This window comes from Rhipicephalus microplus, chromosome 7 (assembly GCF_043290135.1).
Source record: "Rhipicephalus microplus isolate Deutch F79 chromosome 7, USDA_Rmic, whole genome shotgun sequence".
Classification (NCBI taxonomy): Eukaryota; Metazoa; Arthropoda; class Arachnida; order Ixodida; family Ixodidae; genus Rhipicephalus; species Rhipicephalus microplus.
The window spans coordinates 46,180,403-46,252,491 of record NC_134706.1 but is presented as its reverse complement, the minus strand read 5'-3'; the positions used below and the strand labels follow the sequence as shown (position 1 = coordinate 46,252,491).

Sequence of the window (72,089 nt, the reverse complement as noted above, 5' to 3'; positions counted from 1 at the left end):
ATATTTTTAGGTAGAAGGCTGGCACTCGCTATGCTATTTTTCGCCATTTTTGTGAAAAGCGTGGTGTACTAAACACTTGCAAGAAATTTTGAGCCAATTTTTAATGCAGTGGCTGAAAACGACGAGGAAATATTTGGCTGAAGTGGGTATGCGCCGAAGTTAATAGGGGAGCAAGAACAAGCTTTTGTAATGAGTTGGAGAAATGGACGACCCACTCTTCACGTTATTCGCATTGTGCGACGACTGGTTGTTCTTTCGCTATTTTAAAACATTTATTAAGTCATATTATCAAGGTTGCTTTCCCGACATCATGCGTGCCTAAGGAAAGTTTGTCAAAAAGTGCGGAGCATTGCCGTGGTTCAGTGGCAGAATACCGGGCTGACACACAGTGGACGCCGGTTCAAGCCCCACTGTGTCCTCCGTGGTATGTTCTTTTAATAATTCAACGCGCGATGTGGTAACAGACACCGACGGAGGCGGCGGCAGACAACTGCGCGTGACCCCAGTTGTGATCTCATACCAACCATCGCTGTAAAACATATTTGAAGCTAGTTTTCAGAAACAAAAAAAAACAATCAATTCGAAAACAGTGACACTAATTATAAAAACCTGGAATATATACCTCTCAGTCAACTAGCGTGTATTTGGTATAAAGTGAATATCCTACCTCTGCGTTGAGATAAAAGCTTGCCACTGTCATACGGAGCCCGATATACAGAGCCCGATCACGTCATACAGAGCCCGATCACGATATCATAAGTGGCTACACCTTCCTTTGGCTTCAATTTCTGTGCACGGGTGTTGTGAACCTTCCAAGTAATTGCCACATTCTAATACACTCCAAGCAGAGCTTGGCTCTCTGCTGCCTGGCAACGCCGTTTTTTTTTTTTGGATAAGGTTGGTTTTGCTGGGTACCTGTCTCTTGAGCTGGGACATCCCTGTCATGTTTTGATGGCCTGCCGTTTCACTGGTACCTTCTTGCGCAGAAAAGCAGCCTAATATCACCTAACTATGCTCCGCAACAACTTACAAGCGATATCATTAGACTTAACAATTGCTCAGATTCGCTTTTAGGCATTGCGTGATGCTTTCAGGTTTCACATCACAATTGCACGCAATATACCAATCTCACCAGCTAGTTCCACTCCGCCACTACTGCCGTGATGCATGCCGGTAGTTGTAGTCATCCGTCCGCGCAACCGTGTATTCGTTGCTGCGGTGGGCCACACCACAGTGAGATTTATTACCTTTGTGAAGAAGAAAACGCATCGTTGGCAAACAACATCGCCACCGCTTGGGTACTGGGTGCTTGGCTTCGCTCGCTCGGCTCGTGCTGATCATCGCCGGCATCTGCTCGACCGTTGCTCTTGTCCGATCGTGTTTCATCGTAGGACCACCGTCGCAACAGTCGCCAATAAACCCTTTTTCAATTGGTGGAGGGTGCTGACATTCCCCGTCGCCTGAACCTGGGTGCTGCCATTCGCCGTCGCCTCAACCTGGAGCTGCGCAACCGAACGCTACCTACCATCATGGCTACCAACAACGCGCAACCTGGCTCTTCCACTACATCCCCAAGCAACCCCGGCGTTCTTCGTTTGCGAGAGCCCAAAGTCTTTAGCGGAGCTGATGAGACTGACGTGGAAGACTGGTTCGCTAACTACGAACTGGTAAGCGCAAACAACAAGTGGGATGACGCGGACAAATTGACTTACGTCATCTTTTACCTCACTGACGTAGCCGAAATGTGGTATAACAACCACAAAAACGACATTACGACGTGGTCCATCTTGAAAACGTTGTTCGCTGACGTTTTTGGCCGACCCGCTGTCCGCAAGTCCAGAGCCGAACAACGCTTGCGGACTCGCGCACAAAAACCAACGGAATCTTTCACAAGCTACATTGAAGACATCATTGGACTTTGCAACCGATTGAACACCACCATGCCCGAGTCGGAGAAGATTCAACACATCCTCAAAGGGATAAATGACGGTGCATATCAGCTGCTCCTCGCCCGTAATCCTGCCACCGTTGCGGAACTTGTTACTTTGTGTCAAAGTTTCGACGAGTTGAGCAAGCAGCGCGCCCTGACTCGGCCATTTTCCTCACACGCCGACTCGCTCTCCAGTCTCACTTCCGTTCCCGACCACGCACCAACCCTGCAAGAGATTAAAGACTTCGTGCGTGAAGAAGTAGCTCGGCAACTGTCGTTGATTCCCTTCACGCAGCAGCCGCCGTCCTCTCGTCTGCCCTCACCACTCCGCGACGTTATTGCCGAAGAGGTAGCTCAGGCTGTTCCCGTCGCTGCCCACCAGCAGCCTGTGGCCGTGACTGTTCCCCATGCGCCGGCTATGCAGCCCGTGGCCGCGCCTCTTACCTATGCCCAGGTGGTACGCAGCAGACCCCGCCAGCAGCTTTTGCCACCCATGCCTGCAGTTGCTCCCCGCTCTACCCCTCTTTCGACACCTTGGGCTGCACCGCGAGTCAGCAATTCCTGGCGCACTGCTGACAATCGACCAATCTGCTACGCCTGCGGTACTCCAGGACACGTGGCACGATATTGTCGTCGTCGTTTCCAATCACAACACAACGCTACTTGGCCATTACCGTATGACCTACCGCCCACGCACCTACCTGCTCCCTATCCTTCACCGCAGTATGGCTACACTAATCTTCCCGGGTCTCAGTCACCCCAGCGCCCAGCTCCGACTCACTCTTCCCGCTCGCCGTCTCCTCGCAGGCGATCTCTGTCCCCAATGCGTCCCCGACCCACTTCCTCCAACCGGGAAAACTGAACGCCGCAGTTCCAGAGGCAAGAACTGCGCCGTCATCGAAATGCCCAAGTCCTCGCACTTCACCTGCTAACGTCGTCGCCATATCTGTCGATGGTGTTTCTACATTTGCCCTCATCGACACAGGTGCTGCCGTTTCTGTTATAGCCGCCCAGCTCTGCCGCTCCCTACGCAAAGTGACCACGTCGCTCTCTGGACTATCGCTTCGTACGGCTAGCGCACAGCCAGTCAGACCTCTCGGCACCTGTACAGCCCGCATTTTCATCCAAGGCTCTATGTACGTTGTCGAGTTCATCGTCCTTTCGGTGTGCTCGCATGACGTTATCCTCGGGTGGGACTTCCTGTCACAACATCATGCCGTCATCGACTGCGCACGCGCTGAAGTTCAATTTTCGCACCTGTATGACGAACCTTTGCACGAAACTCTTGAGCGGTCTCCAAAACTCGTCGTACGTGAAGACACTGAAATTCCGCCAGCCTCTCTTGCCGTTGTCCCTGTTTGCTGCGATGACCATAACGACGCTACAGTAATGTTTACACCTTCCGACATTTTCATGAGCCGCAGAGCCGTTTCCTTGCCTTTCGCTACACTCGACGTCACTGCGGGCCGAAGCAATATTTTCGTCCACAACCCCCTTTCTGCACCGCTTACGCTACTTGCCGGCGAATGTCTCGGTCGAGTGGAGTACCTCGATTCCTCTTTATTCCTTAACATGCCAGACGAATCGTGCAGTAGCGCCTCGACCGAACTTCATGCCCTTTCCCCACTGGAATGCTCATCGAGTGACACCTTCTCGAGTTCCATCGCCGACACCTTAAGTGCCCATGAACGCGCCGAGCTTCTTAATCTTCTCCAGCACTTCGCGAATTCATTCGACGTTTCTCAGCCGCAATTGGGTCGGACTTCCGCAGTGCACCACTACATTGACACCGGTTCGCACCAGCCATTGCGTCAAAGACCGTACCGTGTCTCTGCAGCAGAACGTCACGTCATCAACGACCAGGTCGAAGAGATGCTACGCCGTCGCGTTATTCAACCATCGCACAGTCCTTGGGCATCTCCTGTCGTTCTAGTTCGAAAGAAGGGTGGATCGATTCGATTTTGCGTCGACTACCGGCGATTAAACAAGGTGACGCGGAAAGACGTCTATCCATTAGCGCGCATCGACGACGCCCTTGACAGCCTCCAAGGAGCCGAATTCTTCTCCTCCTTAGACTTACGATCTGGATACTGGCAGGTTCCTATGGCAGAAGCTGATCGCCAGAAAACTGCGTTCATTACACCAGATGGCCTGTACGAATTTAACGTAATGCCATTTGGGCTTTGTAATGCTCCTGCCACGTTTGAACGACTCATGGACAACACACTGCGTGGACTGAAGTGGTCTGTGTGTCTATGCTACCTCGACGACATTGTCGTTTTCTCTCCCGATTTTCCTACACATCTGCGTCGGCTCCAACTGGTGCTGACGTGTTTAACCAACGCTGGGCTCCAACTGAACCTTAAAAAGTGCCGCTTCGCCGCGCGAGAGCTGTCCATCTTAGGGCACATCGTGTCCAAGGATGGTGTTCGACCCGACCCTGCAAAACTGCGAGCAGTCGCTGAGTTCCCGAAACCTACTACACTGAAAGAATTACGCAGTTTTGTCGGACTATGCTCGTACTTCCGGCGCTTCGTGCGAAATTTTGCGTCGATCATGTCACCACTGACCAACCTCCTACGCGGTGATGCAGACCTTTCATCCTGGTCTTCTGACTGCGACGTCGCGTTTGCCACGCTCCGTAGTCTGCTAACATCTCCTCCAATTCTTCGGCATTTCGACCCAACAGCTGCAACGGAAGTTCACACAGACGCTAGTGGGGTTGGTCTAGGCGCCGTCCTCGCCCAACGCAAGCCGGGCTACTCCGAATACGTCGTCGCTTATGCGAGTCGCACACTTACTAAAGCTGAGGCCAATTACAGCGTCACTGAAAAAGAGTGCTTGGCGCTAGTGTGGGCGCTTCGCAAGTTCCGCCCTTATTTGTACGGTCGCCCATTCGACCTGGTAACGGACCACCATGCACTTTGTTGGCTCGCCACATTGAAAGATCCTTCTGGCCGCCTAGCTCGGTGGGCACTGCAAATCCAGGAGTACGACATTCGTGTCATCTATCGCAGCGGACGCAAGCATTCTGACGCCGACGCCCTGTCGCGTTCGCCTTTACCTCCCGACTCGGCCTGCGAAACCAATGGTACCAACTCCGTCGCATCTCTCGACCTCGACTCTTTTACCGGTGAACAACACAAGGACCCGTGGATCGCTTCCCTTTTTAACTGTCTCTCTGGATCGTCAACCACTGCGGTACCACGATCTCTCCGACGTCAAGCTGCTCATTTCGCGATTCGTGATCGGCTGCTACACCGACGCAACTACGCCCCCGAAGGTCGTAAGTGGCTCTTGGTTGTCCCGCGCAGCTTGCGATCACAAATCTGCGCCTCCTTTCACGACGATCCCCAATGTGGTCATGCCGGAGTTTTCAAAACTTACGAACGCATTCGCCATCGCTTCTACTGGCGCGGAATGTATAATTTCGTTCGAAAATTCGTTATGGGCTGCCCTGACTGTCAACGCCGCAAATCACCGCCTTTCCACTCGTCCGGTGCGCTTCAACCGCTCCCGTGCCCTGCCAAACCTTTCGATCGGATCGGAATTGATCTCTATGGCCCTCTACCGACAACATCAGATGAAAATCGGTGGATCATAGTCGCTGTGGACCATTTAACACGCTACGCTGAGACCGCCGCCCTTCCAAGTGCCACTGCGCGGGACGTAGCATCCTTCATCCTTCATCGCTTCATACTAAGACATGGTGCACCTCGAGAGCTACTAAGCGACCGAGGTCGAGCCTTCCTATCAGAAGTCGTCACGTCTCTGCTTTCTCAATGCCATGTTGTTCATCGCAAGACCACTGCATACCACCCGCAAACTAACGGGCTCACGGAAAGATTTAACCGCACCCTTGGCGATATGCTCGCCATGTATGTGACATCCGATCATACTAACTGGGATCGCATTCTTCCATTCATCACGTTCGCATATAACACCGCGGCACAGTCTACCACTGGATTTTCACCTTTCTTTCTTCTTTATGGACGCGAACCATCCCACACCATCGACACTCTCCTTCCATACCATCCTGACGCATCCGAATGCCCATCTGTGTCCGAAGCTGCCCGTAATGCGGAAGAGTGCCGTGAACTCGCACGCACCTTTACGTCGCAAGAACAACAGCGCCAGAAAGAAAACAACGCCGACTCTTCACAAAGCCCCAGCTATTCCTCGGGATCACTTGTATGGCTGGCTGTTCCTTACCAAAGACCCGGCATATCCTCAAAACTCGTTCCAAAGTACGAGGGCCCATACCGCGTTTTGGAGCAAACCTCGCCGGTGAATTTTCTCATCGAACCACTTTCCCCATCTGACGACATGCGCCGGCGTGGACGTGACATCGTCCACATCGCCCGCCTTAAGCCATATCATAGCCCTCTGCCTCCAGACTCTTAGGTCGCCAGGATGGCTCTTTTTCGGCGGGGGCAAATTGTGAAGAAGAAAACGCATCGTTGGCAAACAACATCGCCACCGCTTGGGTACTGGGTGCTTGGCTTCGCTCGCTCGGCTCGTGCTGATCATCGCCGGCATCTGCTCGACCGTTGCTCTTGTCCGATCGTGTTTCATCGTAGGACCACCGTCGCAACAGTCGCCAATAAACCCTTTTTCACCTTACATTTATTTTCCGCGGTGGCTGGATTCACACACTGTGTTCCTGTATTCTTCAACAGCAGTTTGAAACAAAAGAGCCTCAGATTTTACGTGTTCTCGAAAGAACTGAAGCTTCGGCAGCAGCAGCTTTAGCTGCCGCGCATCAACAGAGGTTGACAGCGTGGCAATCAAGTCTTTTTTGTGATGTTCTTTGCTTCGTTAGGGCATTTAGCTTACTCAGTTCAGATTAGCCGATCGAGTTGACGCAATGTAAAGTGTAGTGAGGCATGTGAAAATGTGCTTTCCACGGTAAGCACAGATTTCTTTATGTCACAGCCGTAATACAGTTTGGCCATGTCTGCCGGCATCTTCCGAATGTCCTATGCTGAGAAAGCTATTTCATCGCGCGTATCTTTATATAAAGAATCATTGTATCAGGTGCTGTATGTTTACAAAGCAGGGGAGCGCGTGCGGCGTTCGAAACGCTTGTTATGCGTGTTTATCCGGGACGCGGGACAAATATTATTGATGAGATTATGGTATGCACGTTTCATTAGGCACCAGTGCTACAGCAGAGGCTGTTTCGGGTGCTGTATTATTATCACATATAAGATAAAGCCTGTCAGCATGACCATATAGCAAATGTGTCGTGATTATTTCTGACGATAATAAATGCGAAGCATTTCTTACCGAACTTCAGCGACTTTGAGCGTATCTATCTATCTATCTATCTATCTATCTATCTATCTATCTATCTATCTATCTATCTATCTATCTATCTATCTATCTATCTATCTATCTATCTATCTATCTATCTATCTATCTATCTATCTATCTATCTATCTATCTATCTATCTAGCGGCCTACGACTTTTAGCTGTCCTGGCCGTTTCGATAATGATATCGATGCCAAACTTGTTATGGCATAACATGGTTGTATGAAGAGCATAATTGACTAGTCATTACATGAAAATCATAACATGTATGTCATGAATGTCATGATTTACATTTCATGGTCATGCAGCTCTTGCGGTGGTTTCATTGGCTTGGCATGTTGAAAAACCGGTATGTATGACACAATTGCATGGCAAACACAAGTGACAGACCCTAACATGAAAATCATGACATGCATGTCATGTAACAACATGAGTACATGCCACGCTCATGATGCACTCACGGCCGTTTTGCTGGCTTCTCTTATACCGAATTCAGTATTGTGAATTGATGACGAAGGTATGATACTGGTGCAAACATGATAAACATGCGATTCGTGTCATGTAACAACATGACATGCTACGCTCATGATGCACCCGCGGCCATTTCGCTAGCTTCACATGTACCAAACTCAGTATTACGCAACGCGAATGGACGACATAGGTAATTGACAAATCCAAACATGATAATCGCGACATGCGTTTCATGTAGCAACATGGCTACATGCCACACTAACGCTGCGCACGCGGCCGTTTCGGTAGCATCATATATGCCACATTTGGAATTACGTGATGTCAATGGATGACGAAGGTATGTGACTGGTGCAAACATGATAATCATGAGATGCGTGTCGTGTGAGAACATGACTACTTACCCCAGTCAAGGCGCCACAACATTTCGGCGTGACGCGGTGCACGTACTCACGGTGCACGCGGTTCATTTGTTCGCGTCACGCCAGCACCACCTAGACTATTGACGAGGCCCCTCCAGGGAGAGCGTGACGTCACGCCAGTTGTCCACCTGCACCCCGGCCATCGTCGCCACTCGTTCTCGTTATATCTGCTGTGGGCACTTATTGAAAGCCGGTGTTTCTTTTTTTTGTTCTTTTTTTGTTCCTGCGCGGTCTGCATTTGTTTACGCCTGCCTTTACACTTTAGTGATCAAATGAAATAGTCAGAAATGCATTTGTAGAAGTGGTTTTATTAGCACGAAAGGCTAAAACCATCCTACCTCATTTCTTGTTCAAGGTTTTGATTTTTCTGTCAGCTGCTTTTTTTGTGCGGTGCTTCGGATGGTGTCATTTAGAAGTCTACAAAAGTTGTTAAGAGCGACATTTGTTGAAACACGCACTACATGCCGCACGATAGCCTCAGAGGTATGGCGATTTTCTCAGAGGTATGGCGATAAGTCTCTAGCTCAACATCTCCTAGCAGTGATGTGGTAATGGAGGTTACAATGCCACGTTGGTTGTTCGACGCGAGGAACACCTTTGCATTTTCTCCCTTGGTGAGCTTTTCGACAACAAGCGCTGCCACCAGCACCATGTGCACAGTACATGGCTGCGGAAACTTTGGGCTTCCTCTTGACAAGTTCTCAATCATTGTGTTACCTTCCACATCTATGTTCCTGCTCTCCAGGACGAGCACGCTGCTGCAAAATGCGCATGACAGCTTCTTCAGAGCTGAATGAGCGCAATATCCAGCGATATAAGCAACGACCTCCATGTCATGCTTTGGGTTGGAAATTTCATTATTTGAGATGTGAACAGAGAAGTTATGTTGCGATACTTCTGTGTCACTTTCGCTGCTGATGTCTGGATGCGGAAGCATCAGCAGCTTTTGCAGACAAATTTTCTTTTCAGACTCCAGAAGCTGCCTCACGGAAACATAATATTGTGCTCCAGCTAACTGACGGTAGCGACCGAAGCGATCTTCAAGAGTGTCAGTTTGAAATTTTCCCAGGAAGACATACTTGAACTTCAGTTCTTCTAAACAGTACCGCGACAGCTCAACAAGGGAGTAGCAAGTGAGTCTCAACGCAGAATGTGTTTCCCTTGTCAAGCAGCCACGGCTCATGTTGACGCTGCTCCAAGCATCCAGCCAGTCTACCATGCCACTAAGGAAAACCAGCTGTTTATCCACCGTAGAATTCACTGGATTTTGAAGGGTGTCGTTCAGTCGGTGACCTTTCGAAGGGGTCTTCACGTTGACGATTTTCCACCACGTCGATATGATGTTTATGAAGAGAGCTGTTGAACTGGCACATGTGGTTTCAAGGGCATCGCCACGCGTCTCAAGTGCGTTTGTTACAAACGAATTAATGACATTTAACACCCACTTTACATTTTGTCTCTCCACAGGTGTTCGATTGATTGCCTTGGAATTTAGCTTGTAGCCAAGCTTGAGAAACAATGTCTGCTCCAGTGCATACAGCTGCCGTAAGGCTTCAAATGATGCTGCTTTCATTCTGGGCGGCCCGTCGGGCAATATTTCTGACAGGCTCACTTCAGGAAAGTAAAAGCATAATCCTTCGTTTTTTATTCATCCAGTTGTTCCTGATGCATTTTAGTATGTGCACAGGGTCTGCGACATAAAACAGAGGCCGATTGTTGTCCGCTGGATGAGGATATACAATGCTTACTTCCTGTTTCTCTGAGAAAAACGATATCATTTTCCGGTTGAGGGAATTGTTGTCGGTAATTACAGCAATGACCCTGAGGCCCATAGAATCCACTTCTAAAATTACTTTCTTGCAGAACTCATGTAGAATTTCGGCGGTCATTTTAGCAACAGGAAGAATGTGAAGCACATTTTGTTTTATGACAAGAGCGACTGAAGCATGAAAACATGAGCGGTTGTGGCTGCCTCTTGAGAATTGGCTGCAGATCCAACTATGCTGCCCCCTTTATAATCGAAGTATGGCTTGATATGAATTTCATCAACCATTAGCGTCACCGTCTTTTCGTGCGGCTACATGCACTTCACTCTTTCTCGAATGTAGGAGAGGAAGTTCGCTTCGTTTTGCTTCTTCAGTAGATCGCCTCCATACTTGGAACAAACGCGGCGCAGGGTTGAAGGATGGGGCAAAGTCAACGTGAACGCTGATCTGGCAAAGTTATAGGCGTGCTGAGATATGGAGTGCAGGATGCTAGAAAACACTAATGTTTCAGCACAGTAGCGACGAATGGGGGCAGCGAGTGGGAGAGCTATTTGCTCATTTAGCAAACAAAACAAAGCACTGTGTTCTTCGGTCGTGTCACTGTCTTGGAACAGTTCATTCAATAAGGAGCCGATATGCTACAACACTGACGCTGTTTTCGACGGTCTTGCAACTTCAGGCGTCTCAGTCATGTGGTTTTCCAGCTGCTGGAGCAGTGAGGACAACGTCCTGTTGTCGCGCACTGCGTCTGGAACTGCGTCTCGCAAGGTAATGAAACCAGCTTGATCATACCTGCTGAGACCGCAAGTAAGAGATCAGCAAGCACAGTGACAGAAAACCTCACGTGCGGTGAAGGATTATCTTCGATGCGGAGAAACATCACACAACGACCGTTGGCCTTGATTGCCCAGAAATCATTACTGCATACAGCAGAAAGCTTGCCTCTTAAGTGTTCGAAAAAGGACACAGCATTTTTCTCCTCTTCGCTTTTTGTGCGCATATAGAGTCCTTAATCGCTTTGCTCAAGGCCTCGTCTTCCATTCGAGCTCGTTTCGAGACAGGAGATTCTCGACGATTGCGATTCGTGCTCAGGTAGGACGGACAGTTCGGAAACACTGATGGTATAGCATCTGACACTAGGCGCACCCTCTCGCTGTCGACTGTCAATGTCCGTCCCGACGCTGCGTCTAAATGTGACAGCTTTGTGAAGTCAGCCTTGAGGAAGTGGAGTTCACAGACCTGCACCAAGCATAACAGTGACTTCATTACTTTCACACGAAATGGGCTAATGGGAACTTTGACACGAGCCTGAGTATTTCTGTACTATTTTACCGCACTGCCCTACGTGAAGCGCGACAAAACTACCATCACCACTCACGATACTCGCTCCGTTCAACAGTAACAGAGCCAAAACGCCAGTAATGCGATAGAGCCAGTAAGACAACAAACTTCAGCAGTTTCTCACCTTGGAGTGTATGCTTGGTGTGAAATCATTTGGCGGAATGGCTTTATCCAAGACTTCTTCCGAGCTTCATCCTTGGGGAATGCGAAAACACGCATTATGGGACCACTGTCATAATTGCCGCGGCACTCGGGAACACAACAACTTCCCATGTCGCACTGATCGATGTGTAATTACATACTCACAAATACAACACCAATAAAATAGGACACGTGGGAACGGACGAAGACTCAGAGCAGTGCGATGCAGCACCAAGCCTAACGCAGTCTAACCAGTGAAGCAGGTAGCGATGAAAAGCAAACCTGTTGTGGCTTGTCCGCCGTTCGGGGTAAAAAAGTGCGCGGGGTGACCAACGCCACCACCTGAGCGACGGGTCCTCAGCCAATGGACAGTCGGTGATATGTCAGGGGAGGGGTTGAGGCTGCCACCCAGGATCCGGCGAGGGACGACTCTTGCGACGCGTCTCACGAACAAGTAGAAGATGCGTTTAATTTACATATTTGCAAGAGAAGTACATTGCAACGAGAGCGGACAGACGCGCCTTTCCATCACAAGGGCCCAGAGCGCACTCGAGACGAGCGGGCCAGCGACGTCCAGAGAGAGAGCACAGCGCCCTCCCGACACGCTCCTTTCATAGCCGTCCGTGCACGCGCTAGACGCCGACTGTGTGTCCCAGCGACGCTGATGTGCATTTCCTGCGGCGCACACAGACGCCTCCCGCGTTCCTGCAGGACGCGGACAGCGTTTGACTTTTACGCCGATGAGCGTCCCTTGCAAACCACCTCCTTGCTGTGCCGGTCATAACATCGGACAACTAGCGTGACGTATGTCGTCTGGAGAGAGGGGTATGAACGGGCCTTGTGAATAGTCTAGGTGGTGTTGGTCACGCCCGCGTTGCCACGCCAGGCGCCGGTTTTGCCATATACTCGCAGGCGTGGGGTGCGCTGCATTGCTCTGACGCATGCGCGTTTCAGCGCGTCCGGCATGCCTCCGTCACGAAAGAGGAAGACGCAATGTTGTCTGGGTTACGCATAGGCATGAATTTCGCACCGGTTGCCGTCGGGGTGCGCCAACGGACGCTGGTCGCGCCTGGCGTCCGACTAAAGAGTACTCGCGTTTTGCTAACGTAGCGTCCGTCGCTGTGCAGAACGCTCGCACGCGTCAACGCTACATTGAGGTATATCGGGCTCTTCTTGATGCGCTCGCGGCCGTTTTACTAGCTCCACATATACCAAATTTGCTTCTGCGTGACGTCAATGAATGACGAAATATATAACTGATGCCTACATGATAATCATGAGATGCGTGTCATGCAACAACAAGACTACATGCCACGCTCATGATGTGCTGGTAGCCGTTTCGCTAGCTTCATATACACCAAGTTTGGTATTATGGGATGTGAATGGATGAAGAAGGTACGACACTGGTGCAAACATGATAAACATGAGATACGTGTCATGTAACAACATGACTACATGCTACGCTCATAATGCGCTCGCAGCCGCTTCGCTAGATTCACATATTCCTAATTTGGTATTACGGTACGTAAATGAATGACGAACGTATGTGACTGGTGCAAAAACGATAATCATGAGATGCGTGTCATGTAGCAACATGACTACATGTCACGCTCATGATGCGCTAGTGGCCGTTTCGGTAGCTTCACTAATACCAAATTTGGTATTACATGACGTCAATGAAATGCGAAGGTATGTGACTGGTGCAAACATTATAATCGTCACATGCGCGTTATAAAAGAACATGACTACATGCCACAGTCAAGGCGCCAATACGTTTCGACGAGACGTGATGCCGTGCTCGTCGGCGTTCATTTTGTCGCGTCACGTCGGCGTTGCCATGCCAGGCGCCGGTCCTGTCATATACTCGCAGGCGCGCGCTGCGCTGCGTTGGTTAGATGCATGCGCGTTTTAGCGCGTCCGGCTTCACTCCGTTCGGAAAAGAGGGAGACGCAGGGATGTCTGCGTAACGCATCGGCGCGAAATGTAGCATGTCGCATTTCGCGCCTGTCGCCGTCGGGCTGCGCTGACGGTCGTTTGTCGCGCCTGTCGTCAGACAATAGAGTTATCGAGTTTTGCTAAGGTGGCGTCACTGTGTCCAGCGTGCGCGCGCGTCAACGCCACATCGAAGAATATGGGGTCTTTATGATGCGCTCGCGGCCGTATCAGAGGACATAGGAAAGCTTATTTGCTACCACACCGAACACTAAATAAAGAGGAATCGGTCAGCTGGAGGCAAATTCAAACCGGCACGTTTCCAAATTTGCACATCCTGAGTAAAATGCACCCCTCGGCATACTCTTCTCTCTGCCCATGGTGTTCAGCTAAAGCCACTCTGTACCACGTCACGTGGGAGTGTCAGGCCATTACAGCCTTACAACCAGTACAAAATCCAACAGCGGAGAGATGGGAGGAGCTGCTGGCCAGCGAGAACCTGGAAGATCAGTTGAGTCTGATCAACCGGGCCCGCAGAGCGGCTGCTGCAAGCGGAGCCCTGGACTGAGGGCCCCCCCACCGCAAGCCAAGCATCTCCGACTACTCGGAGCTTCTCCGCAGAAAATTTCATGTAAATAAATAAATAAATACGTTTTCACCACCATCACCACCACGTCGCGGCCGTATTGCTAGCTCTACGTATACCAAATTTGGTGTTACGTGACGTCAATGAATGACGAAAGTATATGCCTGGTGCAAATAGGATAATCCTGACACGCTTGTCCTGCAAAACATGACAACCTACCACACTAAACGTGTGCTCGCAGACGTTTCGCCAGCTCCACATATACTAAGTTTTGCATCACGTGACGTGAATAGATGACGAAGGTCAACGACACATCCAAACATGATAAGCATGACACGTAAGTCATGTACGGGATCATTTATATCCACCTCGTAACGTTGTACTGATATTAAAGTGACATAGCAACCTTTCTTATTTGTGCTTCGCATATCGTCAATTCCCACTGTTGGTGGGATCTGAAATTTTTTTTCCAACTGGAGTATTACCCGATGGTACACTAGTGTCGTTGCTACAATGCCACTAGAAGCCGTTCAAAGAACAATCTCTATATAAGACGATAAGTTCAGGTATGACGACATGCATGTAATCTTCTTACTTACTCGGAACAGGTACGCACGTCAGCACTATACAACAGGTTGAATGAAAACAACGAAAAATAAAATTCAACGCAACAAGCACTTTTCGCAATAATGTTCTGCCTATAGATTCAATGAGCCAACTGTTCGATGCTCACTAGACTGCCCTCCACGCAGTGATTAATAGCCAAACACAATATTGGTTATTCTGCTAAAAACTGATCAACCATGCATTGCCTATTTGCCTTAAGTTCGCAACCAACGTTCCACTGCTCGCTAAAAACTGAAATAAAAATTACGGTATATTCACGGGGTGAATGATGATGAATGGGCGAAGCTCCGGTGGAATCCATCGGTAAACTGTGAATCTTCCGTGTAATTCGCCCAGTCGATCATCATGTAAAGACGTGAGAAACGCTGTGTGTGTATATACACCAATCAACTTTTATTTGTTCTTAGACGATGGATGGCTTGCGATGTCCCTTCATTATGACGGCTTTATGGTCTGTGAAATGAAGGGAGAGCGGTTCCTGTATGGGTTGCAGTGGGCAATTTGCAAATACTAGGTCTATGCATGTTCCTCGGATCGTGGTAGGTTTCATATGGTCAAACGATATACGTCTGAGTGCATATCTAGAAGCCATAGTTGGATAAGCCAATTATTGTCTATGATAGCCACGTTAAAGTCTCCAAGTAGTACAAATGGTCCATTCTTGTATTTGTTCTCATAATTTCGTAACGCAGTGTCTATGAATGTCTTGATGTTCCCGGTCGACAGGTTGGGTGCGAGGTACATGGTCATGAGGACGATTCCCCGGCGCCTCCGAGCGCGCGCCAACAGCAAACGGATTTTTTTACAACGCTCCCCTAGCGTACGTCGCCGCACTAAATCGAACGATTGCCTTCAACCAATGACACGCGCCATATGTGACATCATTCCTATTTTATAAGATCTCGCGTCTTTCATCAACTACAAGTACCGCTTTCTAGTTTATAACATCTTGCATCTTTTCATCATCAGCTACAAGTACCACCATCTAGTAAACACTACAAGAACTAAACGAGAGGTGGCTACATACAGGAGACGGTACCGCCATCTAGTGAACACCGCAAGAACTAAACTAGAGGTGGCTACATACAGGCTACAGGGCACGCACAGCCCACGCCCTAAGGAGCTTCGCCCCTAAAAAAAAGATTGCCCGCAGCTTCCCTCGGGGGAACACTGAAGAGGATGCGGAGCATATAATTGGTTAACGGGGTGTTAAAGTGCGACTTACTTGGGTCGATGGCTAAATTGGTTAACGTGGTTGTGAAATGGGGTGTTAAATTGCGACTTACTTGGGTCGATGGCTAAATTGGTTAACGTGGTTGTAGGAGGGGGTGTTAAATGAGTGAACACGTACACACGTATGCGAAAGGGCGGCGCTGGTCGAAGGGACGTCGATCATTGTGTTTGTAGATTCGTTGGAATTCATTTCACCGCGACTTTGGACGTCGACGCGCCGTACAAACCAACCGACGAGCGGCAACTGAGCGAGCGAGCGCCGACATTGAGTATATATACAGCTCGACGGCGCATGCACCGTCGGCTGTTGAATGTTCTCGAAGCGCGACGCCACATGCGCGTCCACTGGAGAATCAGGAGAATTGTAGATGTCGAACGCGGTGTGTAGAGGAGGAAGGGTGCACAGATGGTGGAGGAGTGAAGCACGCGCGGTGTGTAGAGGAGGAAGGGATGCACAGATGGTGGAAGAGTGGGCGACGGCGCGACGGCGCATGCGCGCGCGTCAGCTGTCGAATGTTCGAGAAGCGGTGCGGACGGCGCGGACGGCGCACTACAAGGCGCGAGTATAAGATGCTTCCGCATCTAAAACAACGCAGGCACTACATCGAATTCTGCCAGCGGTCTCTTTTCAAATTCGCACGTGGTGGCCGCTTTTTCGTCAGTGTTTTTAAAGGGCCACTCAATCGGTTTGACAATATTGAGCTGACAAGCGCACTGCGTAGACGATGCGTTCATGATCACGTCTGCCAAAATTCGCAACGCTAGGCGCCGCGGAAATGGGTCAAATTTGAAGATGAAAGCTGCTACCCCTCCCTTCTGCCGGCGCACGCCTAGAGAATGAGGGCATGACGTGGGCGTATGAATGGCCCTACGCACACGGCAATGCATTGACGATGGTCCTCTACGTAGGCGACTCTGCTCTGACGTTGTCAACAGTATACCGTGTGACATGGCAAAAATTATTTATCACAACATGCGTAGTTATGTATTTGTTGCTTTAAGAGAATAGTAAAACTTGAAATAAATAATGAGACGCAATAAAAAATTGTGCGCGTTTTTCTTTTTTTCCCGAGAAATGCTACAAAATGCGGGGCTAATGTGCCAGCGCTCTGCATGCGTTCGTGTCCTCGCGATAAGCGCATTGAGTCGACGACCACCGTGGAGCGCTACTAAGCGTTCGCGCACTCATTGTGCTCATCTACTCTACCGCGTCTAAGCCAGCGTTTCCAATCCATCACGCAGAAACAGCCAGAAGACCACAAAATAATGCTGGTCAACAAAGCAACGCTGCTGGCGGGCTCGGGGGTTTAACATGTTTGGGCACGTAATGCACACGTCACCTCATGGTTGCATGCTGGAGAGGCCGGGGAAGAGATTTGGCTTGCGAAAGCTACGCGGAGGAGGGACAAGGATTCCGAGCTCGCCTCCTGTCACCCTCCTTTCGCGCCGCTTGAAAAAACCTGTTTTCTCCGTTCTTGATGAACCGATTCTAAAATTTTTGAAGCAAAATGCTCACTGTCTAACCGAAAATTCGGTATGGGGCCTGGTAAGTGGCCCTTTAAATGCGAAGTATTTCCTAGAAAACTTTGGCTACTTTGAGCGTCTATCTATCTATCTATCTATCTATCTATCTATCTATCTATCTATCTATCTATCTATCTATCTATCTATCTATCTATCTATCTATCTATCTATCTATCTATCTATCTATCTATCTATCTATCTATCTATCTATCTATCTATCTATCTAGCAGCCTAGGACGTTTAGCTCTCCTGGCCGTTCCAATAATGGTATCGATCCCAAACTTGATATGGCATAACATGACTGTATGAAGAAGAAATTTGAGTAGTCATAACATGAAAATCATGGCATGTATGTCATGAATGCTATAATTTACATTTCACGGTCCTGCAGCTCTTGCGGTGGTTTCGTTCACATGGCATGTTGGAAAACTAGTATGGTATGGCGCGATTGCTTGGCGAATACAAGCGACAGACCCTAACATGAAAATCATGACATGCGTGTCATGTAACAACATGACTGCATGCCACGCTCATGCGCCTGCGGCCATTTCGCTAGCGTCACTTATGCCATATTTGGTATCACAGTACTTGAATAGATGACGAAGGTATGTGACTGGCGCAAACATGATAATCATGAGATGCGTGTCATGTAACAATATGTCTACATGCCAGGCTCATGATGCGCTCACTGCCGTTTTGCTAGTTTCATATATGCCAAATTTAGTAATACATGACGCCAATTTAGTAATACATGACGCCAATGGATTACGAAGGTATGTGAGAGGTGCAAAAGTGATAATCATGAAATGCGTGTCATGTGAGAAGATGACTACATGCGACGCTAAAGGCGCCAATACATTTCGACGTGACGCGATGCGCGTGCTCGCCGGCGCATCTTTCTTCGCGTCACGCCGGCATTGCCCCGCCAGCAGCCGGTCTTGCAATATACTCGCAGGCACGCGCCGCGCTGCGTTGCTTTGACGAATGTGCGTTTCAGCGCGTCCGGCGTACCACCGTCACGAAAAGAGAAAGACGCAGCGTTGTCTGGATAACGCGTCGGCGGGAAATGCATCATGTTGCATAACGTGCTGGTCGCCGTCGGGCCGCGCCCGATGGACGCTGGTCGCGCCTGGCGCAATGCTATAGAGGGCTCGCGTTTTGCTAATGTAGCGTGGCTGCGCATAGCGTGCGCGCGCGTCAACGCTACATTGGGGTATATTAGGCCCTTCATGAGGCGCTCGCAGCCGTTTTTCTAGCTCCATCTATACCAAATTTGGTGTCACGTAACGTAAATAGATGATGGAATATATCACTGGTGCAAACATGACAATTCTTACACGCGTGTCACGTAAGAACATAACGACATACCACGCTCTTAGCGTGCTCGCGGCCGTTTCGCTCACTCCACATGTACTAAATTTGGTATCACGTGACGTAAATATATGACAACGGTAAACGACGTATACAAGCACGATAGTCATAGCACCGAAGTCATGTATTGCATCATTGAACGCCACCTCGTAACGTTGTGCTGATTTTAAAGTGACATATCAACATTTCTCACTCGTGCTTCGCATATAATCAATTCCCACTACTCGTGGGATCTGCCTTTTTTATAAATATATCATTACCATTCTGCCATCGCTTAACATCGATCTTAAGGTTGGTGCACACCGGTGACTAGCAGTGGTTGCACGGCCATTTGCGACTGGTCGCAAGCAGTCGCGAACGGTCGCAAACAGTCGCAAAGCGACTCCTTTCGCTAGTCACTTCCTGACTAATTTTTCAGCCACACGACCGCAGTCGCGAAGCTGCTGGAACCAATCAACGATGCCCAGAAGTGACGTCAGCTTTTGTTTAAATTTGTGCTCATTGTCTTTTTTTGTTTTTTTCTCTTGCGCAGGCCCCCTGCCTACAGATACAAACGAGTGCGTTCCTCGGGGTCTGTGCCACCATGGCCACCACGGAGTACTTGGCTTGGAGATAGGTGGAGCGCAGCAGATGAAGCAAAGTGTCGAATTTACGTATAAAAAATGAATTGTGTGCCATCTTCTCCCGTATTCAAAAGCGCTTTTAGGGTGGTGGTGGTAAAAAACATTTATTTCAGAAAAGTTTACTAGAGAGTGCCGACGTGGCCCATCGGCGTGCTAGAGTGGCAAGACCCTATTCCGGGACGCCAGTGGAGCTGGAAGCTGCCCTTGCGCGCTCCACCAAGGAGCGTTGTGCAGCTAAGGTAGAGCAGCCGAGCAGGTGCTCCTCCCAAGCCTCTCTAGTTGGGATAGGAAAAGGGGATGAGAAAGGGACGGGATTAACTGGGCACGATGCTACGACGTGATATGTGTCGGCGAGCACATGACAGGTCGAGCAGGTGCCATTGATTTCCGGCAAAAAGTGCCTGGCGACCGCCGGACTGATAAAGGTGTTCGTCTGCAGGCGGCGTAGCAGTCGTTCGTCCGCTTTCTCCAAACCGCGTGCGGGGTCCGGGTAGAGGCGGCGCGAAGCCCGGTAATAAGCCAAAATTTCGCGAAAGCGCGTCAGGTAGGTATTGCCAGATTCCGTCTCGGGACATGGAGGCGCAACGGCCCGGACAGGAGAAGCGCGGGCAGCGGCATTTGCCGCCTCGTTGCCGGGCAGGCCCGAGTGGCCTGGGGTCCACACTATACGAATGGGATGAGGGTTAAAGCGCCAAGAGGCTGCCTGTAGTAGGCTAGCCGCCAGCGGAGCAATGGAACCCTGAAGGTACTGAGAACAGGCCGAGCGCGAGTCCGTCAGGATGGTGCGTGAGGCAGGGTGAGAGGCGGCCAAAGCTATGGCAACCTCTTCAGCGTGCGTTACTGTGTCTGCTCGAAAGGAGAGGCCATCTACGTGTTTGCCCTCTGTAATCACGGCAGCCGTGAAGTGACCCGAGGGGGAGGGACCCGAGACGTCCACGTAGAAAACACCAGGACGATCGGAGTGTCGCGTATGAAGGGCCGCGGCACGTGCTAGTCTACGGCCAGGATGGAGGTCGGGGTTCATATTACGGGGTAGAGGTTCCACCCATAGCTTTTGACGCCAGAGCTCTGGTACCGGCTCCAGAGGGTCTTGGTCAGATATCGGGTTAAGGCCAAGTCTGTGTAGAAGACGGCGCCCTGAAGGCGTCTGCGACAGTCGATTGATTTGGTTAACGCGATGAGCTTCGCGCATCTTTGCAAAGGTGTTGTGTACCCCCAGAGCCGTGAATCGGCTGTTGGAAGTTGCAATAGGTAGGTCCAGAGCGGGTTTGTATACTGAACGAAGAAGGACGTCCAGCTGGTGCTCGTGTCTACGACGCAGGCGAAGGTAAGGCAAGGCGTAGAGGACGCGACTGGTCACAAACGCGTGGGCCAATTGGAGGGACTGAGACCCGCGGAGGCCGCCGCGCTTGGTAGACACTCGCCGTATCATGCGGCTCACCTGTTCGCTGGTGCGTCTGAGGCCTGCTATTGTGCCCTTTGGATCCAAGGATGATGTGAGGTGAAGGCCAAGAACCCGAATACTTTGCACTGACGGGACGGGCCCGGACGGAAGAAAAATTTGAGGCGGTGGTAGCGGAGAGACTGAAAGAAGAGCCGATTTAGCTGGAGAGCACTCCAGGCCGCATGAACCTGCGTAGGTGTCCACCAGAAGGGCAGCCTTTTGCAGGCGTTCTTCGATTTGCTCTAAGGAGCCGGTGTTGGTCCAGATTGTGATATCGTCCGCATATAGTGCGTGTTGTATTCCCTCGACCTCGCTTAGAAGAGAGGGGAGGTTCATCATCGCCAGGTTAAAAAGCAGAGGAGACAGGACTGCCCCTTGAGGTGTACCCCGCGTGCCTAATAAATAAGGGCCGTGTTCGGTAGAATTAAGGCGAATGAAGGCGGTGCTATGTGATAGAAACGCGCGAATGTAGTTGAAAGTCTTCTGCCCGCAGTTTGTGGTAGACAGGTTAGTGAGTATAGTGCTGTGTTTGACGTTGTCGAACGCCCCGCGGAGATCGAGGGCGAGCACGGCTTTATGGTTATGGCGCATAGTAGTCGGCTCTATGATATCGTGTTGAAGCTGGAGCAGGACGTCCTGCGCCGACAGATGTGGGCGAAAGCCAAACATCGTGTCGGCAAAGGTCCTCCTGGCCTCCAAGTAGGCGGAAAGGCGTTCGCGAACCATGGTTTCTATGAGTTTGCCTGCGCAAGACGTAAGTGAGATGGGTCTCAGTGCCTCAATACTAATGGACTTTGCCGATTTGGGAATGAATGTCACGACCGATGTGGTCCATTCCGTTGGAAGCGGAGAACCGTCCCATATCGAATTTATAAGCTGGAGTAGCGAGAGGTGTGCTTGGTCGGGAAGATTTGCCAGGAGCGATACTGTGATTCCGTCGCGTCCAGGGGCCGTGCCCCGTCGCATTTTCGTGAGTGCAAATCGTAAATCAGAAAGTGTGTATGGGGCGTCGAGGTCGGTGTTCGGGGCGCCGGAATACGTATATGCTGGGCCTGCGGGATCAAATGTGCGGCAGATGTAGCGGTCACAATGTTCTCGCGCGAGTTCATCCGTAGTGCCCTGAAAGGCATGCAGAACACGGTGGAGCTGGCGTTGCGTTTCTCCCCTGGTGGTGGAGGGATCGAGAAGGCTTCTAAAGAGTCGCCACGCACTCTTAGAGCTCATCTGCTTTGCAGCCTTCGAACAGGTGTCTGCCCAGTTAGCATCGGAAAGTTGTGCGGAGTATGCGGCCGCCTCTGCAGTGAGCGCCTCAATGCGAGCGCGAAGTTTCCGATTAAGTTTGTTGCGTTTCCAGCGCCTTATGAGCCCGCGGCGAGCGTGCCAAAGATGTAGGAGGTGTGGATCGATTGCAGGAGTCAAATTAGAGGTTGCAAGGGTGCGAGTGTTCGCTTGTTTCATATGAAGAGCGTATGATGTCCACGCTGCATATTCGGTCGAGGAGAGGCCAGCGGGGAATGGTTGCATTCTGAACCGAGTCCAATCGGTGAGACGGGCTTGGCCCCAGTGTTGGCGCATTTTCTGCCGCGGTGTGAACGAAATGCGGAGTAAAAAGTGATCGCTGCCTAGGGTTTCGCCTAAATTCTCCCATGTAGCATCGCGGATGTGACGGGTGAGGGAGAGGTCGGGGCATGTGTCTCGCGTGACCGAGTTGCCGGAACGTGTGGGTTGTGCCGGATCGGTAAGAAGCGTCAGGCTCAGCGAGGAAATGAGCTCCTTGAGCTCTCTGCCCCGGGCCTTCTCGTAGTGGTAACCCCAGTGAGGGCTGCGGGCATTAAAGTCCCCGACAATCACCAGTGGTTGTCGGGCCGCTATACGCAGCGCCCGGTGGAAGAGATGCGCAAACGAAGCCCTTGCAAGGCGAGGGGGACAGTACACGTTTAATATATGTATTGATGGTTGGCCTCTCCGCTGAGACAGCACTGATATCATGCAGTAGTCGTAAGGAAGATCCAGATCGAGGTCAATCTGTACCGCCGTGTAAGCTTTATGCACGAGGAGGCATGTGGTGGTGCCGCCTACATAGGAGCAGTATCCAGAAAGGGATGGAGCAGGGCCAGATTCTTGGAGCGCCAAGACGGCCGGCTGAGAGCTAAGTGAGCTGAGGAAAAGGGAAAGATGTGAACGCTTTCGCCTGTTCCCGAAGCCTCCAGGGTTCCACTGTATGATCTCGAATTTAGACGCAATGTTTGAACGGGACGTACGATTGGTAGCCATCGTGACTGTCTTAGGTTTTATATTTGGTCCTCCATGTCCCGCTCGGATTCCTCAGAGGCAGGGAGGGGCACGGAGGCCGGATTGTCCGACGGCGGGGTGGTGGTAGCCACCTTACGACGACGCCGTGGAGCTGTACCCTCACTGCTCACCGAGCAGGAGCGGGAACGCGATGCCTTGGGTTGAAACTGGGTGATTGCCCAGGCTTGAATAGCCTGGGTAACCTCTACTACTATGCGTTGGACCGAGAAGCTGGTGAGGAGGTGATTAATCGAAGCTTCGACGCGCGTGAGGCGTTCCTCTACGCGCGGGGTGCGCTCTTCGCTAGGGAGAGTTTGGTTAGCGGGCAAGATAACCTGAGGTGCCCCAGGAGCCTCAAGAGCTTCTGGAGTAGATGTTGCACCGGTTCCGAGTGCTGGAGTACAAATGGTTGCTTGAACCGGCGGTTTAATGGGAGTGGGCTTAGCGCTAGGACTAAGCTTGGACGTAGCTGGCGTAGCTGCCTGGACAGAGGAGGCAATACCGGATGGCCTTGCAGTGCACTGTTGTTGCGGTTGAAGTCGCTTATTTAAGAGTTCGAGTTGTTTAGTTAAAAGAGAATTTTGCTTTTGAAGTGCCGCAACTTGCTGGCGAAGGGCCGCAAGTTCGGGAGAAGGAGGATCGACAGAAGGGGGTGAGAGAGGCTTAGAAGCAGCTTTCCCTGCCCAACTGCTCACCTGAGGTACCACCGCTGGTGCTTCGAGCGGGGGGAATGCCTGAGTGTTGGCGTGGAGTGGTGGAGCCGACTGATACAGGTTGGTGCCGCTGTCTGGCTGTGACGAACATGAGGTGGTCCCTCGAGCAGATGTTGAGGGCTGCTTGGACGCCGAGGATCCCGATCAAACGCTGACGTGTGTACGTTTGGCTCCGGCTACTTACCGTGTTATGACCACCTCTTCAGGTCCTTGGACCCTGGATCACACATCACACCAACTGTAAGTGGACCTGGCACCCATTCGACACCTTGTTGGGATGTGATAATGCTCCTTGAGAACAGTGCTGACTGTTTATTGTTCAGCTCGACCGCTTCCGCGCTAGGCCTAACCGCCGGCCTAGTATGAGTGGAGGCGCCCAGCGCGACGCGGCCAGCGTCGCAGCGGGCGTCGCTGCTGGAGGCGACGCCGCTCGCTCATGGCGTGCTCTACATGCTGACCTTCGTCCCACTGGTTCATCGGCTGACACCTGCGCAGCGGATCTGAAGAAACCATCTTCATGGGAGCCTAAACCTCCACCACTGCCCGATGCGGACTACAAGGTGATTCTTCGGATACGCGGGGGTCTCGACTGTACCAAGTTGCACCCCTGTGTCTTACGACAACTCGTTCTCAAAGCAGTTGGACTTCCCATCAGCAGCCCTGATCAAATCAGGGTCAATCCCACCAGTCACACAGTGCTCGTGAGTACGTCAAGCATGGACCGAGCAGATTTATACCACAACATCCGGACCTTAAAGTTCAACGGAGTCCCCTACGAAGTCGTCACCCACGTTGCCGACCCTGTAGATTCTTGTCGTGGAAGGTTTCATCTCCCTCTGGATTACGCTGACGAGGAAATCCTTCCAACCCTCCAAAGATGTAATCCAGCCATGACCATTGGGGCCGCTCGCCGACTGAGCACCACCGAAACCATCTTGGTTGTTTTCCGTGGCACGCACGTCCCTTTTTACATCAACTACGAAGGCTGCACGCTTCGCTGCCGCCCATTCCGACTGAAGGTGGAAGCCTGCACCCGTTGCCGAAAAATTGGACATCGCCAGGATGTCTGCCCCTCTACTCCCGATGCAATCTGTCACAAGTGCGGACTGAAGGATTCCTCAATGGACCATGAATGTGAACCCGTCTGTGTCGTGTGTGGTGGAGCTCACATCACCGGTTCCCCATTGTGCAAACAGCGTTACAAGACTAAGACACCTAAATACCAGACACCTAAGCCCTCAGAAGTTCCATCATCCCGGACACCGAGCCTTAATCGCTCGCAAGAGCGTGGCCCACAGCGGGGTCGCAGCAAGAGCAAGAGGCGGGGCCCAAACTCGACTCCCAAAGAACTTGACTTCCCGACCCAGTCAACGAACCCCCATTCCACCAGTCATCTGCCAAACCCATTAAAGGTAAGCTGGGCACAGGCAGCTTCCTCTAACTGCTCCTTATCTCAAAACATTAGCCTAGAAAAAGTTCTAGCTGAAAACGCTAGCCTCAAGGCAGAAATTCAAAAGTTAAAGCTCGAGCTACAATCCCGAATGCCCCTTAGCAATCTTTCGCAGCATTCCGAACCACGATCTTTCATTCCTGCTCAATCGCCCCCTGCTGTTGAACCCACGATACCTCTTCCTCCTACTGACATGGACACTACAATGCCTCGAGACACCTCCCAGCTGCCACCCTCAAATAAGCGCAAAACCCCTGCCACACCACGCGAAGAAGAATCTCTCAGCGACACAGTTCTAACTCTTAACGATAGGATAAACGCCCTCGAAAATAAAACACAGAAGAAATTCGCCGTCATTGAAAGTAAGATTTCTCACATAGAGAGCAGATTCACAGCTCAGGAGACAGGCCAAGCTGCCATAAATGACAAACTTGACAAGTTTCTAGATTTTGTACAAACTCAAATGCAGCAGACCACTGCATGGATTGCGGCCGTCACGGCCAATAATCCAAATATAGCCGTACCCGCCTTCTCTCCTACACCCCCTCCCGACAATGGCTGCAAACCCTAATCGCTCGAACTTTGTAGTATGGCAATGGAACTGCAGGGGGTTCCGCAAAAAGAAAGCGACTCTTCAACAATATTTGGCCTCCTGCCCCAAACCCCCTGCAGTCATTGCCCTACAAGAGACCCACGGAAACATAACTTTTCCCGGTTACAGTGTACACCAAACTAAATCTCTAAATTCTCCCGATACTGCAATATTAACGCAAAAACATTTGACGGTAACTCACTCTAATTTCGACGGCGTCGATGTGGAGCACAACTTTTTGGAGGTCCTTCCTTGTAAAACTCAAGAATCGCCTTTATACGTATTAAACGTCTATAGTAGGCCACAGGCGAAACACCATCGCTTCAATACTCTCTTTGCCCGAGCCATTGCGGCCGCGAAACATCACCCTCTCCTAATACTTGGTGATTTTAATGCACCAAATCAAGTATGGGGCCACTCTGTTTCTACACCCAAGGGTAGGGCTTTGTGGGTTCACATACAGGATCACCGCCTCACCCTCCACAACAATATAGACATGCCCACTAGATTAGGTAATAGTGTAGCTAAAGATACATCTCCCGATCTTACACTCAGCCATCGCGTTCACTTTGTCACATGGACCAACCTGAACATTAACTTCGGTAGTGACCACTACATTATTCAAACTACCATACACTTCCGACACAAACCTTTAGCTCCCAAGCGCCTGAGCCTTATTAACTGGAACAAGTTTCGCGAGGCCCGTCACTGCTCGGCGCCTACTGAGATAGATGATATCTCGGAATGGGTACAGCAATTGCACACTGACACAAAAACGCATACCACCATGTTACCACCTGATACGCCTTTTACAATAGTTGACACCCGACTTCTTCACATGTGGGAAGCTAAGCAATCTCTCCTCAAACGCTGGAAGAAGAGGCGACATAATCGCCGACTGAGACTGAGAATTGCGAGACTCGATTTGCAAATTCAGGACTATGCCATACAGCTTGCTTGTCAACAATGGACCCAGAAATGCGAAAGCATGCATGGCCACCTAGACAGCAAGATGACATGGCAGCTCCTGCGGCATTTATTAGACCCTACCATATCACGTACCGCAAATAATCATCACATTAACAAACTACTTCACTCGCACAAAGGTAACTTAAACACTCTTTTTAATGATCTTCGCGACAAACACCTACCCAGCGCGTATCGATACGATGCACCTGACTATATCGGACAACCAAATGATGATCTCAGTAGCCCCATAACGGAGGCTGAGGTTAGACACGCGCTTGCGAACCTTCGCACCTCATCTGCACCAGGCCCTGACCTCGTCAATAATAAACTTCTCCGCAACTTAGATGAAAACTCAATTATAGCCCTCACTAAATTTTTTAACCACTGCTTCGACACTTCTACCTTGCCGGCTGCGTGGAAGGACGCCAGAGTTATTTTCATACCAAAACCTGGTAAGCCCATAAACACAGCCAACCTACGTCCGATTTCCCTCACTTCATGCATCGGAAAAACACTTGAACATGTAATCCTCAACCGCCTTAGCAAATTTATAGAAGAACACAACTTATACCCTCACGAAATGATAGGCTTCCGTAAATCCCTTTCCAGTCAAGATGTCATGCTTCGACTGAAGCATGACATCATTATCCCTAACTCTAGCCTCGATACTCAAGCAATTCTCAGTCTCGATCTCCATGGGGCTTTTAACAATGTCAGCCACACTGCCATATTGAGTGAACTGAGCGCTATAGGCGTTGGTAAAAAGATTCATGATTACATATCTGCGTTCCTTTCGAACCGTACGGCAACTATTTACATTGGGTCTGAACACTCTTGTTCTTACTCCTTGGGGAGTTTCGGCACACCTCAAGGATCAGTGTTATCACCTTTCCTTTTTAACATCGCGATGATGCCGCTGGCTCGAACGCTGAGATCCATATCAGATCTCAAATTTTCACTTTATGCAGATGATATTACCCTCTGGATGACAGGCGGCTCCGATGGTCACATTCAGGAAACTCTGCAGACTGCTGCTGACAGGGTGGTGGTTTGTGCGGGTAACATGAATCTGACCTGTTCACCCACTAAATCTGAACTGCTCCTCCTTCCTGCCCATCGGGGCTCGGAAAAGCACATCTCTGATATACAAATAACACTGAACAATACACCCGTGCCTAAAGTTGACAGACTCAGGGTGCTTGGACTACACATACAACGAAATCGACTAAACACACACACCATTAAAGCACTTCAAACAACTGTGGACCACACTCTACGCCTTATAGGCAGGATATCTAATAAGCATGGCGGGCTACGAGAGGCAGAGCTCCTCCGCCTCATCCAAGCCTTCGTCCTCAATAAAGTGACTTATTCTCTCCCTTATCTGTTCCTTCTGAGAAGAGAACAAAATAACGTAGACACTTTGTTACGTAAAATCTACAAATTCGCTCTCGGAGTCCCCATTCGAACGTCCACCGCACGGCTCATGGAGACAGGCACATTGAACACCTTAACTGAACTTATTGAAGCACACTTAACTTCACAATATGCTCGTCTTTCCAACACACAGACCGGAAGATACATACTCGATACCCTCAGTATCAGGCCAACTCCAACCACTAACGCCAAACACACTATTCCGCGTGAAATACACAAGAATCTACTCATTCCGCCGCTCCCTAAAAACATGCACCCTGTGCACCACGAGCAACGTCGACGACAGCGTGCAAAAACTCTCGAAAAACGATTTTCTACTTCTAAAGAAGTGCTCTACGTTGACGCTGCCGAATACAGTACTCGTCCTTTTTTCGCCCTCTCAGTTGTGAATTCGCTAGGTCAGATATCTGCTGCTGCTTCTATTTCTGCTTCCTCTTCTGAGGAGGCGGAAGAAGCAGCCATAGCTCTGGCCCTTACAGTTCCAAATTATTCACTTATTATTAGTGATTCAAAAACTGCCATCTACAATTTTGGAGCGGGTAGGGTGTCCAAAACAGCCCTCTCCCTCCTTTTGGCCCATCCCCCGCAACAAGACACGGCTTTAATATGGACTCCCGCGCACGCGGGCCTTGCCGGTAACGAGGCGGCTCACGCCAGCGCCCGAGGATTTACGTTCCGGGCGCAGGCGCTGGAAGAGCCAGGCCCCGTTTCGACAACGGCACCGTTTGCTGCGCGGGATCGCCTTTTAACATTTCACGACATCTGTAGTCACTACCGCCTTGGTCGTTTATCCTTACCGCCGCTAACGTCGAAATCCATACGAAGGCGCGAAGTACTGTGGCGACAGCTGCAGACTCACACCTTTCCTTCTCCTTACATTCTTCACCTCATGTACCCTTCTCTTTACCCGTCCTCCTCCTGTAAATATTGCTCCGCACAGAAAGCAAATCTTAATCATATCATGTGGGGGTGCCCTAAGCACCCCCCTCCACCGTCCCTTCGAAAACTAATTAGTAATGAGGAGCAGTGGGAGGCTGCCATGCGCAGCTTGAAACCCGACGTCCAGGAGGCCATCCTGGGTTGGGCAGAGAGGGTTGCGGAGGACTATCGAGCGTAGCAATCTCTCCTCATCTCTCTTCCATTGCACCTTTCCTTTACAAAGGAAAAATAAAGTTTATACCTACCTACCTTAGCTCTCCTGGCCGTTCCAATAATGGTATCGATCCCAAACTTGATATGGCATAACATGACTGTATGAAGAAGAAATTTGAGTAGTCATAACATGAAAATCATGGCATGTATGTCATGAATGCTATAATTTACATTTCACGGTCCTGCAGCTCTTGCGGTGGTTTCGTTCACATGGCATGTTGGAAAACTAGTATGGTATGGCGCGATTGCTTGGCGAATACAAGCGACAGACCCTAACATGAAAATCATGACATGCGTGTCATGTAACAACATGACTGCATGCCACGCTCATGCGCCTGCGGCCATTTCGCTAGCGTCACTTATGCCATATTTGGTATCACAGTACTTGAATAGATGACGAAGGTATGTGACTGGCGCAAACATGATAATCATGAGATGCGTGTCATGTAACAATATGTCTACATGCCAGGCTCATGATGCGCTCACTGCCGTTTTGCTAGTTTCATATATGCCAAATTTAGTAATACATGACGCCAATTTAGTAATACATGACGCCAATGGATTACGAAGGTATGTGAGAGGTGCAAAAGTGATAATCATGAAATGCGTGTCATGTGAGAAGATGACTACATGCGACGCTAAAGGCGCCAATACATTTCGACGTGACGCGATGCGCGTGCTCGCCGGCGCATCTTTCTTCGCGTCACGCCGGCATTGCCCCGCCAGCAGCCGGTCTTGCAATATACTCGCAGGCACGCGCCGCGCTGCGTTGCTTTGACGAATGTGCGTTTCAGCGCGTCCGGCGTACCACCGTCACGAAAAGAGAAAGACGCAGCGTTGTCTGGATAACGCGTCGGCGGGAAATGCATCATGTTGCATAACGTGCTGGTCGCCGTCGGGCCGCGCCCGATGGACGCTGGTCGCGCCTGGCGCAATGCTATAGAGGGCTCGCGTTTTGCTAATGTAGCGTGGCTGCGCATAGCGTGCGCGCGCGTCAACGCTACATTGGGGTATATTAGGCCCTTCATGAGGCGCTCGCAGCCGTTTTTCTAGCTCCATCTATACCAAATTTGGTGTTACGTAACGTAAATAGATGATGGAATATATCACTGGTGCAAACATGACAATTCTTACACGCGTGTCACGTAAGAACATAACGACATACCACGCTCTTAGCGTGCTCGCGGCCGTTTCGCTCACTCCACATGTACTAAATTTGGTATCACGTGACGTAAATATATGACAACGGTAAACGACGTATACAAGCACGATAGTCATAGCACCGAAGTCATGTATTGCATCATTGAACGCCACCTCGTAACGTTGTGCTGATTTTAAAGTGACATATCAACATTTCTCACTCGTGCTTCGCATATAATCAATTCCCACTACTCGTGGGATCTGCCTTTTTTATAAATATATCATTACCATTCTGCCATCGCTTAACATCGATCTTAAGGTTGGTGCACACCGGTGACTAGCAGTGGTTGCACGGCCATTTGCGACTGGTCGCAAGCAGTCGCGAACGGTCGCAAACAGTCGCAAAGCGACTCCTTTCGCTAGTCACTTCCTGACTAATTTTTCAGCCACACGACCGCAGTCGCGAAGCTGCTGGAACCAATCAACGATGCCCAGAAGTGACGTCAGCTTTTGTTTAAATTTGTGCTCATTGTCTTTTTTTTGTTTTTTTCTCTTGCGCAGGCCCCCTGCCTACAGATACAAACGAGTGCGTTCCTCGGGGTCTGTGCCACCATGGCCACCACGGAGTACTTGGCTTGGAGATAGGTGGAGCGCAGCAGATGAAGCAAAGTGTCGAATTTACGTATAAAAAATGAATTGTGTGCCATCTTCTCCCGTATTCAAAAGCGCTTTTAGGGTGGTGGTGGTAAAAAACATTTATTTCAGAAAAGTTTACTAGAGAGTGCCGACGTGGCCCATCGGCGTGCTAGAGTGGCAAGACCCTATTCCGGGACGCCAGTGGAGCTGGAAGCTGCCCTTGCGCGCTCCACCAAGGAGCGTTGTGCAGCTAAGGTAGAGCAGCCGAGCAGGTGCTCCTCCCAAGCCTCTCTAGTTGGGATAGGAAAAGGGGATGAGAAAGGGACGGGATTAACTGGGCACGATGCTACGACGTGATATGTGTCGGCGAGCACATGACAGGTCGAGCAGGTGCCATTGATTTCCGGCAAAAAGTGCCTGGCGACCGCCGGACTGATAAAGGTGTTCGTCTGCAGGCGGCGTAGCAGTCGTTCGTCCGCTTTCTCCAAACCGCGTGCGGGGTCCGGGTAGAGGCGGCGCGAAGCCCGGTAATAAGCCAAAATTTCGCGAAAGCGCGTCAGGTAGGTATTGCCAGATTCCGTCTCGGGACATGGAGGCGCAACGGCCCGGACAGGAGAAGCGCGGGCAGCGGCATTTGCCGCCTCGTTGCCGGGCAGGCCCGAGTGGCCTGGGGTCCACACTATACGAATGGGATGAGGGTTAAAGCGCCAAGAGGCTGCCTGTAGTAGGCTAGCCGCCAGCGGAGCAATGGAACCCTGAAGGTACTGAGAACAGGCCGAGCGCGAGTCCGTCAGGATGGTGCGTGAGGCAGGGTGAGAGGCGGCCAAAGCTATGGCAACCTCTTCAGCGTGCGTTACTGTGTCTGCTCGAAAGGAGAGGCCATCTACGTGTTTGCCCTCTGTAATCACGGCAGCCGTGAAGTGACCCGAGGGGGAGGGACCCGAGACGTCCACGTAGAAAACACCAGGACGATCGGAGTGTCGCGTATGAAGGGCCGCGGCACGTGCTAGTCTACGGCCAGGATGGAGGTCGGGGTTCATATTACGGGGTAGAGGTTCCACCCATAGCTTTTGACGCCAGAGCTCTGGTACCGGCTCCAGAGGGTCTTGGTCAGATATCGGGTTAAGGCCAAGTCTGTGTAGAAGACGGCGCCCTGAAGGCGTCTGCGACAGTCGATTGATTTGGTTAACGCGATGAGCTTCGCGCATCTTTGCAAAGGTGTTGTGTACCCCCAGAGCCGTGAATCGGCTGTTGGAAGTTGCAATAGGTAGGTCCAGAGCGGGTTTGTATACTGAACGAAGAAGGACGTCCAGCTGGTGCTCGTGTCTACGACGCAGGCGAAGGTAAGGCAAGGCGTAGAGGACGCGACTGGTCACAAACGCGTGGGCCAATTGGAGGGACTGAGACCCGCGGAGGCCGCCGCGCTTGGTAGACACTCGCCGTATCATGCGGCTCACCTGTTCGCTGGTGCGTCTGAGGCCTGCTATTGTGCCCTTTGGATCCAAGGATGATGTGAGGTGAAGGCCAAGAACCCGAATACTTTGCACTGACGGGACGGGCCCGGACGGAAGAAAAATTTGAGGCGGTGGTAGCGGAGAGACTGAAAGAAGAGCCGATTTAGCTGGAGAGCACTCCAGGCCGCATGAACCTGCGTAGGTGTCCACCAGAAGGGCAGCCTTTTGCAGGCGTTCTTCGATTTGCTCTAAGGAGCCGGTGTTGGTCCAGATTGTGATATCGTCCGCATATAGTGCGTGTTGTATTCCCTCGACCTCGCTTAGAAGAGAGGGGAGGTTCATCATCGCCAGGTTAAAAAGCAGAGGAGACAGGACTGCCCCTTGAGGTGTACCCCGCGTGCCTAATAAATAAGGGCCGTGTTCGGTAGAATTAAGGCGAATGAAGGCGGTGCTATGTGATAGAAACGCGCGAATGTAGTTGAAAGTCTTCTGCCCGCAGTTTGTGGTAGACAGGTTAGTGAGTATAGTGCTGTGTTTGACGTTGTCGAACGCCCCGCGGAGATCGAGGGCGAGCACGGCTTTATGGTTATGGCGCATAGTAGTCGGCTCTATGATATCGTGTTGAAGCTGGAGCAGGACGTCCTGCGCCGACAGATGTGGGCGAAAGCCAAACATCGTGTCGGCAAAGGTCCTCCTGGCCTCCAAGTAGGCGGAAAGGCGTTCGCGAACCATGGTTTCTATGAGTTTGCCTGCGCAAGACGTAAGTGAGATGGGTCTCAGTGCCTCAATACTAATGGACTTTGCCGATTTGGGAATGAATGTCACGACCGATGTGGTCCATTCCGTTGGAAGCGGAGAACCGTCCCATATCGAATTTATAAGCTGGAGTAGCGAGAGGTGTGCTTGGTCGGGAAGATTTGCCAGGAGCGATACTGTGATTCCGTCGCGTCCAGGGGCCGTGCCCCGTCGCATTTTCGTGAGTGCAAATCGTAAATCAGAAAGTGTGTATGGGGCGTCGAGGTCGGTGTTCGGGGCGCCGGAATACGTATATGCTGGGCCTGCGGGATCAAATGTGCGGCAGATGTAGCGGTCACAATGTTCTCGCGCGAGTTCATCCGTAGTGCCCTGAAAGGCATGCAGAACACGGTGGAGCTGGCGTTGCGTTTCTCCCCTGGTGGTGGAGGGATCGAGAAGGCTTCTAAAGAGTCGCCACGCACTCTTAGAGCTCATCTGCTTTGCAGCCTTCGAACAGGTGTCTGCCCAGTTAGCATCGGAAAGTTGTGCGGAGTATGCGGCCGCCTCTGCAGTGAGCGCCTCAATGCGAGCGCGAAGTTTCCGATTAAGTTTGTTGCGTTTCCAGCGCCTTATGAGCCCGCGGCGAGCGTGCCAAAGATGTAGGAGGTGTGGATCGATTGCAGGAGTCAAATTAGAGGTTGCAAGGGTGCGAGTGTTCGCTTGTTTCATATGAAGAGCGTATGATGTCCACGCTGCATATTCGGTCGAGGAGAGGCCAGCGGGGAATGGTTGCATTCTGAACCGAGTCCAATCGGTGAGACGGGCTTGGCCCCAGTGTTGGCGCATTTTCTGCCGCGGTGTGAACGAAATGCGGAGTAAAAAGTGATCGCTGCCTAGGGTTTCGCCTAAATTCTCCCATGTAGCATCGCGGATGTGACGGGTGAGGGAGAGGTCGGGGCATGTGTCTCGCGTGACCGAGTTGCCGGAACGTGTGGGTTGTGCCGGATCGGTAAGAAGCGTCAGGCTCAGCGAGGAAATGAGCTCCTTGAGCTCTCTGCCCCGGGCCTTCTCGTAGTGGTAACCCCAGTGAGGGCTGCGGGCATTAAAGTCCCCGACAATCACCAGTGGTTGTCGGGCCGCTATACGCAGCGCCCGGTGGAAGAGATGCGCAAACGAAGCCCTTGCAAGGCGAGGGGGACAGTACACGTTTAATATATGTATTGATGGTTGGCCTCTCCGCTGAGACAGCACTGATATCATGCAGTAGTCGTAAGGAAGATCCAGATCGAGGTCAATCTGTACCGCCGTGTAAGCTTTATGCACGAGGAGGCATGTGGTGGTGCCGCCTACATAGGAGCAGTATCCAGAAAGGGATGGAGCAGGGCCAGATTCTTGGAGCGCCAAGACGGCCGGCTGAGAGCTAAGTGAGCTGAGGAAAAGGGAAAGATGTGAACGCTTTCGCCTGTTCCCGAAGCCTCCAGGGTTCCACTGTATGATCTCGAATTTAGACGCAATGTTTGAACGGGACGTACGATTGGTAGCCATCGTGACTGTCTTAGGTTTTATATTTGGTCCTCCATGTCCCGCTCGGATTCCTCAGAGGCAGGGAGGGGCACGGAGGCCGGATTGTCCGACGGCGGGGTGGTGGTAGCCACCTTACGACGACGCCGTGGAGCTGTACCCTCACTGCTCACCGAGCAGGAGCGGGAACGCGATGCCTTGGGTTGAAACTGGGTGATTGCCCAGGCTTGAATAGCCTGGGTAACCTCTACTACTATGCGTTGGACCGAGAAGCTGGTGAGGAGGTGATTAATCGAAGCTTCGACGCGCGTGAGGCGTTCCTCTACGCGCGGGGTGCGCTCTTCGCTAGGGAGAGTTTGGTTAGCGGGCAAGATAACCTGAGGTGCCCCAGGAGCCTCAAGAGCTTCTGGAGTAGATGTTGCACCGGTTCCGAGTGCTGGAGTACAAATGGTTGCTTGAACCGGCGGTTTAATGGGAGTGGGCTTAGCGCTAGGACTAAGCTTGGACGTAGCTGGCGTAGCTGCCTGGACAGAGGAGGCAATACCGGATGGCCTTGCAGTGCACTGTTGTTGCGGTTGAAGTCGCTTATTTAAGAGTTCGAGTTGTTTAGTTAAAAGAGAATTTTGCTTTTGAAGTGCCGCAACTTGCTGGCGAAGGGCCGCAAGTTCGGGAGAAGGAGGATCGACAGAAGGGGGTGAGAGAGGCTTAGAAGCAGCTTTCCCTGCCCAACTGCTCACCTGAGGTACCACCGCTGGTGCTTCGAGCGGGGGGAATGCCTGAGTGTTGGCGTGGAGTGGTGGAGCCGACTGATACAGGTTGGTGCCGCTGTCTGGCTGTGACGAACATGAGGTGGTCCCTCGAGCAGATGTTGAGGGCTGCTTGGACGCCGAGGATCCCGATCAAACGCTGACGTGTGTACGTTTGGCTCCGGCTACTTACCGTGTTATGACCACCTCTTCAGGTCCTTGGACCCTGGATCACACATCACACCAACTGTAAGTGGACCTGGCACCCATTCGACACCTTGTTGGGATGTGATAATGCTCCTTGAGAACAGTGCTGACTGTTTATTGTTCAGCTCGACCGCTTCCGCGCTAGGCCTAACCGCCGGCCTAGTATGAGTGGAGGCGCCCAGCGCGACGCGGCCAGCGTCGCAGCGGGCGTCGCTGCTGGAGGCGACGCCGCTCGCTCATGGCGTGCTCTACATGCTGACCTTCGTCCCACTGGTTCATCGGCTGACACCTGCGCAGCGGATCTGAAGAAACCATCTTCATGGGAGCCTAAACCTCCACCACTGCCCGATGCGGACTACAAGGTGATTCTTCGGATACGCGGGGGTCTCGACTGTACCAAGTTGCACCCCTGTGTCTTACGACAACTCGTTCTCAAAGCAGTTGGACTTCCCATCAGCAGCCCTGATCAAATCAGGGTCAATCCCACCAGTCACACAGTGCTCGTGAGTACGTCAAGCATGGACCGAGCAGATTTATACCACAACATCCGGACCTTAAAGTTCAACGGAGTCCCCTACGAAGTCGTCACCCACGTTGCCGACCCTGTAGATTCTTGTCGTGGAAGGTTTCATCTCCCTCTGGATTACGCTGACGAGGAAATCCTTCCAACCCTCCAAAGATGTAATCCAGCCATGACCATTGGGGCCGCTCGCCGACTGAGCACCACCGAAACCATCTTGGTTGTTTTCCGTGGCACGCACGTCCCTTTTTACATCAACTACGAAGGCTGCACGCTTCGCTGCCGCCCATTCCGACTGAAGGTGGAAGCCTGCACCCGTTGCCGAAAAATTGGACATCGCCAGGATGTCTGCCCCTCTACTCCCGATGCAATCTGTCACAAGTGCGGACTGAAGGATTCCTCAATGGACCATGAATGTGAACCCGTCTGTGTCGTGTGTGGTGGAGCTCACATCACCGGTTCCCCATTGTGCAAACAGCGTTACAAGACTAAGACACCTAAATACCAGACACCTAAGCCCTCAGAAGTTCCATCATCCCGGACACCGAGCCTTAATCGCTCGCAAGAGCGTGGCCCACAGCGGGGTCGCAGCAAGAGCAAGAGGCGGGGCCCAAACTCGACTCCCAAAGAACTTGACTTCCCGACCCAGTCAACGAACCCCCATTCCACCAGTCATCTGCCAAACCCATTAAAGGTAAGCTGGGCACAGGCAGCTTCCTCTAACTGCTCCTTATCTCAAAACATTAGCCTAGAAAAAGTTCTAGCTGAAAACGCTAGCCTCAAGGCAGAAATTCAAAAGTTAAAGCTCGAGCTACAATCCCGAATGCCCCTTAGCAATCTTTCGCAGCATTCCGAACCACGATCTTTCATTCCTGCTCAATCGCCCCCTGCTGTTGAACCCACGATACCTCTTCCTCCTACTGACATGGACACTACAATGCCTCGAGACACCTCCCAGCTGCCACCCTCAAATAAGCGCAAAACCCCTGCCACACCACGCGAAGAAGAATCTCTCAGCGACACAGTTCTAACTCTTAACGATAGGATAAACGCCCTCGAAAATAAAACACAGAAGAAATTCGCCGTCATTGAAAGTAAGATTTCTCACATAGAGAGCAGATTCACAGCTCAGGAGACAGGCCAAGCTGCCATAAATGACAAACTTGACAAGTTTCTAGATTTTGTACAAACTCAAATGCAGCAGACCACTGCATGGATTGCGGCCGTCACGGCCAATAATCCAAATATAGCCGTACCCGCCTTCTCTCCTACACCCCCTCCCGACAATGGCTGCAAACCCTAATCGCTCGAACTTTGTAGTATGGCAATGGAACTGCAGGGGGTTCCGCAAAAAGAAAGCGACTCTTCAACAATATTTGGCCTCCTGCCCCAAACCCCCTGCAGTCATTGCCCTACAAGAGACCCACGGAAACATAACTTTTCCCGGTTACAGTGTACACCAAACTAAATCTCTAAATTCTCCCGATACTGCAATATTAACGCAAAAACATTTGACGGTAACTCACTCTAATTTCGACGGCGTCGATGTGGAGCACAACTTTTTGGAGGTCCTTCCTTGTAAAACTCAAGAATCGCCTTTATACGTATTAAACGTCTATAGTAGGCCACAGGCGAAACACCATCGCTTCAATACTCTCTTTGCCCGAGCCATTGCGGCCGCGAAACATCACCCTCTCCTAATACTTGGTGATTTTAATGCACCAAATCAAGTATGGGGCCACTCTGTTTCTACACCCAAGGGTAGGGCTTTGTGGGTTCACATACAGGATCACCGCCTCACCCTCCACAACAATATAGACATGCCCACTAGATTAGGTAATAGTGTAGCTAAAGATACATCTCCCGATCTTACACTCAGCCATCGCGTTCACTTTGTCACATGGACCAACCTGAACATTAACTTCGGTAGTGACCACTACATTATTCAAACTACCATACACTTCCGACACAAACCTTTAGCTCCCAAGCGCCTGAGCCTTATTAACTGGAACAAGTTTCGCGAGGCCCGTCACTGCTCGGCGCCTACTGAGATAGATGATATCTCGGAATGGGTACAGCAATTGCACACTGACACAAAAACGCATACCACCATGTTACCACCTGATACGCCTTTTACAATAGTTGACACCCGACTTCTTCACATGTGGGAAGCTAAGCAATCTCTCCTCAAACGCTGGAAGAAGAGGCGACATAATCGCCGACTGAGACTGAGAATTGCGAGACTCGATTTGCAAATTCAGGACTATGCCATACAGCTTGCTTGTCAACAATGGACCCAGAAATGCGAAAGCATGCATGGCCACCTAGACAGCAAGATGACATGGCAGCTCCTGCGGCATTTATTAGACCCTACCATATCACGTACCGCAAATAATCATCACAATAACAAACTACTTCACTCGCACAAAGGTAACTTAAACACTCTTTTTAATGATCTTCGCGACAAACACCTACCCAGCGCGTATCGATACGATGCACCTGACTATATCGGACAACCAAATGATGATCTCAGTAGCCCCATAACGGAGGCTGAGGTTAGACACGCGCTTGCGAACCTTCGCACCTCATCTGCACCAGGCCCTGACCTCGTCAATAATAAACTTCTCCGCAACTTAGATGAAAACTCAATTATAGCCCTCACTAAATTTTTTAACCACTGCTTCGACACTTCTACCTTGCCGGCTGCGTGGAAGGACGCCAGAGTTATTTTCATACCAAAACCTGGTAAGCCCATAAACACAGCCAACCTACGTCCGATTTCCCTCACTTCATGCATCGGAAAAACACTTGAACATGTAATCCTCAACCGCCTTAGCAAATTTATAGAAGAACACAACTTATACCCTCACGAAATGATAGGCTTCCGTAAATCCCTTTCCAGTCAAGATGTCATGCTTCGACTGAAGCATGACATCATTATCCCTAACTCTAGCCTCGATACTCAAGCAATTCTCAGTCTCGATCTCCATGGGGCTTTTAACAACGTCAGCCACACTGCCATATTGAGTGAACTGAGCGCTATAGGCGTTGGTAAAAAGATTCATGATTACATATCTGCGTTCCTTTCGAACCGTACGGCAACTATTTACATTGGGTCTGAACACTCTTGTTCTTACTCCTTGGGGAGTTTCGGCACACCTCAAGGATCAGTGTTATCACCTTTCCTTTTTAACATCGCGATGATGCCGCTGGCTCGAACGCTGAGATCCATATCAGATCTCAAATTTTCACTTTATGCAGATGATATTACCCTCTGGATGACAGGCGGCTCCGATGGTCACATTCAGGAAACTCTGCAGACTGCTGCTGACAGGGTGGTGGTTTGTGCGGGTAACATGAATCTGACCTGTTCACCCACTAAATCTGAACTGCTCCTCCTTCCTGCCCATCGGGGCTCTGAAAAGCACATCTCTGATATACAAATAACACTGAACAATACACCCGTGCCTAAAGTTGACAGACTCAGGGTGCTTGGACTACACATACAACGAAATCGACTAAACACACACACCATTAAAGCACTTCAAACAACTGTGGACCACACTCTACGCCTTATAGGCAGGATATCTAATAAGCATGGCGGGCTACGAGAGGCAGAGCTCCTCCGCCTCATCCAAGCCTTCGTCCTCAATAAAGTGACTTATTCTCTCCCTTATCTGTTCCTTCTGAGAAGAGAACAAAATAACGTAGACACTTTGTTACGTAAAATCTACAAATTCGCTCTCGGAGTCCCCATTCGAACGTCCACCGCACGGCTCATGGAGACAGGCACATTGAACACCTTAACTGAACTTATTGAAGCACACTTAACTTCACAATATGCTCGTCTTTCCAACACACAGACCGGAAGATACATACTCGATACCCTCAGTATCAGGCCAACTCCAACCACTAACGCCAAACACACTATTCCGCGTGAAATACACAAGAATCTACTCATTCCGCCGCTCCCTAAAAACATGCACCCTGTGCACCACGAGCAACGTCGACGACAGCGTGCAAAAACTCTCGAAAAACGATTTTCTACTTCTAAAGAAGTGCTCTACGTTGACGCTGCCGAATACAGTACTCGTCCTTTTTTCGCCCTCTCAGTTGTGAATTCGCTAGGTCAGATATCTGCTGCTGCTTCTATTTCTGCTTCCTCTTCTGAGGAGGCGGAAGAAGCAGCCATAGCTCTGGCCCTTACAGTTCCAAATTATTCACTTATTATTAGTGATTCAAAAACTGCCATCTACAATTTTGGAGCGGGTAGGGTGTCCAAAACAGCCCTCTCCCTCCTTTTGGCCCATCCCCCGCAACAAGACACGGCTTTAATATGGACTCCCGCGCACGCGGGCCTTGCCGGTAACGAGGCGGCTCACGCCAGCGCCCGAGGATTTACGTTCCGGGCGCAGGCGCTGGAAGAGCCAGGCCCCGTTTCGACAACGGCACCGTTTGCTGCGCGGGATCGCCTTTTAACATTTCACGACATCTGTAGTCACTACCGCCTTGGTCGTTTATCCTTACCGCCGCTAACGTCGAAATCCATACGAAGGCACGAAGTACTGTGGCGACAGCTGCAGACTCACACCTTTCCTTCTCCTTACATTCTTCACCTCATGTACCCTTCTCTTTACCCGTCCTCCTCCTGTAAATATTGCCCCGCACAGAAAGCAAATCTTAATCATATCATGTGGGGGTGCCCTAAGCACCCCCCTCCACCGTCCCTTCGAAAACTAATTAGTAATGAGGAGCAGTGGGAGGCTGCCATGCGCAGCTTGAAACCCGACGTCCAGGAGGCCATCCTGGGTTGGGCAGAGAGGGTTGCGGAGGACTATCGAGCGTAGCAATCTCTCCTCATCTCTCTTCCATTGCACCTTTCCTTTACAAAGGAAAAATAAAGTTTATACCTACCTACCTACCTGAGGGCTGCTTGCGTTTCCGATATTTTCGATATTTTGCCGTGCAGCCACTGGTCCCAGTCTCATTGGCGCCGTGGCAGAGGAGGCACTTGGGGTGGCAGCCGTGGGCATTGAGACCTGCAGGTGCGGGGGTTCCACATTTGGCACACTGCGTTGGAGCGGGGTGAGGACACTGAGGTGGTCGATGGCCGATGGTACCGCACTTGGTGCAAACCGGGACCGTTTTCTTGTAGGCGCGGATGTACGTCGCCACGCAGTGGTAGAAGAGGAAGCGGGGTAACTTCGTGCCCTCGAAAGTCACCACCGCCGCCGCGGAATCTCCGAGTTTGCGGACCGCAAGGATAGTACCTCGAGGCCAATATAGTTCAGACTTTATCTTTTCCGGGCTTTCAGCAGGGTTTACGTTGATGACGCCCCTGCATGTATCCCCTGGTGCCTTGGCGTGGCCTCGAACGGGCAGCTGCTGATCCCCCACTTGCAGCTGGAAGTCCCCGAGGAGTCGCTGTGCCATAGGCAAAATGGTGGTGCTACAGACCAAGATGTTCTGTTCCCAGATTGGCCACACTTGAATTTGCGTGGTAGTCCGGTCGCCGAGGTAGCTGCGGATGGCGTCGCCCGCGCGATCGGCCGGGACAAATGTGCGTAGCTCGCAGGGAACGCGAGGTTTAACTACTACGATGTAGTCGTCGCGAGAGAGGCGAGGAGTCTGATGCGGACGCCACTTGCGTTGCTTCACTGGCTGCGAGGACGGAGCAGAGGTAGGCACACCACCGGAGGGATGGAGCGCCGGCGTTCCTTGCAAGGCTGGGGAATGGCGGCCAGCTGTGGCGTCTCGTTGTTGTTGAGACGCAGGCTTCGATTTCGCTTGCTTGCGTTGCCACAGTCTCACCATGTCGTCGAGGTATTCATCTTCTGATGGCATGGTGTTTTCGGAGGATGAAATCTCCATAGACAGCATTTGGCTTGAGGTAGGATCATAGCCCGTAACCACGTTAGCGGCCGCCATCGCCGGGCTGAGAGCCCTTAGCGAGGCGGCGTTGTAGCCGGGAGTGAAGGACGTCCCTCAAGTTGTCAAAACTGGACCCACCTGGACGAAGGTGTTGTCTAGGCGAAGCGGAGAACTTGGCGGTGACGATAAATCCAAGTTTCAGGGGTACCAAGGTGGATGTCCGCAGAAATAGCATAAAATCTACGGAGGCGATGTGGAGTGCGTCCGTCACCATCGAGCGCTCGCAGCGCCCCCCCTTTTAGGGGTGGAGCTGTTTAAGGCGTGGGCTCTGCGTCCCTTCTATGTAGCACTCTCCCGTTTAGTTCTTGCAGTGTTCACTAGATGGTGGTACTTGTAGCTGATGATGAAAAGATGCAAGATGTTATAAACTAGACGGTGGTACTTGTAGATGATGATAAAAGATGCGAGATGCTATAAAATAGGAATTATGTCACATATGGCACGTGTCATTGGTGGAACGCAATCGTTCGACTTATTGCGGCGACGTACGCTAAGTGGAGCGTTGTAATAAAATCAAGTGGCCAAAATGTATGGAGGATTCATGGTTTACCAGGTTTACCTTCGGAGCTTCGCCCACTCATTATTATTCACTTTGTGGACATGGTTGCACTTTTTTTTCTCTAGAACTTGACTTGCCACCGCCTTCAGTGCAGTGCGTTTGGAACGCGTTTGTGCTTCATGCCTTGGCACCGATTAAAGACACCGCGTTCGAGACGCGTTTGTGCTGCATTGGAGGCTGTGGCAAGTCAAGTTAGATTAAAGGATCATTTCTAAATACGCGCCACTCTCAGAAATCCTCCTCGTCATCTCAGAGCAGCTCGCGAGGTAGGCGCCTTGCATGGCCGGCCAAATATAGTCAGCGAATGGACGGTCACAGCCACCACCAGCTTTTCGGGGCGAAGCTCCTTAAAGCGGCACCCGTTCATCCCTGGTATTAGTAGTAGTAGCCGTAGTGGGTAACCAGTCTTACATTTTGACCTCCAAGGTGATGCCGGTGGGCGATTTCTTCTGTGCGTTGTTGAACAATAAAAAATTCGCTGCGTGCGCGTTAACGAAAAGCCGAATTGTCCTTTCTCTCATTCCCCCTTTGCAGCCATTATCATGTACATTGAGCACTATCTGACAAGAAAGGGTTGCTACGTTATACTTGCTGGGCGTAACCTCCTTGGTTTTAGAAAGGTTTAGCGAGCGTTGGGCCGCAGGGCCATGAATGCAGTTACCTAGTATATACCATGAGCTCGAGGTGATGAAAAGTGGAAAGTAGACATGAAGCGCAAGCCATACGAAAGTGTGCGTGTGCCTCCTCTCGTTCTGTCCTTGGAATGTCCGCTGAATGGTGGTGCTTCTATATGAGAGATATATGAGGAAGAGTTGCGAGATGGTGGTACTTGAAGTGTTGAATAGGTGGACGAACGGACACACAAAGAGATGCATGCACGGACGCATGGATGGCTGCAAGGATGGATGAACGCATGGACGGACGCAGGAGCGGATGCATGGACGTACGCAGGGACGCACGAACAGACGCACGCACACACGGGCAGATAGACGCACGTGCGGCCACACAGACGCACGCGTGGATGGACGGAAGCAAGAACGAATGGACGGACGGATGCTTCGCCCCACGGTGCGTCATTCACTCCGTCAATATGCTGCCATTTTTTTCCTTTGGAGGCTTCTGTGCTACCAGCGCTGACACCATGGTACAGCGCATTACTGCCATGGCAATTTCTTGTTCTTCGCTTGAAACGAACTCCTTGACGCTGCTGGGATTGGTTTGCCAGAATCAAAAGTTGGGATAGTTGGATATGCATGGTCTGTCTGTTTATTCTGTTTAGCCGCGGCTCGAGGACTTACACGCCGAGCTGCGACGCCTGCCGACAGTCCCGATGTCTCGCACACTTCGACAGCAATGCGGGAATGGACGCGGGGGGATCGCATGACCACTTTCAGAGACATCACGCAACACTACAGACTGAACAGATGCAAATATCCACCACCCCACGCCAAACTAAGCAAGAAACAGCAGGTTGCCTGGAGACAACTACAGACACACACGTACCCAAATTCGGTGATCGTTCGCCTCTGCTACCCAGGCATTTATACGTCCGACGCGTGTAAGGCGTGCGGAGCCAGAGCGACGCTGCAGCACATGCTGTGGAAGTGTACCGGTAACGCGCAGCAGTCCCCTGCGAACCCGGTAGACATGGCGGTCTCGAACCGCGAGGCGCGATGGGAGGCGGCTCTGCTCAGCCACGACCTTGCCGATCAACTGTGGGCCGTCCGGCAAGCCCGGGATGCCGCCCGGGTCCAAGGACTCGAGGCCGTCACCTAGGCCGGGGTGCTTGTAGCCCCACCCCCTGAATGACGCCGGACATGTTCAATAAAGTTTTTACTCACTCACTCTATTTAGCCTTTCTGTTTGTTCGTGCGCTTGAACTGACAGTTATACCATTACTGTGCAATAACGGACGGAAACAAAAAATGTCAGCATATCTACAGAGTGAATGATGGAGAGTGGGGCTAAGTATCCGTACGTCCGTTTGTTCTTGCTTCCGTCCATCCATGCGTCCGTCTGTGTGCCCGTCCATGCGGTCATCCGCCCGTCCGTGCATTAGACTGTTCGTGTGTCCGCACGTTCATCTGTGCGTCCGTCCCTGCGTTCGTACATGCATCCGCCCCTGCATCCGTCCATGCGTCCATCCGTCGGTGCAGCCATCTGTGAGTCTGTTCATGCATCTGTCTGTGTGCCCGTTCGTACATCTATTCAACACTCCAAGTACCACCATCTCGCATTTTTTCATCATATATTCCCCATATAGAAGCACCGCCATCCAGTGGACATTCCAAGGACTAAACGAGAGGTGCACACGCGCACTTTCTCACGGCTTGCGCTTCGTGTCTACTTCACACCTTTAACCACCTCGAGTTCATGGTATATACCAGTTCACTATATTCATGGTGCTGCGGCCCAACGCTCGCTAAACCTTTCTAAAACCAAGGAGGTTACGCCCAGCGAGTATAACGTAGCAACCCTTTCTTGTTAGAAAGTGCTCAATGTATTCATGCCACTGGCTGCTAATGGGGAATGAAAGACAGGGGAATTCGACTTTTAGTTGGAGCGCACGTAGTGAATGTTTTATTGTTCAACAACGCACTGGAGAAATCTCCCACCGGCATCACTTTGCAGGTCAAAACGTAAAATTGGTTACACACTACGACTACGACTACTACGAGGGACGAAAGGATGCCGCTTTAAGGAGCTTCGCCCCCTAATAAATGTGGCATGCTCAGTTCGCTCGGCTCGCCCAGCAGGTGGCAATCTGCGCGGGTCTCCAAAGTCCTCGCTGACAACGAGATCCGGACGTGACTCTTCTGTTTTGCTACTTCTGGTCACTCGCATGCAGTCTCTGCCGGTGTGAACATCAGTCCCTTCTTGATCGCCAGTCGCAAATGGTCGCGCGACCGCTGCTAGTCGCCGGTGTGCACCATCCTTTAGTGACCGATAACCTGCTGAAGCGACCTTCCTTCGTGACCAGTATGTATAATTCCTTGAAGCTACATTTGACGACACAATAAACGCAGCGCTTTCGGCGGCAGTGATGTGAAATGTTTCAATTTCACGTAGTTTAAAATGAGGCTGGTGAAAATTAAACAGTGAAGTTGTCTTACCGCAGGATGAAAATTTTATTATTTTTGTTTAAACACTACAAATTTCGGAACAAAAATTTCTGTCTGGAGTCATTATTTCAATGTTCTTGAAGCATTTTTAGGGGAATCGCAAAGCTTGGCATAGTGAAAAAAATATTCTGACATGCTCTCTAGAGCCTAGAAGCATACTGAACAAATTGGAGACGTGTAGTGCTCATGTATAAATTTTTTAGTTACTTGAAAATTTTAGCTAAATACCTGTTAGGTTGGAAGATGTAAATTATAGGGAGCAGTGCACCGTAATCCGACTCTATGCGCATGGAAAACAAGTTATAGGTGCATGGTGGTCACAACACTGCAATGCGAATCGCAATAGCACAAACGACTTTATGCCGTTAGACCAGAAATCGCGCCTCTGTCCAATAAAATATTGCGAGACGTAGCACTGATCAGTTTGATTGGCGCCGTGCAAAGCGTACATAGCTACAAATTTCGCATTGCACTCTTCGGACAAAATCAGATGAAAAACTAGAACAAAAAATGTCACTTTTGTGACAGAATGATTGTCCCCACAAACAGAAATAATCTGTGGCAGCATGAAACTTTGCATGTACTCTATAACTGCTGTCAAATTCTAGGAATCGTTGCGATATTATGCAAGCACGCTGGTCCATTTACTAGCGTTTAGGTTTAGGCTCCTGGGAGCCCGCTTTCAACCTGTGAAGTAAAAGTTACTCTTGCAGTTCGTGCTTATTTGTGAAGTGAATTCCACTTGTGGTTCTATACGGCATCAGGCCCTCAAGTAATCACGTGCTGAGGCCCTAGGGACGGCTTTAAGCACTCCCGTAGTAGAGTACCAAGTGCTCTAAATCGTTAACCACATTTTTAAACACACAATACCATCTGCCTAAATAATTCTATGGTATGCCTGGTCGTGGGAAGGTGTCTGTGTATCGGCTAATGAAGCGTAGAGAGCACATGCACATCATGATTGAGCCGGTACCAAACCACATTGTTGGTTTCTCTAAATCCTCTATACGTCAAGGATCAAACTTTCCAGATCAAACTTTTCTCTGGTTCGGTGCCCACGTAAGTTCGAGAACAAGATTTACTACTCGTGTCCTGCATGTAATCTTATCCAGGACAATTTATAACAATCGCGAAAGTGGTCAAACATTCTGGTTTTGCTTGCGCTGAGTGGTGCTTGCTCGTTCTCTGGTCTCCTCTTCTCGAGGTACACGAAGTATACGAGACGAAGCTGGTTTTATTTTTGCCATTGCTAGTTTCTTGTCATCACTTCTGTTTATTTTTTAGGGGCGAAGCTCCTTAGGGCGTGGGCTGTGCGTCCCCTGTAGCCTGTATGTAGCCACCTCTAGTTTAGTTCTTGCAGTGTGCACTAGATGGCGGTACCGTCCCCTGTATGTAGCCACCTCTAGTTTAGTTCTTGCAGTGTTCAGTAGATGGCGGTACCGTCTCCTGTATGTTGCCACCTCTCGTTTAGTTCTTGTAGTGTTTACTAGATGGTGGTACTTGTAGCTGATGATGAAAAGATGCAAGATGTTATAAACTAGAAAGCGGTACTTGTAGTTGATAAAAGACGCGAGATCTTATAAAATAGGAATGATGTCACATATGGCGCGTGTCATTGGTTGAAGGCAATCGTTCGATTTAGTGCGGCGACGTACGCTAGGGGGAGCGTTGTAATAAAATCCGTTCGCTGTTGGCGCGCGCTCGGTGTCGCCGGATGGATAAGGCTGCACAGCGGAGAGAGCGCAAGGCGGCAGCAGCGCGCGCTCGCAGACAGAATCCTGATGTGCGAGCGCGCGAGGCATAAGCGCTCCGTGAAGCTGCGCGACGCCGCCGCCAAGATCCTGCCGTACGTGAAAGAGAGGCTGCAGCGGCGCGACGCCGCCGCCAAGATCCTGCCGTACGTGAAAAAGAGGCCGCAGCGGCACGGCTGCGGCGTGAACAATAATTGGCTTATCCAACATATGGCTTCTAGATATGCACTCAGACGTATATCGTTTGACCATATGAAACCTACCACGATCCGAGGTACATGCATATACCTAGTATTTGCAAATTGCCCACTGCAACCCATACAGGAACCGCTCTCCCTTCATTTCGCAGACCATAAAGCCGTCATAATGAAGGGACATCGCAAGCCATCCATCGTCTAAGAACAAATAAAAGTTGATTTGTGTATATACACACACAGCGTTTCTCACGTCTTTGCATGATGATCGACTGGGCGAATTACACGGAAGATTCACAGTTTACCGATGAATCCCTCCGGAGCTTCGCCCATTCATCATCACTCACCCCGTGAATATGCCGTAATTTTTCTTTTCACCTGGAGCTGCACCATCTTTTAATGATGATGGTGGTGGTGATGATGATGATGACGATTACCTATATGTATGGCTCACGTTCACTCTTCGTAACTGGCAAGAAACCAACTATTTATATAAAAAGGTGTTCGCATACTATTTCATGACTAAAATTTATATAACAGTTCAAGTTAAACTACCTCAACGATGCTAACTTTAATATTTTAGGTTAACGCCACCCTGAATCATTAAAAACTTTTCCCGGTAGAACGTAGGGCTGAGGGACAATGACGATGAGCGGCTCTCAAAAATACAATTTTCAAAACGTCGTTTTGAAAATGTTTCCCCCCCGTAAATTGAAGTGAAAGCATGATAAGAAATGATTTTCAGCTCTTTCGTCCTTGTTACAACAAAACAGTAGCTAAGAGGGCAAGGAGCTAGACCACATTTGTGCGTATATTCTGTAGTTCAATTTCGGAAAGCGAGAGCGTAATTTTATAAAGGTTAAGTGTACTACTTTTTGCGTTGAACAGAAAACGTTATGCCAAGGTAAGAAGAGGTGTCAATACTGGTATAGGTGAGTGATAAATGAAATCACAGGATTAAGTTATTTTTCGCCTTCTCAATATGTCATGAATCATGAAGGCTGTTGTCAGAATAACTGAGAATAATGGATCACTGAGAGCACCTTTCGTCGCATGGCCGCTGTTTCGTCATGTTCGTTAATTTTTGTCCCTTTCAAGCCTGGTACCCAGAATAATCTGATTAGAGTTACGTGGGTAGGAAACAGAAAATGACAAGGTCGTGATATAATAGAGTATGTTGTTGCTATAACGTCCCAAAGCCACGTGATAATTCAGAAAAGCTTTTTTTTTATGATTGCCGAGCACAGATCAAGTATATGTAACTACGGCCACACTTGAGATTGATGGGCTGAACTTTCATAATGCCATTCCGCTGAAGAAACTGATAAGAAATCGGGAAGTCTTATAGAGAATGAACAATTGAACGTCTTAGAAAAAATACCAATGCCCGATATTTTTTTTTTCAGAGTGTGAGGCATTTGTAGTTGTGATATTTGTTTTTACATTTCTCCGCTATATATGCCTCAGCGGAAGCTAGTTTAAGATATAGTGATGCAAATTTCTGGCATAAGTTTATTATATATTGCGAAAACCGTTTTTAAATTCCGGTCTTTCTTTGCTGATGCAAGGAACATCACTCAGTTGAACATCTAACGGTCCTACAAATGCTTCTACGAAGCCCAACCATGCTTTATGAAACCGAACTTAATATTATACATAAAACAACTAATTCGTATGTATACACAGAAATAATTATTATTTTTATACAATTTTTGTAAATCTTAAGTAATGAATGCACAGTTAGTATCCTAAATCTGCACAAAATAGAAGACAACCTAGCTTCTAAGTATTGGACCTTATTGGCTGTGAATTTCGGTAATGAAAAGAAATAAATTCGGGCCTCCCTTTCCTATAGGAAATTCTACTTCTGGTCTCCACATGGGCCGAGCCACCGTGTTCATATGGCGGTAGGGTTATAGCTCCCTTTAATATCTATCCCGCATGACCTAAATAAAGATCCTCTCATGTCATGTCCCTTTACAAGAGTACACAATTTATAAGCCGGTGCACCAGAATAGAAAACACATCCGAATGCTAATACGGAGCTAAACCACAGGTGTCCTCAAATACAGCATGTATGTAGATTTTGTAAAACATAATTAGTGATACTCTCCGTATGCCTGATCAAATGCTGCACAGCCTTCGTAATACTCTGAGTGCCCGTACTCCTTTCTTGGTCGTATGCCAAAGGAGGTGGTTATCATAAAATATTCCGTAATATTTTACGGAGTTCAACTTTGATATATTGGGCTTGTTGCCAGTTATTTTAGATAATAGTGACAGGGTTATCTAAAGGTAGAATTGTAATTGCGCTTTTTGAAACATTAAGCCTTGAATGAAAAGCCTGCAACCCATTATTAATTGCTCACTTATACGTTTGTAGGGAAATGTATATCAATTGCATATCACTGTCTGAAGCAAAAAAAAAAGTTATATCGCCTGCATATGCCTGTGTTTATACTTAATCATGACTGATAGTAGGGCTTAGCAAAACATTAAAAAAAGCAAGGTCACTTCTCTCTTAAAAACTCCTGGTAACTTGGAATGTATATTTGAAGAATGACACTTTAGTAAACAATAAAACTATCTCATTAGTTTTGGAACTCCCTAAACTACCTTACCATATAATTAGAGGTCTCATAAAAATTTAAATGATCCAATAGTATATAATGTATACTGTGTCGTAAGCTTTTTCACTGAGGAGATTATTATTGCTTTCTCTCTTTTTTGTGTGTGCACGGGTAGTGAACAGTGTGTGGAGCACTTGGACCCGACAGCGTCGACAGGCTGACCCGCCCGCGCTTTATCGCAGGTTTGATCACGACATAGTCTGAGATGTTGTTTCATAGTTACTTTCAATCGCTCAGTGGCTAACCTTTGAACCGAACTCGATCCGTACCGGCCTCGATCGCGAGCTATAATATCCGTGCGACACCAAGGTCATAGTACGGTGTGAAAGCAAGCCTGACTGCGCAAGTAAGTTTGAGCCACAGCCGCTACGTAAGCACCATTCTGGAGGTGGCAGCGTAATTTTGACAAGAACTAAATGAAAACAAAGAATATATATCCTGCACTTTGTTTTCATACTCTCATTTCTTCCGTGCTCAAAGTTATCCAGTTTTACTTGAACGTAGTGCAAGGAGCAAGCCAGCATAGCTTAAGTAGCGCGCGCGCGCGCACACACGCACACACGCACACACACACACACACACACACACACACACACACACACACACACACACACACACACACACACACACAGAGAGAGAAATGGCTATTCTACAACCGCAATGCCCTGTTCGTACCCAAGCATATAGATTGTGGGGTCTCGGCGAGGCGAACGCGCGCACCGCCACGCCACGCTCTTGGAGTGACGGACACAGTGAACACGGTCAGTACCAAAGCACACAACATACATACATTTATTAACTAATTTAGACGACGATATCGTCCGCCGAATGATACACCAATTTCAATTAACACTAAACCATACAAACAACATAACGCAGGGACACACTAAACACACAATAACATGATAAACCCACACTAACACACCCAACACACTAGCACATACCCAAGGCGGCGTCGCCAACGCCTGACCTTACACGCGGGACCCCGGCGCGAAGCCCGCGGTGCCGAGCACCGGGGACCCGCGCTACAGACAACCGTTCGCGGCAGCCGCCACGCGCAGAAGAGGCTCGCTCAACGCTCGCCCACCACCAAGGCCCGCCTTCCGCCAGGGGCCACCACCGGCGCTGCCACTCTACCAACAGTGGTACTGAGAGCGAACACAACGCCATCTATCGCCCGGTGGTGGTCACCACCGAAATAACGCCCTGGGGCGAGACACGTGCGCCACGCGGCGCAGACAACTTTACAGGGGGGGTGTCAGCACCCCCACATTCCCCCAACCTTAAATCAAACCATATCCCGAAATCAGAAATTAGCTACACAAGCTTTAACAAAAAAATGACATCGCACGACCATAATGTCCTTGCACCACGGCCCCGCCGCTGGTCGACACTGCTGCACTCTCCGGCTAGACTTCACCTCAGTACCGGCCCCGCAACAGCAACGTTGCCGTCGGCGCGACGATCCGTCGCTAGCGCCGACACGTCTTCCAGTTGCGACCAGCACTCACGAGGGCGCCGGACTGCAGGCAGTTGCGCAGGTCCCAGGCATCTTCATCGCCCGAACTCACGACCGCATTCCTGGCCAGCGACGCTGACGATGCGCAGGACAGCCGGCCGTGGATGACATCCCTCCCGCTGAATACATCAACAAAAACAAAACTCGAAAGAAACAAAGGAGCGCGGCCCAGGGGAGGGAGCTTCAGGCTTTTCGGCCACGTGGTACGGTGGTCAGTACTGCTAGCTAATACATCGGTGGCGGCCGAGACGCCCATCAAAATAAAAACAAAAATCACTTTTCCTAACTCGTGCTCACAAGAAAAAAAAGTGAGGGAAGCAGAGCGCAACACCTCAACGCTACGATCCACCTAGTTGTGCCACGTGCGACAGGCGGCTGCGCAGAGCCTTAGGCCTAATGAGTCGCTCGGCAACAACCGGCATCCACCCAGCACCCAGCCTAGGCGCAGAAGAGGCAGCCGCGAGAAGACGTCCACTCTGTGAGGTGGCCCTATCGCTCGCCGCACACAGCAGCTTACCGAGCGATCGGCGTCCACCGCCCCGGGCGGTGTCACGACGCCTCGGCGTCGAGCCGCAATACAAGTCAGCAACGACGCCCGGCTCCCTGAGCCCAAAGAGATAGAAGAAGCTATTCACAGAAAATCGGACCACCCACGAGGCTTCCGTACTCACTCGCTTCGGGCCTGGCCTACAAACCACGTGCTCTAGGCCTTGCTCACCCCAGGATGCGGACCGCATGACTCTCGTCCTAATTCAACAACGTTTTTGAAAACTAACAACAAAAAAATAACAACACTTGCGAGCAAAAAAATAAATAGAAAGTCAACTTGCCGACAAATTGAAACACGTTACAAAACCAATCCCCTCGCTTCTCAACAAAGCACATCACCGACGCTAGCAAAGAAGTCCCCCCTAGGCCTACTCTACTCCGGCTCTAACAAAATCCCTGTACCGAACCGCAAAAACTGTCGTCCGATTCTCCAAGAGCTCCACGTTGGGCAGCCAGTGTGGGGTCTCGGCGAGGCGAACGAGCGCCTCGCCACGCCACGCTGTTGGAGTGACGGACACAGTGAACACGCTCGGTACAAAGCCCACAACATACATACATTTATTAACAAATTTAGACGACGATATCGTCCGCCGAATGTTACATCAATTTTAATTAACACGCTAGCATACAAACATAACGCAGGGACACACTAAACACACAATAACATGATAAACCCACACTAACACACCCAACACACTAGCACATACCCAAGGCGGCGTCGCCAACGCCTGACCTTACACGCGGGACCCCGGCGCGAAGCCCGCGGTGCCGAGCACCGGGGACCCGCGCTACAGACAACCGTTCGCGGCAGCCGCCACGCGCAGAAGAGGCTCGCTCAACGCTCGCCCACCACCAAGGCCCGCCTTCCGCCAGGGGCCACCACCGGCGCTGCCACTCTACCAACAGTGGTACTGAGAGCGAACACAACGCCATCTATCGCCCGGTGGTGGTCACCACCGAAATAACGCCCTGGGGCGAGACACGTGCGCCACGCGGCGCAGACAACTTTACAGGGGGGGTGTCAGCACCCCCACAAGATTGACGCTCAGTTTCCACGCAACCCTGAAAGCAGCATGCTTCTCTTATATCCCTAGCGATACGCAACGGAGAAACTAAGAACAGAGAACGAAATGGGCCCGTGTCTGCATGGTAATCTGAAAATGTCGTCGAAAGACGATAGTCTTGAGTGTGTAGAGAGTGAACAAGACATTTATTTGATGTTCTGCGCCAGAAAATCGGTGAATGGCATTATGGAGGTGCTGCGTTAGAGTGCCTCGAACGTGCAGCGGTAACGAACGAACACATGAAATCACGTCACACGTGAGACATAAGCGCCATCTGACAGTTTACTTAAAAAACAAAGCGCGTGGCTCTGAGACAGCTATGCGCACCCATCTCAGAGGTGATATGGTGTAGAAAGCAAGGCGACGGGTAGGCGCCACCACCGTCTCGTCTAAGCAAAGCGTTGGAAACACTTGATCGCCTTTCTTTGCAAGCGTTGCATGGTCAGCGCAGCGTAATCAGCGCTATGGTCTCTAAAACTATTTATGTATGCGTTTTCTAGTAAGAACTGCATATGCAGAATATAAACGTGTTGTTATGGTGCCACAGACATGTGCAATAATTGCTTTTTAATTGACAATTGCAGAAGCATGAATGCTCAATCTTGAGCAACATTGGTGGGCGCTGCGGATGGGGTCGGCCATTTCAAGTACCCTAAAACGTTAAGAGTGGACAAACAGGCAAATGTACTGACCGACAGACAGATGAAAAGTTTTGCGTCGAAGGTCCCCAAGAAAGGCTATCATCTTTAAAAAAACGAATACGCTTTTTTTGATATGCCAAGTGTGCGTCTATGACGGGCAGACATTTCGTGCGGAATGTTGCGAGCTGTCTGGCCCGGTAAGTCTTGAAAAACACCAATTCATTGCCAGTCGTCTTCGTCGAGATAACGCTGACACACTGCACTCTTATCTGCGTGCTGAGGTGAAGCGACAGTCACAGAGTGTGTGAACCATTTTTTTAATATAATGTATTCATCGATACGTCACTTCATACATTAGGGCGGCATTTTTGAATTTTTTAAGGTCGATACGCCTCGTGGTGTCGTTCACGCGAACTAAACCAGTGGTGTCCAGAAAAGCTGGATACGCGGAATGCCTAAAGTTATTGCTATCGTGGGGACTTTGAAGATGTGTTGTGAGAATAAGATAGATTGCAGCCAGTAATACAATATTGCGAAGTAAACAGTGTATGTGTGCTATTTCAGCTACACAATGCACGTATACAGCAATACACGGTTAAAGGGTACACCAGAGCGTATGGCTGCTGGTTGACTCCACGGTTATCCAGGGGCTGCAACGAGTTTTCCGCGGGCACCATGATCACCACGTGTGGTGCTCTTTGAACGAGGCTTGGACTTTCCCCTACACAAAAATACTGTCTTGAACTTTGTTGTCAAATTGTCCAGAAATTGGCCTGGTTTACCCAAAGAAAGAGTATGAGAGTTCAAGATGGAAAGGAAAGGTTTGATGCCTACAAAATCTAACTATATGGATATGCCAGTTACTAATCCAATAGAATCATATATCTGGTGAAATGAAGGTAGGAAGAACACCTCAATTTAGATGTATTCTTTTCAGCAGGAAATATCTTGGGCCTCATTTGCATGGCAGTGGATAGAAATACTAAGAACGTTACTTAAAAATGGCATGCGCGCAGTTCACAGCGGCTGGTTGGCAACTGTGAGGAGGGTGTTACTTGTCAGCTTTTGCTGTCATGTTGGTTAGTGTAAGTCGTTATTTTTCACTGCGATGCAAAAAGGTATATATTTTTTAATGCAAATAGGTTGAGTATATCACATAAAAACATGACACAGCAAGCAAGTGTATGCACAACATCAATCATGCAAGTGTATTGATGCTGCAGTGTCACAAATGTACAACAACAATGATAATATCTGGAGTTTTACATCCCAAAACTAGATATAGTTATGAGAGACGCCGTAGTGGAGGATTTCGGAAATTTGACCATGTGGTGTGCTTTACGTGCACTGACATTGCAAGATCCTCAACCATTTCACCTCCACCGAAGTGCGACTGCCGCGGCCAGGATCGCCACTTTCGAGTGAGCGGCCGAGCACCATAACCACTGTACCACCGAGGCAGACCACAAATGTATAAAGGAGGGATCACACCAGTCCTCGTTTAACTGAAAGGTTAGTGAAAAATCATATGAAATGGATATATACCAATATATGAATTAATTGAGAAACAAGGCTTACTACAAAAATGCCATAAACAATAAGCATCATTCCTTATTCAAGTATGCACAGTTAATACTTCAATAGTAAGTAATCCTGTGAGTTTATTGTACAAGTGTTGGCACTTGTACAATAACTTGTCTTCACTTCTCTGTGTGTCCTTGTTGCACTGCTTCGACGTAAAAATGGAGACTGACCCTCCGAGTTCTATTCAAAGAAGCAGCAGTTTGGCAAGTTGCATGTCGTGGCTTCTCACAAATTCAATTTTAGGCACATTTTAAATCGGATATGAATGAATGATTATATATAATATGCTTAGTTTTATCCACAGAAACGTGATTTTGTGGAATGATGAAGATTTTTTTGTCGCATGATACATGTGCCCACATGAATGCCACCAAATCTGCGTGACAAGTATCGCCTACAAGCCTTACTTTGCAAGAGATTAACACTGTGGATAGTATTTTTGACCGCACACAGATCTTCATTGATACGTCGTCATTTTTTCGCGTTCAAAGTTAGACATATTTCTTGTACAAGAAGCACAATAGTGCCAATAAACTGGTTGTTTGCAGCCCGAACGAATTTGTGATGTTTGTGTCTGACCTCGCTTCTGGACGTTTCTCAGACCAGGTCTTCACCACTCAGTGTGGAATTTCAGATAAATTTACTCCTTGGTGCAGCATCACGGCTGATAGGAGATTCACAATTGCAGATGAATGTAAGACACGTTCGTTGGGTCTCAACATTCCTACTTTTATGGGTGGACGGCCACAGCTGTCAGAAAAAGAAGAAGTGGAAACAAGATGAAATGCAAGCGTACGAATACACGTCGAGAGAGCTACCAACAGCGCGAAAACACTCAGAATACTATCACAGATCTTCCCGAACAGAACGGCTAAACAAATCAACAAAGTCTGGCACATTTGTGCGCTGTTTTCCAACTTCATTCATTCACCTTTGCTGAAAACCACACCCAGCTCAACACCAAAAAACAGCTTTTTGTGATGATCAGGAAAAATTAAACACTGTCAAAAGTTAATGCAAAACTTGTTTCGGTGGCTGCATTGCGTGCATCTCTGCTTCTTGATATTTTCGTAAAAATTTGTACAGCAAAGGCGTGTTGATTCGTCTCTCAGAGCACCAAAAAGATGTCCTAATAACTAAATTCAAAAGTATCAAGAAAAAAGTCAACTGTGTGTAACGTAACATCAAAACACTTCTATTTTCTTGACGAGTAAGTAAATCCAGCACTTACCTTGCATAAGTGCAGTTTAAAAGGAGTAATTTTGCGGCACAGTGAGCAACACTTATAACAGATATTGTCAGCAATAATGCTCAGTGACTGTTCGTTGCCTAAGATTTTTTCCTTGCACTAATGTATAAATATGTCTTTGCGCTGTTGATTGCAATAAAGTTTACATTCTTATATAGTAACATGCGAAATATTTCAGCGTAGAACAAATTTTCGGTTTTCCCACAAATGATCAAACAGTCTCCCTCTTTAATAATGAGCTTCTTGAACAATGCGAATACGAGATAACAGTGTTTACTTTGTTTCTGTCCACCTCTTGTAAATTATGCGGTAATGCTCTCTGAATAATAAAATGGATAGTCTCCTATTTACATTTTTATTGCTCTATCCCAACGTTGCTCTTTGTGTAAGTGTTTTGATATCTTCAAACTTGAACGAAAGATAAAACCATCCTTAGGCACTCGAAGTCAAGACACATTGGATTTCCCACAGTTAGGAATGAAGCTTTTTCCCCCTTTTTTGTGTGGTTTTTCTTTCAAACAAAATTACTGTCACGCGGTTGCGTTGGTGAAGACGCAAGCATTCAACGCAGTACACAATGAATTGTTAATTAGGGTGTACTTGCGGTGAGAAAATGAATTATTCACAGTGCAGGCGAAAAACACTGCAGTATGAAGATGGTGACAAGACGTATGCTTTGTGCTGAGCAGTGTTAATATTAGTAGGTCACATGAAAATAAACAATCCTAAGTGGCATGGGCTGCAGCTGATGGCAAACTTCAGGTCGCATGCAATAAAAGTTCTTGGGTCATGCTACCAAGCATGGCATCATAGTCCAGTGCACCAATATGGCGACGTACATAGTAAGATTCCAAGCATCATCATAGATGGTTCTCGCTTTGTCGTTATATTGAAGTCCATGATCCAAACCAGTGGCAGTTGGTATTCTATGTGGCATCGCTGAAGGTGGAAGCAGTGCGTGTCAATCTTTTGTTGGGTCTTGACATGTAGGAGGGCAAGCAGTCTTGCTTTCTTGGCTCATTTATAGACAAGTTGCGAGATCAGGATTGGCTTTGTGGGTGACATTTGGCCACATTGCTTTGAACGTCATTGGGGTATTACTCGCATAAAACAGCTTCAGCGATGCACGTTTTTTGTGTATTCTGTTGTTACACACTGCATTTACTAGGAAGGCGAGAATGCCAGAGGTTTGTCTACTTAGATTTGGGTGCACGTTGAAGAACCCCAGGTGGCCGAAATTTAAAATAATTATTATTACAAATATTTAATTTAAAACAAATATTATAATGGTATTACAAATAGAGCCGCTCTGTATCAGTTATGTGTCGATTCTCGGCCAGATACACGGTATATATTAGTGTCAAAGATGATTTTCAGCACGTATCATTAAAGAGAGATTACGCATGGTACATCATACATCAGGAGAATACAAATCATGCAGAAAGGGAAGACTAAGAGGAACAGTAAATTATTTTCCCTGATTATGAAGGCTGCCAATTGGCAGTGAAAAAAGGCACCAGATCATGGTGAGTAAAAGACTTGCAGAATTTCACCAGGTCAGTGAAGAATGCCTCATCAAAAGGTATAGGAACTTTCACTTAGTTTTCTTGACTGTACACGAAGAGGACACAACTCTTCAGACCGGTAACCCCCATTTGTGCCTGCACCTGAGTAAAATACCTGCTGCTGGCTTTGAGGCATCCACCAGCACGCACTTCATTCTTGCAAAATGTGTGAATTTTCATGGGGCTTTTGATTTTCAAATTGCGCGGTGCACAGCAACTGCATGTAGCAATTCCGCCGGGGCTTGCCACAAAAAAAGGACGTCTGCGGCTTAAAAAAAGACTACACTGCCCCACGTCAATGTCCACGCGCTATTTGTTTTCCGGGAAGGTCTTCCCTGCACTATATTCACATAAAAGGCCCCGCTTCAAGGCATAAGTATCACGCTCTTGCTTACCCGTGATAACGCTTAGCAGAGGCCGCACATTATGAGACCTTATCTTTCTTTTGCACATAATATTCACCCATGTGTACACTCTATGCGCCGATGATGCAGTTATAATTCCTTTCCGGTAATTATGCCACATGTGGTTTGCACTCTGAAGCTATGTGGTCTTTCCCACATCATTCACGTAATCACCTGTATATTGCACAGCACTTCCAGCTTTTATAGCATCATGCCATTGTTTAGGCATTGCTTTGTATTCTTCAGTGCAATTGGCTGTTTCCGCAATTCTCATGAGCAAAAAGTCGTTTGCCTCGAGCATGTCGGCAAAGCAGTCGAGGACACATTTCTTAAGATTGCCATGCAAGTTTATCAGGCTGGATGCTTTTATTACCTTTCTGTCTGCTTTCAAAAAGGAATACTACATTCTCTTTTGGTGTATTTGTGATGCACAGCTGATTCTGTCACAGGTGTCCTTAAAAACAGTACATTCTCAAAATTTTCTGTGACCTTCCTGGGGTCTCTGTGGTGATACCACTGTCTTTCCGTCTCTGAGCACGAGAGAGAGTCTGGTTCAGATGCCAAATCATGTTGTGCAATGTACGTCAAAACCATACAAAACACTGCAGACGTGTTTGCACACTGCACATTTGCCTGCAACACAGGTGCAGCCTCCCCGAAACTACCTCAGCATCATGTCTATCCAGTTTGATGGATGCCTTGTACAGAGTACTAGTAGTCATGGAAGCTAGCACTTCTGCACGTACAGCAATCTCTGCTCCACTGCTTTCAAAAAACTGTAGCTTCTGTAGGTGTTAAGATCTGAAGAGACGTATTCCAGCATCTCGATGTTTTTGAGCACCTTTGCTTTCTGTGTAGTTGCATGGAATATCATAATGTCAGCATGCAGTGTGCAACTTATTTAAAGCAGATGTAGACCTGAAAACATAAATTAAAGTGAATTATACCGTTTTTATGAAATTGCAACTTATAACTGGAGCTCAAGCACAATTCTGCGAGCTGATAATTGTGTGGTTATTGACCCCTCAAGCTTCATAAAATAGTATCTCATTCTATGCCTTTTGTCACAGTTTACTGTGCTGAACAACTGAGTCAATGAATCAATCCAGCTGGTAAAGCCTAAGCGATCAAGGACAAGGACACGAAAGACAAGCAGCTGTCCGAAGCTCAACATTGAAAACACAGTTGTATATCTGCAATCATAGGTCACCAAAAAAGTAGAGCTCACTCAGACTCGCTCCCGGTTCAGATTTTTTGCTTAGGGCCGCCTCAGACTCAGGCTTGCCAAAATTGTTCCTGAACTGGACAGACTTACACTCACGAGTTTTTTTTTTTCAACTGGACTCACTCATTCTGACAATCACGGAAGTTTTACTCCACCGCACTTGCTCAAACTCCGACACATAGCTCGATCTGAGTCTGAGGGAGTTTGAGTAAGCTGACTCATGAGTAAGTTTGTCGACCTATGTCTACGATACACTAAAAGCAAACTGAGGACACAGAAGGCAAACAATTTCTGTCAGAGTGAAAACTCAATCCTTTAGTATGTCTGAAACGTCGGCATTTGACGCAGTAGCGCTTCAGTAAATGAGAAATGACCAGTTTGAGAACTTTCGTCGTGTCACAGATTTAACTGGCTTGCTCCCAAATCGCAGTGTGCGGCCAGGATTTCACGTGCCTTTATGAACTCGATCACATTTTTGAGAAATGTTGAAGGAATAATGGAAATCAGGTGCATGTGTTCGACACACTTTGCTGGTAGTAGGCCTCCTATATTTTCAAGCACATTCTGGTACTACATAACACGACATTACCTGGCATGTCCAGAAGATTTGGGGCGCTCACTCGTTAAGCAAGCTTATTAATTTGCAGTGTACAGGTGCAGATTTACGTTGTACACACTAACTGTTTGCCGCATGCTTTTGTCACTTTCTCCCTTTTGTACGTTTATTATGTGGTTGTTTTTTTCTGTTTCAGTGCTTCGAGGAGTTTGGTTTGTGTTCAAATATTTCTGATTACTCATCTCTTTTTTTCATAATTGTAGCAAAATATTAAATTCTTGCACGGCAATTTTCGTATAAAGATGTTTGTTACTCTGTAAACTCCATGTGCTTGCTGAAAATTCAATGTTATTTAAGTCAAGCTGCTGTGTACAAGATTGGAAACTTGGTGTTCCTCTATGCACATTTCATTTTTTTTAAAAGCTCCATGGTAATAAAGAAGTTGGTACATACTATTTCATATTTTCGCTATTGTTCTGAAAGGCTCAGATAATTTCTATATTAAATGCCGTGTCATAAGTTTGCTGCTTAAGGTGCTCTAAGCATAAATTTTATAGGTGTTTTTTGTCAACAAACATTTTGTGGTGACATAATCACTTCATAAAATGGAAGCTTGGGCAGGTTGGTGATTTGGAATCAACATGCTTTCACAGCGCAAAGAAGACGAGGGCGTAGAGAGGACACAACACGCGTGCTGACTTCGACTAAATTTTATTAGTGAAAACGCTCGAGATATATACACATGATAACATTTCATAGCATTTGTCCATATATGTTGGCCAAACGGGCAGCTGCATATATGAGCATTGAAAGGAACATTTATATCTTATAAACACAGCTGTTCAAGGCTATCTGGGTATTCACAGCAAAGATTGTGGTTGCAAACCAGAATTTGGAAACAGCACCGTTGTCGCAAATTATCGTCAGCAGCTAACACGCGAAATAATCAAGGTTAATGAAATACATCTGCTCGAGGACCTCTGTGTTTGAGTTCCTTCCGTAGCGCTCACTAATGAAGAAATCGAGTATCTGGCTCTGACGTAATAAGCTGTGAGTTTGTGCCGAGGTATACTGTTGTTCTGACTCAACAAGATATCCAGTATCGATCTAGCAGTAACGCAATAGGTTGTGTGTTTGCGATGTGGCGTGCTCCTTGCTCTCATATATATATATATATATATATATATATATATATATATATATATATCCGCGTTTTCAATAATAAAATTGAGTGGAAGTTCGCGCCCGTGCCCGTGTAGTGTCTTCCCTACTTGCTCATCTTTCTTGCGCTGTGCAATTATGTTAACTTAATCACCCTATAAAAAGTTACCTATGTGTCCTTAAAATGGGACGCACTTAAAAAAGAAAAACAAACTTAAACCAATATCTTTAACGGAATGTTGTACATACCTATAGATGTGTTTATTTCCAGAGAATGGGTTCAGGGACTTTGTCTGACTAATCAACTTTTCCTGGTTGTCGGCTATAGGTCTGCATGTCATGATATACAGGCCTGCGACAAAACAATATTTAGCATACTGCAACCTACCATAGTCAAGTGCTAACACACTTTTGTGAGCTTGTCATATAGAAAAACTTCGTAAGCCAAAGCATTATATGGCGAGATTAATCTTACTCTATGAACCATACACTTTGAGGACCACATTATGAGAACCAGCGCACATGCAGCTAACTTCCGCAGCCTTGACCATATGCTGCTTAATATGCCAACTTGATCGTCTTCCACAAACAATGCTCCACTGAAAACGCAGCTGCCCCGCCGTGGTGGTCTAGTGGCTAAGGTACTCGGCTGCTGACCCGCAGATCACGGGATCGAATCCTGGCTGCGGCGGCTGCATTTCCGATGGAGGCGGAAATGTTGTAGGCCCGTGTGCTCAGATTTTGGAGCACAGTAAACAACCCCAGGTGGCCGAAATTTCCACAGCTCTTCACTACGGTATCTCTCATAATCATATGGTGGTTTTAAGACGTTAAACCTCACATATCAATCAATAAATCTGAAAACGCAGTTGTTTATAAAACGTGCCAGCAACAAGCTATCCATACACAATAACCATCAATGCAAAAGGAATGACGATGCAGCACGAACGCGGCGTGAACTACGGCGCCGTAAAACTTCAAGTGGCTGGGCGAGCACGTTTTACCGCGAGCGAAAAACTTTTCTTAGCCCATGCCTGTCAGTGACTAAAAACCCACAATAATTGATGCAGCAGAGACGGCTGCACGAAAGTGAAGAAGACAGACCGGCATTTCGCCAGCCTCTACACGGGCGTTCTCGGCTGCACGACATGAAAATCTAACATGTAAAGCAGCCTTGCCATTTCCTATAATTCTCCTTGTTGCGTGTCGCATGGGCCGTGGTCAGAGCGACGGTACGTAGACACGTGTAATCGATGGGATCAGCTGACTGCTCAAGGCGCCTTACAAGAGTGGCAGAATCAACCGCACAACGCAGCGACAAAATATCGGGCCTGCATTTCCGTTCATCTTTACTTCTCGGTTTATCAGTGTTTGGAAAGTTTCAACTGCACACTTGAAATGTGTTTAGCAAATGCCATTCGCTAATGCAGCGGAAAACTATCAGCGCCATGCTTTTGACTTCCACGAAGCGGCCCATACAGCCTTTGGCAACTACCTTTACGTTGCCTAACGTTGACTACACCGCTTACGTCATCTAAACTTTAGCCGATGACTAACTCAAGATCACAAACCTCTATGCTTCAGAATGAATGCACGGGAAGACCATTCCGACTCATTGGCTTATGCCGAGCAAATCCGACCACTACAGTTGTACAATATAGAATATTTCATAAACTACGCCATAAAAATAATAGGCTTCGTTGAAACACTTACCTAGAATGTCTGAGTGATAATGTCAAGCACACTCGATGTTGATTGAAGTAGATTTTCTTCACACGGTGCAAGTTGATCGGAGAGTCCTGGAAACCGCAGCGGCAAAAGCGCTCCGAGAACTACAACTAAGATGGTGGCCGGTCAGTAGCTGTCGGGGTTGCACATGCACACTACGCTCGGTGACATTTGTCTCTTAGGTACGTGGGCAAATTGAAGTACCATGTTTTCTTACCATACCACTCCTGCATTTTCATTGTCGGTTTCGTAAGGTTGTATATATCAGCGTGCACAGTATAATTATATCGGCTGTAAACAAATATGAGAAAAGGAGTATTATTATAGCACGGCATTTTCTTGATTTTAAGTAATTTCACAGTGTTTTAAAAAAAATTCACGCATGGTCGAAGATTTGGAACAAAAGCGCTCCGGAAAAGTGGGCAGGGGCACGATCACCGGAATTAAATTAGTTCGAATTTAACCACTTGCTGTTGCAAGCGTGCTCTGCACCAACACTCTCAAACAAAAAAAAAGATAAAGAAGAACGCGTATACAGTATTTACAAGAAGCTACACTGTGTGATGCTCAAAGAAGTATGGTTCTAGTTAATTAAAAGTATATGTAAAGCACAAAAATGCAGCACCCTTCACCATTAATAGATAGAAAACTATTACTTTTCGTTATGCCCGAGATCAAAGTCTTAACACCAAGGTGTTGTTTCGAAGCGCGACGACAACACGCTCCCGCCGGCGCCACTGCTCCGAAAATGGTTGCCAAGGTCACCAGCCATTTGGTAGCGTGTGTTTCACAGCTCATTACTGCTTCTGTGCAAAGCTGATTGACGAGCGGACAAGACGACGGTGAGTTAAGGCGAGGTTTATGAACAGCATAGAAATAGAGGCGTTACAAATTCGGAACTGGGGCCAACAGCTTAGTGACTTGAAGAGCCGAGATGTCTTCTCTCTGACGCATAGGTCGGCTTCTTTTATACGCACTGGGTGCACCTTTACATCACCAGCGTCCAATCAGAGGCTGGCGGGGATGTCAGCTTCCTCCAGTCAGGAACCGACACTGGGTTGCGTCATAGACTCATGAATCTGAAATCCGGAGCCGCTGCACTGGGTTGCACCCAAGGGCGAGTGATGTTGCCACGCATTGCGTAAGACTCGCCATACTGGAAGGCGCCGCTTGCTTTATTGGGCCCTTGGGCTGAGGGAGCTCACTGTACGTTGCGTAAGACAGACCGGCGCCACTGCTTGATGACGTCGTGTAGAATATGGCGTCAGATGGGCTCGTTCGCTGGCCTTGACAAAGATTGCCTTTGCAGAGGCAATGACGTTTGGTGTGGACTCCCAGGCGTGACAGCACCCTTGCCGCCAGACAATGCACCGGAAATACGAGATGCTTCCACGGGGCTTGGATGTCAGGCGCGTTCGTTCACTACGTTCCTCCCGGTTCGCCTCCAGGGCCATGGGGAGGATGTAGCTCCAGGCTCAGTTCCGTAAACACATCCCATTAATAAGAACGAATCTTAGCTCCATTGGCTTGTCACCAAAACTTATCGAATAGCTTCGCTCGTATCTTTTGACGATTTTTGGTCTCAGCACTTGTCGATGGTTCTACAGCTTGTTAAGAACGGTTCGACAACAGACAACACACGACACAAGCAAGTGCTCTCGGTTACCCGACAAAACACCAGACAAACTATAGTACAACATATACCTAGCTACGTGTCTATCGGAATTTCGTTTCATCTACAACAAGAGGCACATGCAAGACACATGACTGTCAAAATGAGAACTCAATTTTTTACTCGTACGACAACGTGACGAACTAGAATACAACATAAAATTGGCCACTTGAGATCACTCTGGACGAGAGCGTTATGCTGAGGCCGTGATGAGGACAAAGATTTGCCCCGACTTGCCAGCGAGAAACCGAAAAGTGATGAAGGTACTAGCTAAAACGCAAGGCTAAATGCGTCTGCATTAGCGTTTAGCTTCCCTTTTTTGTAGCGAACGTCAAAGTTGTGCTATTGGAGTATCATGCTCTACCTCAGTAACCGGCCACTTTTGGGCGACATGTTATTTAACCAGGTTAGAAGACCATGGTTCGTTTCGACCATGAACCTCGAACCGGAGACATAACCGGCTAGCTTTCGAACGGCCCACACGAGACAAGCGCATTCCTTTTCAGAGGTACTGCATGCCTATTTCCTGTAGCTGCGTTTTCGAGTTAAATGCAAAACTGGCCTTTTGTTACTAGCACTGTCTTCCTGGCCCAATATAGCTCCCATGCCATGATCACTCATGTCACATTGAATCACAGACAGACAGACAGACAGACAGACAGACAGACAGACAGACAGACAGACAGACAGACAGACAGACAGACAGACAGATAGACAGACACACAGACAGACAATGAACTTTATTTGATCCTGAGGAGCTTTCGCGGGAACCCCTATCGGGTACCCACGAAAGCCGCTGGCCACGTCCAAGTAGGGGCTGGGACACCATGATGTTCTGTCCTTTCTTGAGCCCTCTGAATTGCCTGGATTTGTGCTTGAAGCGATGTGTTCCGGAGTGCTTCTTCTCAGTCGGCTTCGCTGCATAGAGGGCCATTAGGTAACGCGGGGCATTGCCAAAACATGTGCGCTAAGGAACAATAAATTTCATTACATTCCGGACAACTTGAGTCAACGTCTGTGGAGATACGACTAAGAAAGCCCCGCGAGGGGAACGAGCCCGTCTGGAGCATTCTAAGTGTAATTGACTGAGACCTATCTAACTTTGGGTGAGGAAGAGGATAGGCTCTTCTACTTAGCCGATAGTGAGATGTGATTTCATTAAACGTAAGGAGTGGATCGTTATGCTGGATTTCATCCTGACCCCATAAGGCCTCCATGCCGCCGCGGCGCGTTAGATCTCTCGCACGGTCATGGGCAAGCTCGTTGAGGTTAGGTACGTGCTGATGAACGTCCGCACCCATATTGGCGGGAAACCAAGAGATTAAGTGAGTGCCAGGGTTTGTTCTTTTTTCTAGAATGGAGGCAGCCTCCCGCGCTATGTTACCCGACTCAAAAGCTTTGATGGCCACTCGTGAGTCTGTTAACACGGTGGTGTGTGAGCGGTCGGTCATGACCAGGGCTATGGCGACCTGTTCTGCAACTGCGCTCGTAGCTAACCTGACCGTGGCTGAGGAGCGTAATTTCCCGTTGCCGTCAATTACTGCCAGCGCGAATGTGCTAGACTTGCGGTACTGAGCCGCGTCGACAAAGACAGTCGATTCTCGATTCTCGGCGGCGTTTTGTAATATCACCCGTGCTCGGGCTTTTTGCCTCCCTACATTGTAATGCGGGTGCATATTCCGAGGGAATGGGCTAACCACAAAGGTTTCCCGGACCTCCCGGGATAAAATAATTTCCCGTTCAGCAAGCATTCTGGGAGCCATGCCAGCCTCGTCCAGGATGCGTCTTCCTGCCCTGGTTGACGAGAACCTGACCACCTGGGCGATGACCTGCGCTTCGATCACTTCATCAATCTCGTTGTGCATACCAAGTTATCATAATTTGTCAGAGCATGTGGTTACTTGTAACCCTAGCACCTTTTTAATGCTCTTACGGATGAGAGTGTCTAGCTTATTTTTTTCCGTTCTAGTCCAGGTAAGCGCCGATGCTACATAATTAAAGTGGCTCATTAGGAAGGCATGGTGGATGCGAAGTAGGTTGGCTTCACTTAGTCCCTTTCTGCGTCCTGATACTCTAGCCACAAGTCTCAGCATGCTTTCGGTTTTGGCCGTGATGTGCGTCAGGATTTTGACGTTACACCCTCTCGCGTCAATCAGTAGTCCTAGGATTCTGATTGAATCTACTCATGGAATGCGCTGTCCATTTCTTGCAAAAAGGGAGATGGGAACTTGGTCGAGGTGTGGAAGTCTCCTAACGCCTTGCCTGGCCGGCCTGTACAGTAACAGTTCTGATTTGTTTGGAGAGAGTTGGAGGCCTGGGCCTTCTAGGTAGGACTCCGTTTCGTCTAGGGCTGATTGCAGCGCGTTTTCTACTTCTGCAAGTGATCCTCCCGGGTACAGATCGTGATATAGTCCGCGTAAAGCGAGTGGCCTATATTGGGCAGGGATCTGAGCCTCTCGGATAAGCCCTTCATGACTATATTGAATAACAAGGGGCAGATGACCGCCCCTTGGGGAGTGCCTCTGGCTCCTCAGGCGAACTCGTCTGACTTGTGTTGAGCGATCCTTATGGTAGCCGTTCTATTCATCAGGAATGACCTAACAAAGGCCTGAAACTTTCCTCACAGACCTAGGCTGGCCGTGGCCCGCAAGACAAAGCGATGAGATACGGTGTCAAAGGCCTTGGTCAGGTCAAGGGCTAAGATCCCCCTAACATCCCTAGTGTTGTTATCGAAAATGTGCTTCTCAAGAAGTAGCATTACATCTTGTGTGGAAAGACCAGGCCTGATGATTTGTGGGGGTTAACGTCCCAAAACCACCATATGATTATGAGAGACGCCGTAGGGGAGGGCTCCGGAATTTTTGACCACCTGGGGTTCTTTAACGTGCACCCAAATCTAAGTACACGGGCCTACGACATTTCCGCCTCCATCGGAAATGCAGCCGCCGCAGCCGGGATTTGAACCCGTGACCTGCGGGTCAGCAGCCGAGTACCTTAGCCACTAGACCACCGCGGCGGGGCGAAAAGGTCAGGCCTGAAGCCGATCATGTTGTGTGGGAATAGTTTTTTGCGTTCTATGTAGTTCGAGATCCTACTGAGGATCGCATGTTCCGCTACCTTGCCTACACAGAAGGTTAGCGATATCGGCCTTAGGTTGTCGAGATTTAAGGGCTTATCCGGTTTCGGAATAAGCGCAATCGAGGCCGCTTTCCACTCTACCGGCACGCTTCCACTCTCCCAAGTCGTCTTGACCTCTTTCGTTAGCATCTCAATTGATCTATCATCCAGGTTCCTTAACAGTCTGTTTGAGATGCCGTCTGGTCCTGAGGCTGACCTGCTATTCAAGTTGTGAAGGACGGCCCTAATTTCAGACTCCGTGAAGGGGTCATCGAGCTCTTTTACCGTGTCGCATTCTATTTCAGGATGCTCTTCTGAGCGTCCTGCGCCTAGCGGGAGATATCTATTCGCTACCTCGTCAAAGAGCGTTTCAACCCTCTTGTCTGTGCTTGTGAATCAGGCGGCACAGTGCCTGTCTTTGATTGCCTTTGGTCTGCGTGTAGTCTAGCATGTTTTTAAGAAGATTCAATTTCCCCCCTGTACGCATGCGTCCATCGACTGCTGAACAAATCTCATCCCATTGTAGCCTAGCTAACTCGGTGCAGTACTGTTAGATCTCCCTATTAGGTTCCGCAACCCTCTTTCGTAACCGTCGGTTAAGCCTCTGTGTTTTCCATCGCCTCAAAATGGGGGCTTTGGCTTCCAAGAGATGTGCGAGGTGCGGATTCATCCTGGGAACATAGAGATCGGTTTGAATAGTTTTTGTGGCCTTTTCAACGTCTGCTCTGAGTGTCTTAATGAGTTCGCTGAAGCTGTTGTATTCGCCCGTGTCCTCGTTTCTGAGCTTTCTGAAAGCATCCCAGTCCGTCACTTTAAATTCCCTAGCCTGGGGGGGCTCTGACCTGAATGGTAACACTAATGATGAAGTGATCTCTGCCCAGGTTGCCTTGCTTGTTATCCCAGATTGTTTGCTGTAAATTTTTGATAAACGTGAGATCGGGGGTTGTGTCTCTAGCCACCGACGTGCCCAGTCTCGTGGGAAACCGGGCATCGGTGATGACTGTTAGCGTTAAGTCATCGACTGCCCACGCTAGATTTATGCCCTTAGCTGTTTGCCTGATGTACCCCCATGCGTTATGTGGGGCGTTGAAGTCTCCCACGATTACTAATGATGTCTGCCTAGCGAGTGTAGTGGCCTTTCTAAACCGGAAGTGGAAAGACTGTCTCTGACCGGATGGTGGGCTGTAAACATTTAGAATGAACACGCTTTGTTTAAGCCACCTGTTAGGAATAACCTCAATGAAAAACGCCTCCATTCTGCCACGACCTGGCTGAATGTCATTTACAACATATGCGAGCTTTTTGCTCACCAGCGTAGCTATACTTCTCTTGGACTCCCCCCTTGCCGCCACCGATTTGTAACCAGCGAAGGTGGGTGTGTCGCACAGTGTTTCTTGTAGCGAAACTACCTGGGGCCTTTCTGCCTGAGCCGTAACGTACTGTTGCAGTGAGGTCTTGCGCCTTCGAAAGCTAGCGCAATTCCATTGCCAAATTACTAGATTATTTTGAGTGCCCGCCATTTTGCTAGTTTCAGTTTTATTGACCCTGCGGGGTTGCCCCCGGATCATCAATAACTGCAGCTTGTGTACAAACCTTTGGCCTGGTCTTAATAGCCATTTTATTCGCAAGTGCGACTACCTTATTTTCTATGGCTCCTACTTTACTCTCAAGTGCCCCCATGCGCAGCGCGAGTTGATTAAAGCTTAACTTGTTTTCTTTGGAAATCCTAAGTAACTCTTCTAGCATCTTGTTCTGCGAACTTTCCACTTGCATCTCTGAGTCGCTCTCATCCTTTGGAGGTGGAGCCTTACGCTTGGCCTTGTTGACCTCGACTTTGGGTTCCTGCGTGCTTTTATGCACGGCGTTATCCGCCACGTTCGCGCCCTCGACTCTGCTGGAAATGGCCTGCGCGGCTGTCTGCTTGCGTAGCTCTGCTTTGAGACTAGCAATCTCCTGACGTAACTGTTCAATCTCACTCTTTTCATCATGCTCCGGCAATGCCGACCACGTTACCTTTTTGGGCTTGGTCGTCTTCTCCTTGACTCGATCCGCCCATGTGATTTCCTCCTGGATTCTCTTTCTAGACGCCGAACGCCTTCTGGAACACGAGCGGCTGTTGCGCCGCTGCGCAGCTAGCGTGACGGAGCGGCCTCTCCTGGGTGTGCCGGAGACGCTAGGTGAGACGCTGGAGTCATGGGACTGCATTCCTAGCGCCATCTGCGTCTTCTCGGAGCGCCGGTGGCGTTGGCGTCGTCTCTTTCTGACGATGTCGGGGACTTGAAATCTGTCTTTTCATGCTCTGTCTGCAGTGGGATGTGGACCTCCGCATAGCGAACACTTTGGAGTGCAATGATGATCCTCCGTTGGTGATTTCTGTCCGCACGTGCGGCACCACTTGCTGTTTGGATTAGGGCAAACGTCAGCACGGTGATCCAAACCTCTGCAGCCGTAGCAGACCTCCGTGTGTCTCCTGTATAGTGTGCAGCGAAATATGCTCGCACCACAGGACACATCTTTGGGCACCTTGATACCCTTGAACAATACTACCAAAGCTGTGGTGTTCTTAATTCTTTTGACCTCGATGGCACCTGGGTTGCGGTGGTTCACAATTCGTGCTCGGAGCTGAGCCTCACTGATATCCACGTCGACACCCCTTATGACACCTTTGCACGTGTCATCGGGGGGAGCCGGGTACACAGAGACCCGGTACGTGCAATTGCCCAATCGGACTTGCTGCACCTTTACGTACGCACACGCATTTTTCTCATGAGGAGTACACACCACATAAATGTTTTGAGTGCCATTGGGACAAATGGTGTCCTCTTCAATTTTGGCTGGAGCCAGGCAGCCGCCATGGCCAAGGCTTGCTCGAAACGTATTTGACTGACCTTGGTCACATTCAGACCGTCCCTCGGTCTTATGCCTAGTTCACACTGAAACATCCGCTTTCTACAGCGATCAAAATTCCCCTGCCGCCGAAACGCAGCGTCGTTCGCACTGGACACGCACCGCACCGCCGAATATGCCATCTGTGATGGTTAAGGAGACGTTCGTCACTATGTTTGTTGATAGCGGACGAGAAATCATTAACATGAACTTTTTATTTCATGGCATGAGTGGAACGGCTGACGACGCACGGATACGCTACCGTGTGCAGCGCCGTTGAGTCGGACGTCGCGGCCAACCCAGCAGTCAGGGTCGAAACTCCTGAGGTTCAGGGTCAGGCCCCGGCTCACGAGGACCACACCCGGTAGGCCTCGTCCACGAACCTGCTCCCGGCCACTGCACCCAGGCACGAGCCGTTCAGCAGGCCTCGTCCTTGGACCTTGTACAGACACACCGGAGCTCGACCTGGCCGACACGTGCGGGTCTCACGTCCGGCTCAGGAACGCTGCCAGGAACTCGTCCTCTCGAGCGGCACACCGTTTCGTCTGCCTTCGTGGCCTCAACTCTCGAGCTGCAGTGGCGGAGATGCCTTGACCAGCGCGACCTCGGACCTCGTTTCCAAGCTTTTGATCACCTTCCGGGCGTAGCGGTTCCACGTGCGGGTTCTGGCCAGCACAGCACCGTCTGTGCCGTGCT

The 72,089-nt window shown here is 49.2% G+C and overlaps 2 protein-coding genes across 2 annotated transcripts; both read left to right on the top strand.

The window, feature by feature from the left end:
* Nucleotides 1-23,872: 23,872 nt before the first annotated feature.
* LOC142767437 (uncharacterized) lies at nt 23,873-26,407 on the top strand. Its single transcript, XM_075869102.1, has 2 exons — nt 23,873-23,967; nt 24,051-26,407. The coding sequence occupies exon 2, from the start codon at nt 24,090-24,092 to the stop codon at nt 25,746-25,748; it is 1,659 nt and encodes a 552-aa protein (XP_075725217.1). The 5' UTR covers nt 23,873-23,967; nt 24,051-24,089; the 3' UTR covers nt 25,749-26,407.
* Nucleotides 26,408-35,713: 9,306 nt separating this feature from the next.
* LOC142767436 (uncharacterized) lies at nt 35,714-38,248 on the top strand. The gene is made up of 2 exons (XM_075869100.1): nt 35,714-35,808; nt 35,892-38,248. The coding sequence occupies exon 2, from the start codon at nt 35,931-35,933 to the stop codon at nt 37,587-37,589; it is 1,659 nt and encodes a 552-aa protein (XP_075725215.1). The 5' UTR covers nt 35,714-35,808; nt 35,892-35,930; the 3' UTR covers nt 37,590-38,248.
* Nucleotides 38,249-72,089: the final 33,841 nt, after the last annotated feature.

What these genes read in the sequence shown, in the direction of transcription:
- LOC142767437 (XM_075869102.1), top strand. Translation starts at nt 24,090, where the DNA reads ATGAGTGGAGGCGCCCAGCGCGACGCGGCCAGCGTCGCAGCGGGCGTC.
- LOC142767436 (XM_075869100.1), top strand. Translation starts at nt 35,931, where the DNA reads ATGAGTGGAGGCGCCCAGCGCGACGCGGCCAGCGTCGCAGCGGGCGTC.